Here is a 72,089-nt window from a genome sequence, read left to right as displayed (position 1 = left end):
ATTTTCGCAAAGGACTACTGGGACCGGAGCGTGGAGAGAGGCGGGAAGGCTGCGCGGGACGTCGGAGGGTAAGAATAACAATATTTTTTATTTTAAATTCTATTTTTTACAGGGATATGGTACCCAAAGCCCGGAGGACAGTCTCCTCTCCTCCGGACCGTGGGTACCATCCGCAATTGTTCTGCTTACTTTCCGCATGGTGTGCACAGCCACATGCGGGAAATAAGCGGAACAATGCATTCCTATGGGTGCGGGATCGCCGCGATTCCGCAAATTAATGAGCATGCTGCGGTTTTTACCGCGAAGCGATTCCGCCGCGGTAAAAACCGCAGTATTAGCACAGCATTGCGGAATCCCATAGGAATGCATGGGATGCTTATTTTTCGCGGCAAAATCGCGCGGTTAAAACCGCAGCGGAAACGCGAAAAAAATGCAACGTGTGAACTCAGCCTTATAAATCAAACACGGAAACCAAATGATGGGTGAAGGTCGGTCACAGCTTTATTGAATGTATCTCAAACAACCATTTTAGAGGCACTTAGCTTCTCTTAACATGCGCTCGCCGCAAATGCCCTGCTCTGTATTCGCAGGCAAGTCAGCCAGCGAGCCGTATCTTTGTGCCATTCCTTCTTAAGGGCATGTCACACTAAGAGATATCGCTAGCAATATCGCTATAACTTGTGACGTTATAGCGATATTGCTAGCGATATCGCTGTGTCTGATACTTACCTACGACCCGCTCCCCCGCTGGTTATTGCTGATCGCGCGAGAACGTCCTGGACTGTTTCTCGTCGTCAGCTTCCTGCGGCGCTTCCTGCTATGACGACGAGCGACGCGTGGAGCCAGGCGGGAGGACGCAGGATCGCCTAGTGTGACAGGTAAGTAGCGACCCCCGTCCCCAGCGATGTCGCTGGTGAGATCTGCCTGTGTGACAGCTCACTAGCGACCACTTAGCGATGTACCAGCGATCCTGACCGCGTCATATCGCTGGTCAGGATCGCTGGTACATCGCTAAGTGTGACAGTACCTTTACACCACTGTGACTTGAAACTACAAAACAGAATAGAATAAACATTAGCAAACAATCATAACAAAAGGGAGGGAGGGTGGGACAAGCACTTCCAGGATCAGCTGCCATGGGAAAGAGGGAGGGCGGCCTGGTGACTGGTGCTATATATCTACAGGAAGGGGCTGTACTAACCCCCAATGGTCCCCATTGGCCCTACAACACTAAATACCTGCCCCAACACAACATGGGTGGGCCAGCTCAATTAAACCTAAGGGGAGGGGAGGAAAGGCACCCCAGTCAGGGGCACTTTCCTTATGCAGTACAGTGCCCTCCAGACTGTTGTGACTCAGGGCTAAAACCCCAAATAGCATTTCCTCTACCCCACTTAACCATTAATAAATCAAACACGGAAACCAAATGATGGGTGAAGGTCGGTCACAGCTTTATTGAATGTATCTCAAACAACCATTTTAGAGGCACTTAGCTTCTCTTAACACGCGCTCGCCGCAAATGCCCTGCTCTGTATTCGCAGGCAAGTCAGCCAGCGAGCCATATCTTTGTGCCATTCCTTCTTACACCGCCACGGAGGATCCTGTTTTCTAAACAGGACTCCGACCCCCACCCATCAATAGCAAAGCTTGCTCTACCCCATCCTGCAAACCAGATAAGAAGATATCGAGCCCGATGTCGTTCAAATGCACCCCGTCAGGCCTTAGCAGGGCACTGTTATTTCCTTCCAGTTGTCTTTGTCGAACAACCACACCGAATCTCTCACGCACAAACTTAGAGATACGGGCATTGATAGACCTCCTCGTGCACTCAACTGCCATACCATCTCGAGCCCCCTGCCACACCGCCCTCGGGACAATCTCTGACCAAACCAGCACCAGTTCCTGGAAAAAACTATGAAAGCGTTCCATATCAGCCCGCATCATAGTCAGAAGCTCCGCCACCTTGTGCGAGCAAAGATCGTTACCCCCCGAATGTAGCACCAGAAAGCTCGGCCCCCGAGCTCCCCTTGCGATCGAAACCACCTCCGGTAAAACTTGCGGCCACTGCAGGCCCCTAATGCCTCTCCACATAAACGCTACGTCCCGAAATCCAAGGTGCCGTCCACCTGGGCGACACTCGGCTCGTTGCGCCGCCCAGAAGATGTAGGAATGTCCCAGCAACCATACAGTCGGTCTGACGGAATCTGCAGGAAAAGAAATCGTTAATATAACAAATCCGGACGAATGTAACGAGCAAAGCATGCTGACTTCCACCTCCCTATCCTTTGAACTTCGGCATCAGGAAGACCCTCCTTAGCCGCCTCCGTAGCTGCCCCAATGCGAAAAGAATGAGTGCCATACTCACCAACTGGAACTCCTAACCCCTTCAAACATCTATTAAACACGGCCTGAAATTGATACCTAGTTAAAGGTAAACCATTTGCATGCGCAAAGAAAAAACTACCTCCGGTCCTCACAGCTACATACGACCGAAGTAAAGCAACCGGACACAACGAGAATCTAGCGGCACGCCGCAGAACCCAGGAACCCCTACCCAACGGATCAGTCTTCGATTTTCGTATTCTCACGCGCACGGACTCTTCCAAGAAAACCACGTCCTCAAACCGCAAACCACACCCCAAATCAAGCTTCGAACGTGGAACCAACTCCCCTACCCTTAAGGCTCCGAAGAATGCCAAAAGCGGCGGACACAAGAGCCGCTTCAAACGCAGAACTGCACACTTTACCTGCAATACCTATGAGTTGACCAAGTAGGGCGAGGGACACCGGGCGCCTACACTCGTTGCTAGGCTGAACCCTCCTCCAACCCTTCATAGCCTGCCTGACTATGAAACATTTCGTAACATCAGACCAACCCAATAACTGAAAATGAAAAGCAACGCCGGACAAGCGTTGCTGTGCCGACGTACCCGATAGACCCTTACTATGCAACTGACACAAGTACTCAACCGTAACGTGTAATCTCAAAGTCTCACACGACTGAACAGGTCTGCAACCAGCCAATTGACACCATTCCGTCCATGCCTTACCATATGCTCTCCATGTCGACTGGGACACAGAGGAACGGACGAGGGACATCAACTGTTCCCGACCGCATCCCACAGAATCCGCGGGCAGCTGAAAACCTACGGAAGGGCATTGAGACCAGGGTCCGCGGAAACCTGCAAGTCAGAAAAATCGGAAAAGTTAAGCAACAAAACATTGGGGCCTTGCACCAATTGAGCCAGAAGCCAAATGTTGAATTTCAAACAGAGCAGAGCCAATCTACGAAGAAGGCCCAAGACCGGAGGAGACCTAGACGACATATGATTGAGACAGCGAGACACCCCTGGAGTAATTGTCGTCCAATGAATCTCCTGATTGCACAGCAAATTGCCCCACAACTCAATCAATACAACAATTGAAAAAATCTCGCACAGGGTCCTGTCACGAACAAAACCCGACCTGGTCCAAAACTCCGGCCAAGTCTCCCGACACCGACGGTTCCCAAAACCTGCCGTGAAACCAACTACACCGTCCACTGACGTAAACAAAAGCAAATCGTGTGCCGTCCGGCACCGTAACATAAAGCAAGTATGCCCATTAAATGTTTGCAAAAAAGAGAGCCACACCTCCAAATCCGCCTTCATGGCCCTCGTCACCCGCACCTGGTGGTGCTGCTAGAGGCCCCTTTCGTAGCCAACGACAGCCGACGTGAAAATGCCCTACCTACCGGCATGACTCTGCTTGCAAAAACCAACAATCCCAACAGTGATTGCATCTGCAACAGTGTAACCTTCCGAACAGACATGAAACCCTCAATCAACGAGACCAACTTCTGAATCTTGTCACCTGGCAATCGATACACCATTGCCACCGTATCTATTTCAATGCCTAAAAACGACAAGGTTTGAACCGGACTGATGGTCTTCTCCGGTGACAAAGGTACACCAAAGGTCCGCGCTATAGACGTGAATGTTGAAAGCAAAGTGCTGCACACCTCTGAGTCCTTGGGGCCGACAAAAAGGAAATCATCCAAGTAATGAGTGACAGACCTCATTCCAGACTCCCATCTCACTACCCACTCCAAAAATGAACTAAAGAGTTCAAAATAATAGCACGAAATAGAACATCCCATGGGAAGACACATATCAAAATAAAACTCTTCTTCTACCTGACAACCCAACAAATGAAAACAGTCCGGGTGCACCGGCAGCAAACGAAACGCCGAATCGATATCAGACTTAGCCAACCAGGCTCCTTTACCCGCGTCCCTGACCAAAGTCACAGCCCTGTCAAAAGAAGCATACGATACTGACGCATCCTCAGGGGAAATACCATCATTCACCGAAGACCCCTTCGGGTAAGACAAATGGTGAATCAAACGAAAGGAACCCGGGTCTTTCTTTGGCACCACTCCCAACGGTGATACTCTAAAATCCTGAAAAGGCGGGGATACAAATGGACCAGCCATTCTACCCAACTCCACCTCCTTCTGCACTTTCGCCACCAGAACCTCCGGGTGTTCCCGAGCAGATTTCAAATTTGAAGCAAAACCGGGGGACCTATGCAATTTAAAAGGGATGAAAAAACCTTCTGAAAAACCAAAACGCAGCATACCTGCAGCCTCCTTATTATGATAACGGTCTAACCATGGCTCCATCGTGACCACGTTCACTGGCGTCTTTCCTCTCAGGTTGCTGCGGCTTGACTGGCAGCTTTACCGCAGGGCGGGAACACCTGGATGCCGGGTGGGATCCTCCACATGCCGAACATTCATGTCGGAATTTGCAGAGGCTGTAAAACCGACAATGTCCCTCATTGAACAACCAACAGGTACCCGGTCTCCGCACGACCACTGAACCGGAACCTGTTGATCCTTGTCCAGCAGCCGCTGACGGAAAGGGATACTGCTTCTGAGTCATCATAAGGCGCAGCCACACCTCAGTCGCCTTCACCCCCCAGCCAATTTCCGGGTGAAGGGCTAAACGCCTCCTAAATTCCTCATCGTACTTCCACCATGCTGATCCCCCATGTGCCTTATATGAATTGTAAATCATGTCCTGGTAAATAAACAGCTCGGAGCAGCGACTCGGGTGCTTCAGCCCCATAATGCAACCCAGTACGGCGAAAGCTTGCAACCAATTATTCATAGTCTTAGCCACCTTGGGACGCACTCTCTCTGAAAACCTCTCAACCGGCCTCCTTTCTTTATCCACGGTGTGCTGGTCCACCGAGACCAGCGACCAAATATCTATATAATCATTACTCCAAATCTTCTTTTTGGTATCATCATCAATGTGCGACCCTAGCGCACTAACGCCACAGAACATGGTATCCTTATACACTCCCGCCTTTTGACACTCCGTTGCTGTTCCAGCCGTAGGGGGCAATTGCCCTATCAACGCTTGCAAAACAGATATCATAGCTGCATTATCCACACTTGAAGATCCCAACAGGGAACACTCACCCGGATTCACCGTTGGAGGAGCGACTCCCATAGATGGAGGAACTCCGGCTCCCGGATGACCCGCCAGAACGTTGATGCCGTGACTTGTAGCCTCGGGAGTCGCGCCCGTCTCGACCAGGCTGAAAGTCCTTGATCGAGCCCTCGACTCCCGACGCTCGGGAGGAGGACCACGGATCTGCTCGGGACTCACAGACGCACTGGACACCTCTGACATTGAAGATGGAGAGCCACGTCTCGAGGACCGGGGACGGTGACGACCACGAGAGGACGCTCTGCGGCCAGAGTGCCTCGATTTCTTATGGCGACGCTGCGATGCGTGGTGCCCATACCGACGCGTCTGCGGGGATGATGAGTAAGTGGAAGAGGAGGAGGAGGATCCCCGGCGTCTACGCCTGCCTCGCCTCCCTTTCGGGGGGTAATCAGCCACTGGAGCCGCCACAGAAGTCTCCCTGCTATCACCAGCTACGGCGGTAGCCGAAGCCTGGCCCAAACCTACATCCCCTTGAACGCCACCACCATGCGGCGCAGGAGCAAGCACTGTAGTGCTCGGCACACACAACCCTACGAGAGGAGAGGATGCCTGAACCCCCGCCAAAGTAATCTGGGACACACTGCCCCTCCTTCTTTCCTCCACCCTGGGCGCAATGGGCTGTCCAATGACCTGGTCCTCAGTTGACCCAGAGGAGGACGCACTATGCCTCCCTCCCATTCTTGTTCCCACGTCCCCAACCAGATTACTCCCCCGTGCTGACTGGCCCTGATCCCTCCCAACCACCGCCGATATGCCGCTCACTTGCCCGGGACCCTCAGCCTCCCTAAACCTGGACTCGCGCCTTTTTGTCACACGTGCAGGCGCCGCTGCACGATCTGTGTCCCGGGACCGGAAGTCTGGGGGCGGCGACTTCCGCCTAGCCGCGCGCCGCCGGGAAACCCCAGCCAGCGCCGGCGAGGCATCGCGCAGCCTTAAAGGAGGGCGGGATCGACGCTCGGACCGCCTGCCTCCACTCACCCCCACCGCCGCCGGCTGATCCTCCTGTACCACCGCTGCGGCGGCCGGACCCGACCGCGGTGAAGCTGCGCCAGGACCAGGCGCCCCCAGAGAAGCCACAGCCCGTGGGGATGCTAGGTGAGCGGCAATCCCCGCCAGGAAACTATGCAGCCAGGACTCTCCCTCTTGCAGCACACGCAATCACAGGGCCTCCATAAGAGGGTCTGCCATAATACCGCCAGACAGTGCTCGACAAGCACTTCCAGGATCAGCTGCCATGAGAAAGAGGGAGGGCGGCCTGGTGACTGGTGCTATATATCTACAGGAAGGGGCTGTACTAACCCCTTCCTGGTCCCCATTGGCCCTACAACACTAAATACCTGCCCCAACACAACATGGGTGGGCCAGCTCAATTAAACCTAAGGGGAGGGGAGGAAAGGCACCCCAGTCAGGGGCACTTTCCTTATGCAGTACAGTGCCCTCCATTCTTTCATTTGGGTTTTAACCTGTCATAGGGATCCATTATATGTCCATTTTGCAAGCCTGCGAGAAAATCTCGGCATACGGATTACATACGCAAAATACGTGACCACACCTTGATTACGGATCACTATTTAGGGGACATTTCTCCGTATTACACATGTAAAATACGGACCGTATTACTCGTCGGTTAGTGTGACCCTGGCCTAAGAAGTGCTACTCCCCATGACAAGACCTTGAAGCTTCCGAGAACTAAGCTCTTTCATCAAGACGACCCCTTCGTGTGTGTGCACACGTTGCGAAATCTGCTGCGGAATTTTCCGCGCGGATTTATCTAAATCCGCAGGTCAAAAGACCTGCGGTTTATCTGCAGATTTTCAACGGATTAGCCTGCGGTTTTCCCCTGCGGTTTGACACCTGTCATGGAGCAGGTGCCAAACCACTATGGAATCCGCACAAAGTGACATGCTGCAGATTTAAAACTGCAGCATATCCTCGCGGAAAATTCCGTACCGTGGGCACTGCGTTTTTCATTTTGCTTTGAGTTAAATGGTACTGTACACCGCTGCAGAACCTGCAAGGTGTGCACACACCCTTCAAGTAGAAGATGGAGGCTGGAGCAAGCTTAGGAAGAAGAGAGGTCATTTCTGGAGAAATGATGCTGTTCTCAGCAGCTCAGTCACCAGTGGTTCTCAGTCGGGATGGTCGCATCTTGGCACAGTCCAGGTTGAAAATCATTTAACCCCCAGACATGGATTACGGCATGGGACAGAACAACGGACAGGTATGGTACATTGTTGTTTTTTTTATTTTTATTACAGGAGATCGAGGGCTTCACTGAAATTAGGCATGGTTGTAAGTATTGCTTAATTGAGATTAATAAAGGAGTCTGTGTCATTGTTTCAAATAAAGGACTTTATTCTGGCTGTGTCTTTATTTTCTAGATAACTATAGGTTTAGTAATGAATGGGTGTCTTAGGCCTCTTTCACACTTCAGTTTTTTGTGTCAGTTAAAATCCGCCAAAATGGCGGAAAGCGGATCCGTTGCAAAACTGATGTGAACGGATCCGATGAATGAAGAATTTTAAAGGAAACGTAGCCCGGGGGGGGGGGAGAGAGGGAATGAGATTTTTTTCTGTCAGCCAGAAATGATTTTAGGGTTAAATTTCCAGCTGACTTCATTCCTCCGGGCATGCGCACTATAAAATGTGGCGGATCCGCAAAAAAACGGATCCAACGGATGGCCATCCGTCAAGATCCGCCTGTAATGCAAATCAATGGGGAAAAAAATGACTGATCCGTTTTTTTTGCAAAACGGCGGATTTTGACTAATGGTCAAAAACGGAAGTGTGAAACAGGCCTTACAGACGCCTCTTCATTTCTAAGCTGTGGGCTTGATGTCACCTGACAATACAAAGGTGACATTAACCCCACAAATATTACCCCACTTGTCACCGCTAGAGGGCAAGTGGGAAGAGCCCACATATTATACACACGGATATATCCGGTACCGTTTTTTCCGCTACTGGAAATAAACGGACGTGTGAAACCGGCCTAAACAACAATCACAAGACGGAGTTCACCAGTTATCATTGTAATCAGTATAACAGTGGTGACCTGACACTGTGTGTAGGCTACTGTGCACAATCCTGCTGACAGGTTCCCTTTAAATGACTTTGGGCCACTGATCTCAGACCAGCATTACATATATAGTGATATCCAGCGTCAAATTCAGGTCACTTATTTAACCCCTGAAAAACACCAGTTATTCAAATCTGTGAAAGGGGCGGTTTGCCCACTTTGATGCCTGTTCTGATGCCCAGGACCCATTTAGGCCAGGCTGGAGTAATCTGAACTTGATAGAGTCCATCACTATGTATATAATGCTGGTGTGAGATCAGAGGCCCAAGTCGTTTAACCCTTCAAAAACACCAGTTACTTTGATGCCCAGAACACAGATGGGCCATGCTTGAGAGACCTGAATTTGATGTGGACCATCACTATGTATGTAATAGATAGCAACATCAGTGGTCCAAAGTCATTTAACCTTTTCAATCATGCCCTTCAGTTCCCACCTTGATACCTAATTTTGTGCCAGTTTTATAACTTTTGAAGTGGTTTTTAAGCATATTCACACCAGGACATTTGCTGCATTGTATTTTATTATTGTATTGTTTTATTTTTGTCATTAAACCTGTAAAAAACAGAAAAAAAAAAAAAAGATTGCTGAATAAGAAACCAACTTCAGCATCATAAAACAAAGCAGCGTTACACAAAGCATGGCAAACCAACAACAGGCACACTAAACAAGCTAAAAACAAAAGTAACCTAATTTACATAAGATTCAGAAACAGAGCAGAAAAACCACCATGGTTACCTACCGGTAGCCGGTTTTTCTGGAACCCATGACAGCACCACATGAGAGAGGGATCCGCCCCGCCAGGACAGGAACCTACTGAAACATAAGCTTCAGTTAGATTACAGAGCATTGAGAGGACTTCCCGGTTAGTTACACGTTTATCCATCACCACATCACACAAATGCACCCGACTATTGTGCACACCCATACGGTGAAAAGGGGGGGGAATATACGGGTGCTGTCATGGGTTCCGGAAAAACCGGCTACCGGTAAGTAACCATGGTGGTTTTCTCTTCACCCATGACAGCACCACATGAGAGATTTTTGGAGACTTCGAAACACCTTAGGGAGGGACCACCGCTTGCAGCACCCTTCTACCAAAGGTTAAGTCAGCAGAGGAGGATAGATTTAATCTATAGTGTTTAAAGAAGGTTGAGGGTGAGGCCCAGGTAGCGGCCTTACAAATTTGCTCAATTGATACCTCTGCTTTTTCAGCCCAGGAGGTCGCCACGGCTCTGGTGGAATGAGCCTTGATGCCGTCAGGAATCGAAACGCCACTAGCTGAGTAGGTTACACTAATGGCCTCCCTAATCCATCTGGCAATAATCCCTTTTGATACTCCATAGCCCTTCCTGGCTCCCTGGAAGGCTACAAATAGGGACTGGGACCTCCTCCACTGGCTAGTCACTGATTTGTACTCTAAGAGGGCTCTTTTGACGTCTAGATTAAGGAATTTCTCCTCTCCCGGGTTTTTTGGATTGTCACAGAAGGAGGGGAGGACAATTTCCTGGCTACGATGGAAATCTGATACAACTTACGGTAAATAAGCAGGGTCTGTTTTTAGGACAACCCTGTCTTGGTACACCTGGGTATAAGGTGGGTTAACTGAGAGGGCCTGCAAGTCACTCACTCTACGTGCCGATGTAAGGGCCGCTAAAATAATGGTCTTTAGGGTAAGGTATTTCACTGTTATTTGTTGGACAGGTTCAAAAGCCTCCTTCGTGAGAGCTTCTAACACCAGTTTTAGATCCCAAGGAGCTATTTTTGGCAAGGGGATTGGTCTAGACCTGTGGCAGGATTTAATGAATCTAGCTACCCATCTGTTTGCTGCTATATTACAGTTATGTAGAGCGCCTAGTGCTGAAACTTGTACTTTGAGTGTGTTTACCGCTAGGCCTAGTTGTAGTCCTGCCTGCAAGAATTCTAAGATAGATCAAGAACCCCCGATCAAGGCTAACGGTTTTCCTAGGAACTGCAGAAACTTATTCCATGTCCTACCGTATATATTGGTTGTTACTGGCTTTCTACTTTTCATCAGTGTAGCCACCAACCCCGGGGAGAAACCTCTATTTTTAAAAAGTGACCTCTCAAATTCCACGCCGTCAGATGGAACCCCTTGACTTGCTTGTGGAATACCGGACCCTGAGCTAGCAGGTCTGGAATCTCTGGCAGCACCCATGGGTCTGAGAGGGACATTATCTGTAGTAGCGAAAACCAGGGCCTTTTTGGCCAGAACGGGGCTATCAAGATCACTCTGGCCTGATCCTCTCTTATTTTCTTCACTACCGCCGGGATTAGAGCTACCGGGGGAAAGGCGTAACTCAGTTTGAATTTCCACGGAATTTGCAATGCGTCTACTGCCCATGGGTCTTCTTTTGGGTTCAATGAACAGAATCTCTTTACCTGCCTGTTGCTTTTGTTGGCAAAGAGGTCTATTACTGGCTCTCCCCAGAGTTGTACTATCTTATGGAACACTAAGTGATTTAGGGCCCATTCTCCCTGTCTTAACGTGTTGCGGCTTAGAAAATCAGCCTGTATGTTCTCTGCCCCTCTGATGTGTAAGACCGTTAGATAGTGTAGGTGTTTTTCCGCTCTGTGAAAGATCTTGCTGGTTTTGCTCATTAGGGAGTGTTACCTTGTCCCTCCCTGGTGGTTGATATAAGCCACTGTCACTCTGTTGTCAGACATGATCCGGACATTGCGACCTTCTAGACTGGGGATGAATGTCTTTAGGGCTTTGTTTACTGTCCTTAATTCTCTTAGGTTGGAGGATGCATTTTGTTCTTGGCGTCCCCAGGACCCCTGGGCTGCCTGTCCTCTCAGGTATGCTCCCCACCCCGAGGAGCTTGCGTCCGTTAGAATCACATCGGATACTGGCCTGTGCCACAATATACCTGCTGCTAGGTTTTTCTGTCCAGCCACCATCTGAGTTTTTGACTTTTCTGGAAAGTTCCAGCCTTCCTTCTAAATGCCCTCTTAGAAATTTCTGTGCTGATAGGATCTCTGCTTGTAGTTGACGGGTATGAAATTGTGCCCATCTGACCGCTGGGATACAGGCTGTCAGAGTGCCTAGTAAGGACATTGCCCCTCTTAGGGTCGTGTGAGATTGGTCTATTGTTGCCAAGGTCATATTCCTCATCTTTTCCACCTTTGCATCTGGTAAGAGACAAATTTGCTGTTCTGAGTCCAAGATGAATCCCAAAAATGTTTGTCTTTTTAGGGGTTTAGCCTTGACTTCTTGATATTTACCATCCAGCCCAGTCTCTGCAGGGTCTCTGTTACCCTTTCCACTTGTTCTACGCAGTGACGTTCCGAGTTGCCCACAATTCGAAAATCGTCTAAGTAGGGTATTATAATTGTGTTGTGGATTCGGAGGAAGGCTGTCATCTCTGCTACTGCCTTCGTAAACACTCTCGGGGCTATGGATAAGCCGAATGGAAGGGCTCTGAACTGAAAATGTCTGAGGTTGCCCTGGATGTAGAGAGCTACCCTTAAGTACTTCTGGTACTCTGGATCGATCGGGATGTGGTAATAGGCATCCTTTAAGTCGACTACGGCCATAAAGCAATTGTGGTGTAACAGCTTTATGGCCTAAGCGACTGACTCCATTTTGAAAGTCTGGTTTTCTATCCATTGGTTGAGGCCTCTGAGATTTATAATTGTTCTGAATGAATGATCCGGTTTTTTTATTAGGAAGAGGGGTGAGTTGAAACCCCTCCTTTCCTGTTCGCTTGGAACCTCGATCAGAACATGTTTGTCCAGCAGATCTAGGATCTCTGCTTCTAGGGCTGACTGCTCTTCTAACCCTTTCCTGACGGGGTCACCACAAACGATGCGCTCGGCCGTTGAAAAAAAGGAAATTTTAGGCCTTTTTTGATGATGTTTAAAATCCAAGTGTTGGAAGATATATTTTCCCATTCCTGATAAAAGAGCATCAGTCTCCCCCCCCACAGGAACATTGGCGTCATTGAGGGTACTTTTTTGCGGATGAAGTGGCTCCTCCAAACATGAATACGGATTCTTTCTTTCTTTTGTCCTCCCATCTCTTCCGATCCCCCGGGTGACGGACTCTATTGAATTTTCCCCTCCGAAAGGGCGGCCTTCTTTGATCTCCCATAAATCTGGGGAAGCCCTTCTTCTTATCCCCAGCTTTTTCGAGGATGTCTAATTTTTTTCCGAAAAGAAATTGTCCATCACACGGCAGAGAGCATAATTTAGCTTTTGACTGTATATCTCCTGGACAGCCTTTAAGCCATAATGCCCGCCTTGCGGCGTTTGATAACCCCGCTGCCCTCGCCGTCAACCTCATGGAATCGGCAGAGGTGTCAGCCAAAAAGGCGGCTGCTCCGTGTAGCAGATACATTACTCCCAAATTTTTTTCCCTTGACACCTTGGATGCGAGTTTTTCTTCCAGCAGCTGAAACCAGATAATTAAGGATCGGGCTGTGCAGGTGCCGGCTATTGCCGGTTTCAGGCCCCCTGCCGCTGCTTCCCATGTATGTCTTAGGTAGGAGCCTGCTTTCTTATCTAGCGGATTTCTCAGTACTCCTGAGTCTTCTAGGGGCAGGGTCGACTATTTTGATGATCTGGATACAGCTGCATCAATTTTTGGGACCTTATCCCAGATGTCTGTATCTTTAGGCTCAAAGGGATATCTCCTTTTTGAGGAGGAGGGAAGACTACCCGATCTTTCAGGCTTCCTCCACTCTCTTTCAATGAGTGCTTGGATTTTGTCGTTGACCGGAAAGGTGCGCTTTTTCCTTTCCTGCAACCCCCCAAACATTATGTCTTCTAGGGATTTAGTTACTTTCTCCTCCTGTAGGCCCATGGTTGTCCTAATGGCCTTAAGGAGAGCGTCTATATCCTCTACTGGGAAACATGGCCTAGCCCCCGTATCACTATCCGAGGAGGAGGAAGATCCATGTTCAATCTGATATTCAGACGAGGAAGAGCCTGATGAAGAACTTGGGGAGACTCTCCTACTTTTTTCCTTTTTCTTTAATAATATTTTAAGTGAGCATTCTACCTCGGACCTTATGACCGATCTGAGGTTAGTTGCCAGGCTCGGCACCTCCTCCGCCATAGTCCGCTGGATACAGCTGGCGCAAAGGTCCTTTTGCCAATCTTTTGCTAGGGGGCTCTCGCATATAGCACACTCTCTATTATTTCTTTTGCTCACTGCTTTTTTGCCTTTTCCCTAAGGAAAAAATAACACACAAGAGGGACCCTATTAATATTGGTCTAACATTCATGGAGACCCAAAAGTCGAATACCGGACTCGGAGGCAGTGTTGGAGCATGCGGCCTGCGCTCTCTTGACCTCGAGGAATCCCTCGATCTATGGCTGCTGCTCTTGCCGCTTGAACGGCTCCCATGTTTGCGTGCAGAGGTCTGCGACTGAGGCAGAGACATTGGAGACGGTGAACGCTCCTCCTGAGACTCCATTGTCACACCTGGCCATCCTGCTTCCTGCTCTCTCTTTTATAGATGCCTCCGGTGAGTGATCCGGTGAGTGGTACCCCTCCCCCCTGCGACCGCCGGTCGTTTTCCATCTTCTGTGGCCGGCGCCGCACCAGGCGCCATGTTTCGTCGCATCTGTGACGTCAGCGGTTGCATTCCCAAGGTGCACCGCGCCGCTGACGCCGGAAACCGCCCCCGGCTTCCCCTGACGCCCAGGGAGGAAGGATCGGGCGCGCGCAGGGGGAGGGAGGCACGGAGGAGAACCCCACACTGAGGACGCCATACCGCACCCGCACGAACCCGGGGCCTGCAGGAGGAACCCCGGGGACTGCTCTTCCAGGATAATGATGGCCAGAGCTGCAGGAAAGCTGAACCTGCTCTTCCCGCGCCGGGAAGGCCCTGGGTCCATCTTCATCCATGACGCTGTCAGACTGGGATCCCGTTCCAGGACAGGAACCCAACTGAAGCGGGGGAGAGGTGCCGCCCCTTGTTTCAGTAGGTTCCTGTCCTGGTGGGGCGGATCCCTCTCTCATGTGGTGCTGTCATGGGTGAAGGGAAAAGTGCAGCGTCAGAACCTCAACAAAAGCTCATGATGGAAACGTAGCCATAAGGAGAAACAAAAACTGAGATGAAAAGCAAAATGGGTTTCCTATCAAAAAATAACTTTTCTCAGCAGTCCTGAAGAGGAATTCGGAGTGGAACAGCTGTAAAAACCTGCTAAATAAACTTCAGTGTGAACACAGCCTAAACAGTGGGTCAACCCTTTAAGCCTGATGGTTGAATACTTTGTAGACATGATCAGACGAGTGATGGGAAGTTCGGCTCTTTTTAGTGATCCGGCTCATTCGGCTCCGCTCACCATAAAGAGCCGGCTCTTTTGGCTCTTTAAACGGCTCTTTTTTTAAATAGAAATCCGTTTTCCACAGTCCTCGTTCTAGGTCTTTGCCTGTGAAGTGAGGGCCTCATTCTCCCCCTGTGTGATGCAGTGTAGACTGTTCTTCAGCATTGCTGTTTCCTCAGATTGTCAGCTCTTGTGATCAGGCCCCAACTCCTCCTCGGTTGTAGTCTTAACATGTATTTTGGCATTTTTTGTTAATGTCCTTTGTGAATTAGTAAGTGCTGTTGGGTCGCCCTCGCACACCCAGGGCTGTGGGGTACTCGGCACCGGGCCGGTGTCAAGGTGGGAATGTGTCACAGCAGCGGTGACCCGGTCCGTGGCCCTGGGCGCCCAATATCAATGGCGGTGATGTTAATGGTGTTAAAGTTTGTATGAATAGTTTGTGACGCCACGCGTGGTGTTTGGCAAATAAGATGGTAAGCCAACGCTGCATACAGATCTGCTGGGACTGATGGTGTGGTGCAGCAGAGATGGTATAGCTCCCCACTGGTGGAGCTGTAGTCCCAGGGCAGTGTAGGTGCAATGGATGAGGAGAGGCGCAGAATGGTATGGAGGCTGGTACCCAGGTGTAGTGGTGCGGGAATAACTGGAGGACACCAGAGTATGTGGTTCCAAAGCTTTACTCACTGTTTGCAGTTCACACAACTGCCTGCCTCCGTACTGTGTTCTCCAGGTCAGGGCTCCAGCCAACCTCCAGGCAGGATAGGATTCTCCCTTCCACACTCCGCCAATATGTACCTTACTGAACAACTCCTCCAATGCGCCTTTAGGTGCGAAGCACTCCAGTACTTAGTTACCCTGGAATGCCCCTCTCTAGGTGTTCCTAGTCTTTACTTGTATGACAGACAGCTGTAGCCTGCTTCGGGGACTCCTCACTGCGTCCCGGCTCTCTATTCAGTTGCTGTTGTGTCCCAAGTCTATAATGGGAGGAAGGCGTTAGTGGCTCACTACTCCTCCGGTGTCTGTTGCCGGACATAAAGATCCAATCAACCTCAGGGACCGGGCCCCGGCCTTTGCGCTCTCTGGACTGGAAGGGTTCTCTATCTTTCTTCAACCAGCTTCCCACCGTCCTTCTATTCTCCTTCGCTCCGATCTGTTCTATCTCTCTTATGGAATCTGTAGTCTCCAGTCTACGTCTCTTTCGCCTTCTCTTCCTTCCCTAGGGAGCTCGTTCCACTAAGACCAGTCCTCAGCCTCTCCTGACTGACTGCCTTCCTCCGCCTTGAGCTCCTCTCAGGCTGACCTGCCGTCAGTCTGCTCTCTCTCTCTCTCTCTCAGACCCTCGTCTGACTGACCTCCTTCTCTGGGACTCACCCCAGACTGACCTCCTTCTCTGGGACTCACCCCAGACTGACCTGAAATCCTACACCTTCCCTCTCTTTTATATCTAATTCCACCCGCCTCCCCAGCACCTCTCGTGTTACGAAGCCAGGGACCACAAAAGGCACCCTATGACCTTTCCAGCATAAAGCATGGATGGGTCCCTACTGAGCTATCCTGTGTGTGGGGTGCAGGTGTGTTGGTGCACCTGATGCATCCTGATGCAAACGCAGGTCCGTGAGTCCCTATGTTAAGTATAGGGATCTAATCTGGATCAGGATGCATCAGGATTGCTACACATCACAACGCACCGTAGCAAAACACTAGTGGGCTGTATCATAACATGCTGGGGGGGCTATATAACATGCTGGGGGGGGCTATATACCATGCTGGGGGGCTATATACCATGCTGGGCTGTATTATACCATGCTGGGGGGCTATATACCAAGCTGTGCTGTATTATACCATGCTGGGGGGCTATATACCATGCTGGGCTGTATTATACCATGCTGGGGGGCTATATACTATGCTGGGTTGTATTATACCATGCTGGACTGTATCATACCATGCTGGGGGGCTATATGCCATGCTGGGCTGTATTATACCATGCTGGGGGGGGCTATATACCATGCTGGGCTGTATTATACCATGCTGGCCTGTATCATACCATGCTGGGGGGCTATATGCCATGCTGGGCTGTATTATACCATGCTGGGGGGCTATATACCATGCTGTGCTGTATTATACCATGCTGGGGGGGCTATATACCATGCTGGGCTGTATTATACCATGCTGGGGGGCTATATACCATGCTGGGCTGTATTGTACCATGCTGGGGGGCTATATACCATGCTGGGCTGTATTGTACCATGCTGGGGGGCTATATACCATGCTGGGCTGTATTGTACCATGCTGGGGGGCTATATACCATGCTGGGCTGTATTATACCATGCTGGGGGGCTATATACCATGCTGGGCTGTATTATACCATGCTGGGGGGGCTATATACCATGCTGGGCTGTATTATACCATTCTGGGGGGCCATATACCATGCTGGGCTGTATTATACCATGCTGGGGGGGCCATATACCATGCTGGGCTGTATTATACCATGGTGGGCTATATACCATGGTGGGTTGTATACCATGTGTTGCTGGGCTATACACTATGCGGCTGTGTTATATACCATGGAGGTACATTTTACATTATATTCTATAAGGGGAGGCTGTGTTATATAATATGGGGGGCCACATTATATTCTATGGGGAGGTGGGCTGTATTATATTCTATTTGGAGCTACATTATATTCTATAGGGGGGCTGTATTATATTTATTATATTCTATGGGGGCTGCATTATATTCTATGGAGGGGCTACATTATACTATATAAGGGGCTGCATTATATCCTATGAGGGGGTTGCCATATATTCTATGGAGGCGCTGCGTTATACTATATGGGAGGGACTGCATTATATTCTATGGGGGGGTTACATTATATTGTATACAGATATTATATCCAGCGCTGCATAGACTCAATATTACATAACAAATAGCAAATAACTTTGTTGCCCTATGAAGGGGGAGGGGGGGCCTGAAAAATTTCTTGCACAGGGGCCCACTACAGTTGATGTCCGCCCCTGCACTAGTGTGAACGCAGCCCCACTCATGCAGCCCCTAACCAGGAGCCCCCATACATGCTCCCAATACATTTTATTATCATTACCACAGCATAGCACAGGGCACAAGCCCTTCTAGTGAGGCGGGAAAGATCACTGTATGACAGAGCAGCACGCGGGCATAGTCTATATTATGTCTGCAGACTGGTCCCACACAGCACATCCCTCGCTTCCGAGCATGCTCAGTGCCGCAAAGCCGATCCCTGCACACGGAAGCACATGGACCCGTGTTGTCCTGGATCCGTGCTCCATAGAGCTCCATGTTAATTCCAAACGTGTAGCCGCGGATCCGTGCGTCTCCCTGTGCCTGCGTGTTTTTCAGACAACACAAAACTGCAACAAGTTGCGTTTTTGTGCACCTGATAAAATATGCAGACACACGGATCTGTGGGAAAACGGTGACAACTGGATGCACACGCAAGTCCCATCCGTCACCACTGAAAGTCAATGGAGACGAAAACGGATCCGTGTGCAGCCAAAATATGCAAGTGTGACACCAGCTTACCCTATATGATTGGGGCTGGGATCTCTCCACAGGTTTTACCTAAAATCACTTTATATTCCTTCCCCTACCCTTAGGGCTCATACTCACTAGCGAGAGACTCCGACGATTCTTGTGCGAGTCTCTCGCATGGAAACCTGGCGCTGCCACCGCCGGCATTGGGAATGGAGCGTGCGGCTGCATAGAAGTACATGTAACCACACGCTCTGGGCCGAGTGCTGGTGGCAGTGCCGGGTTTCCATGCGTGAGACTTGCACGAGAATCACGTGCGTCCCTCACAAGTGAGTGTAACCGTTAGCAGCAACAACTGCCGCCGTCTCTCCTCCTCCCTGTAGTGTTGTCCTGAATCCTCCTGGCCCTGCGTTCAACGGGATCATTACATAGCGGCACTAACGCTGTAACGGATGAGGTAACGCCCCATTGGCTGCAATGCTACTAACGCATCCAAGATCGGCCTGATGCGTTACTTCATGGCGCCCCCACAAATGCTGCAGACCGCGCTCCAGGGGGCGTCATGAAGTAACGCATCAGGCCGATCTTGGATGCGTTAGTAGCATTGCAGCCAATGGGGGCGTTGCCTCATCTGTTACAGCGTTAGTGCCGCTATGTAATGATCCCGGTGATCGCAGGGCCATAAACGCAGTGTGAACCCGGCCTAACACTGTGAGAAGATGATATACCAAACAATGTGCGGAGCCTCTCCTCCTACACACACCATATACTGTATGTATACGCCAGGGAGGAGGGGCCAGGAAAGTGGAGCTTTATTTGGGACTAGAGGTAACGCACAGGTCATTGCAGATGATGATGATGACGACAATGTGCTGCGTCCCTCCTCTCACACACAGTCACACACTATATGTGCCATGGAGGAACTGGCAGGATATATTTGGGACTGAAGGGTTAACTCATGCATTTATTCACATCTCCTCCTCTCCTGACCGCTCCTCCCCCCAGATGAGTCACAGTCAGGATTCACTGCTTCCAGGCGACAGAAAAAAAACAAAAACGGCTCATTCACCCTGCAGAGCCGGCTCTTTGTATCGGATCGTTCACGAACGACACATCACTAGATCAAACCTAGGGTGACTTGTGGACACTACAGCAAATCCTATGCGCAGCTCTGCAGTAATCACCGCTGTGATACAGGAGCGCTGCAGACGATCTGCTCCAGCAATCTCCATGTGCTAGAGCCGTCAACACGCGAGAACGGCCTGTAACGCACGTGACCAAGACCAGCCAATCAGGCACAAGGTGACAAAGAATTGTCCTGAGGCAGAAAAGTAAAAGCGGCCATGATTGGATGTCTGTGGCACCGGAAGTGCGGTGATAGGACGTCGCCGGAAGTTGCTCTCTCCCTTTCCCCCAGTGCGCGCTGCCGTTGCCGGTGATCGGTCTGCAGACTTCATCATGTCGTACGAGGATTACGATGTGAGTGGCTGTAGAATGTATGATGAATTAATCCCAGTGTGGTTGTCTGGTCGAGTTCAATGAGATTGCTCTCTTTACGGCTGTCGCTATCCCAGTGTGATGTTTTTACAGCTTGTGCTTATTTCCCTCTGATCTGTTTTTCTGCAGACGCCATATGATCCCTACAGCTACCAGGCGGACTATGACACGCACACAGGTAGGAATATTGCCCGGTGTCATCACGTCCCGGATGTGTAACCTGTCTCCTGCGTGCACACTGGAAATAACGCACTGTTAAAGGGGTTGTCCCCCTTCAGAACTCTAATCCTCCTGCTGCACCTTATTGTAACAACCTGCGGTTCGCTCACCGTCCCCAGATCCAGCGCAGAGTCTATGCCGCGGCTTCTGTGATTGTCTGCAGTGCTGAGATATTTTTAGCAGCGCTGTAGCCAATCTGTGAGCTCAGGGGCTCTTCTCAAGTTGACAATACAAATTGCTCATTGCTGTCTGCTCATTTCACTGATTGGCTGCAGCGCTGTCAGTGACATCAGCGTTTTAGGCACTGGAGCAGCTGCAGAGACTCTGTGCCAGATGGCCAGAAGCGCTTATTAAATGCCACTGTCAGTTTGACAGCAGCATTTAACTAGTTAATAGCCACGGGCGGATTGCGGTTCCACCTGCGGCTATTACGGGCACATGTCAGCTGTTCAAAACAGCTGACATGTCCCGGCTTTGAGGTGGGCTCACCGCCGGAGCCCACATCAAAGCGGGGAAACATCGGACATAAAAAACAGTCTGATGTCAGTAAGGGGTTGATTCAACCCCTTTTTTTTTTTTTTATAATTTCCAATTATGAGTGCTGCTAACAATACAAACATTTTTTTATTGATGTCTTGGTGGAGGTCCAACCTCTGCGGACCCCCACACACCAGCTATGATTAACTAGCATTGACTAGACTGCGAAGTCTCACTGGTCAGATGCCTTGTCTGGGGGCACCCAGCATTCTGCATGTGCAGCTTGTGTCTACAGTGTCTCTGCTGATAGCAGCCACTTCCTAAATGTCACTGTGACTTTCCGCAGCATCATAAGGAATTGTTGATGACTTTCCTATGGTCTGCCCCTTCCCCACATAGGATCTACCACGTCTTATGTCAGATGTGGGTATAGTGTGTACGCTCTATACAAGGTGGCTGTATTGTGTGCCTGATTTATAGGGGAGCAGTGGGAATTAATTAAAAGCAACATAGTGGTTGTTCCTCTAACTGCATAAATGCTGCTGTCAATCACTGGGCTTCAGAAGTGATAATTTTCTTCTATATACTGCAATACTGAAGTATATAGAACAAGCGATCAAATGATCAGATTCAAGCCCTTTGAGGGGACTAAAAATACAGTAGATATTAAGCCCTTTCCTACAATGGACGTAATATTCCGTCCATGTGACCCTGGACCTAATTCCCATGGACGGAATATTACGTTGTAGCGATCAGCGGCGCCCACGTGGTGAGCGCCGCTGATCGCGGCCGGGTGTCAGCTGATTATCACAGCTGACACCCAGCACAATGTGTTAGGGGTGGTCACGGACCACCACCGACACGTTAACCTCTTGCACACCGCGATCAAACACTATCGCGGTGTACCGGGGGTTAAAGGGAAGCATCGGCAGGGAGAGGGCTCCCTCTGTGCTTCCCTGAGCCCCCCACAGCAGCGCAATGTGCAGCACTGCTGCGGGGGGCTCCATCCCTGCAGATCCCCGGATCCAAGATGGCGACGGGAGCCTGCAGGGAGCTGGCTTCCTCAGTGCCTGCAAAGCGCAGGCACGAGGAAGCCTTGTGCAGTGACAATGTAATAAAGTTAAAAAAAAAAAAAAAAGTGTAAAAATAATTTTTACAAAATCGCTAAATAAATAAATAAAAAAAAAAAAATTCCCTAATTCATTTTTGGAAATAAAAACAAAACAATAAAAGTACACGTATTTGGTATCGCTGCGTCCGTAACGACCCGCCCTATAAAACTGTCCCATTAGTTAACCCCTTAAAAAATAAAAAACGAAGCAAAAAATGATTTATCATACCGCCGAACAAAATGCGCAATAACGCCCGATCAAAAAGACGCATATAAATATCCATGGTACCGCTGAAAACGTCATCTTGTCTCGCAAAAAACGAGCCACCACACAGCATCATCAGCAAAAAAATAAAAAAGTTATAGCTTGCAGAATAAAATGATGCAAAAATAATTATTTTTTATATAAAATTGTTTTCATTGCATAAAAGCTCCAAAACATTAAAAAAAAACGACCTAAATGAGGTATCGCTGTAACCGTACTGACCCGAAGAATAAAAGCGCTTTATCAATTTTACCGCAGGCGGAACGGTGTAAACGCACCCCCCAAAAGAAATTCATGAAACGCTGGTTTTTGTTCATTCTGCGTCCCAAAAATCGGAATAAAAAGCGATCAAAAGATGTCACGTGCCCGAAAATGATACCAATAAAAACATCAACTCGTCCCGCAAAAAATAAGACCTCACATGACTCGGTGGGTCAAAATATTTAAAAATTATAGCTCTCAATATGTGGTGATGCAAAAACTATTTTTACAATAAAAGGCGTCTTTTAGCGTGTGACAGCTGCCAAACATAAAAACCCGCTATAAATAGTAAATCAAACCCCCCCGTTATCACCCCCTTAGTTAGGGAAAAATAATAAAATTAAAAGAAAATGTATTTATTTCCATTTTCCCATAAGGGCTAGGGTTAGGGCTGAGATTAGGGTTAGGGGTGTGTTGGGGTTCGGGTTGGAGTTAGAATTGGGGGTTTCCACTGTTTGGGCACATCAGGTGCTCTCCAAACGCAACATGGCGTCTGATCTCAATTCCAGCCAATTCTGCATTGAAAAAGTCAAATGGTGCTCCTTCCCTTCCAAGCTCTGCCATGCGCCCAAACAGTCTTTTACCCCCACATAGGGGGTATCAGCCTACTCAGGACAAATTGCAAAACAACTTTTGGGGTCCAATTTCTCCTGGTACCCTTGGGAAAATAAAAAAATTGGTGACTAAAAGATCATGTTTGTGGAAAAAATACAATTTTTTTTTTATTTTCATGCCCGGGCATTCTAAACTTCTGTGAAGCCCTTGGGGGGTCAAAGTTCTCACCACACATCTAGATAAGTTCCTTAGGGGGTCTAGTTTCCAAAATGGTGTCATTTGTGGGGGGTTTCCACTGTTTAGGTACATCAGGGGCTCTCCAAAGGCAACATGACACCCGCAGACCATTCCATCAAAGTCTGCATTCCAAAACGTCACTACTTCCCTTCCTAGCCCCGACGTGTGCCCATACAGTAGTTTTCTCCCACATATGGGGTATCGGCGTACTCAGGACAAATTGGACAACAACTTTTGGGGTCCAATTTCTCCTGGTACCCTTGGGAAAATAAAAAAAATTGGTGACTAAAAGATCATGTTTGTGGTAAAAATACGATTTTTTTATTTTCACGTCCGGTCGTTATAAACTTCTGTGAAGCCCTTGGGGGTTCAAAGTGCTCACCACATATCTAGATAAGTTCCTTGGGGGGGTCTAGTTTCCAAAATGGGGTCACTTGTGGGGGGTTTCCACTGTTTAGGTACATCAGGGGCTCTCCAAATCTGACATGGTGTCCGATCTGAATTCCAGCCAATTTTGCATTGAAAAAGTCAAATGGCGCTCCTTCCCTTCTGAGCTCTGCCATGCGCCGAAACAGTGGTTTCCCCCCCACATATCAGGTATCAGCGTACTCAGGACAAATTGCACAATAACTTTTACAGTCTAATTTCTCCTGTTACCCTTGGTAAAATAAAAAACATTGAACCTGAAGTATTTTTTTTGTGAAAAAAAGTTAAATGTTCATTTTTTTTTGTTAAATATTCAAAAAAATTCCTGTGACGCACCTGAAGGGTTAATAAACTTCTTGAATGTGGTTTTGAGCACCTTAAGGGGTGCAGTATTTAGAATGGTGTCACTTTTGGGTATTTTCTATCATATAGACCCTTCAAAGTGGCTTCAAATGTGATGTGGTCCTAAAAATAAAATGGTGTTGCAAAAATGAGAAATCGCTGGTCAATTTTAACCCTTATAACTTCCTAACAAAAAAAAATTTTGGTTTCAAAATTGTGCTGATGTAAAGTAAACATGTGGGAAATGTTAGTTATCCAGTTTTTTGTGTGCCGTATCTCTGTGATTTAAGGGCATAAAAATTCAAAGTTGGAAAATTGCGAAATTCTCAAAATTTTCGCCAAATTTCCGTTTTTTTTTCACAAATAAACGCAAGTTATTTGAATGAAATTTTACCACTGTCATGAAGTACAATATGTCACGAGAAAACATTGTCAGAATCACCGGGATCCAAGGAAGCGTTTCATAGTTATTACCTCATAAAGGGACAGTGGTCAGAATTGTAAAAATTGGCCCGGGAGTTAACGTGCAAACCACCCTTGGTGGTAAAGGGGTTAAGAACATTTAAAGTGATATTTGTTATCGCTGTGTCTGTAAAAGTCCAGTAAATGAAAATATTAAGTACGGTAAATTAACTCGTATGGTCAACACCGTACATAGAAAGTAATGTAACTCCAGAATTTCCCTTTTTGGCTGACGCACCTCCCTAACATAATGTCTAATTTTGTAATCATTCTGACCTGAGGAGTCATATTGCCAGGTCACTTTTTTAACCTCTTCACGACCAATGACGCCACATAGGCGTCATGAAAACTGGTGCCAATCTGACCAGTGACGCCTATGTGGCGTCATGACTTTAAAGCCCCCCCTGCGGGTCGGGTGACCTAGGTCACTGAAAGGTCACCCGACCCGCAGATACAGGGGGCTTTGTTCTTCACCATAGGGGGCGTGGCTTCACCCCCACGTGCCTACGATCGCTCTGATTGGCTGTTAAAAGTGAAGCAGCCAATCAGAGCGATAGTAATATTTCATCAATGAAAATTGATGAAATATTACAATCCAGCCATGTCTGACGCTGCTGTAGCATCGGACATGGCTGGTGACAGGGATCCGACCCCCCCCAACCCGTTAACGGGGGCGATCTACCCCCCGGTACTCACCGAGTGCCGTTATGGCTCCCGGTGTCCCGCGGTACCGGACCATGGGCGCCACCATATTGGAAAATGGCGGGCGCATGGGAAGTGCGCCCGCCGGCTGCAATTCCCATTCATTCATTTTGATCACTGTGATAAACTCTCACAGTGATCAAAATAGAATGAAAAGTAAAAAAAAAACCCCGTTTATCACCCCCATAGGCAGGATCAACTAATAAAATAAAGAAATTATTTTTATTTTTCCATTAGTGTTAGGGCTGGAAAGAGGGTTAGGGCTGGAAAGAGGGTTAGGGCTGGAAAGAGGGTTAGGGCTGGAAAGAGGGTTAGGGCTGGAAAGAGGGTTAGGGCTGGAAAGAGGGTTAGGGCTGGAAAGAGGGTTAGGGCTGGAAAGAGGGTTAGGGCTGGAAAGAGGGTTAGGGCTGGAAAGAGGGTTAGGGCTGGAAAGAGGGTTAGGGCTGGAAAGAGGGTTAGGGCTGGAAAGAGGGTTAGGGCTGGAAAGAGAGTTAGGGCTGGAAAGAGGGTTAGGGCTGGAAAGAGGGTTAGGGCTGGAAAGAGGGTTAGGGCTGGAAAGAGGGTTAGGGCTGGAAAGAGGGTTAGGGCTGGAAAGAGGGTTAGGGCTGGAAAGAGGGTTAGGGCTGGAAAGAGGGTTAGGGCTGGAAAGAGGGTTAGGGCTGGAAAGAGGGTTAGGGCTGGAAAGAGGGTTAGGGCTGGAAAGAGGGTTAGGGCTGGAAAGAGGGTTAGGGCTGGAAAGAGGGTTAGGGCTGGAAAGAGGGTTAGGGCTGGAAAGAGGGTGAGGGCTGGAAAGAGGGTGAGGGCTGGAAAGAGGGTGAGGGTTAGGATTGGAAAGAGGGTGAGGGTTAGGATTGGAAAGAGGGTTAGGGTTAGGATTGGAAAGAGGGTTAGGGTTAGGATTGGAAAGAGGGTTAGGGTTAGGATTGGAAAGAGGGTTAGGGTTAGGATTGGAAAGAGGGTTAGGGTTAGGATTGGAAAGAGGGTTAGGGTTAGGATTGGAAAGAGGGTTAGGGTTAGGATTGGAAAGAGGGTTAGGGTTAGGATTGGAAAGAGGGTTAGGGTTAGGATTGGAAAGAGGGTTAGGGTTAGGATTGGAAAGAGGGTTAGGGTTGGAGTTAGGATTAGGGGTGTGTTGGGGTTAGGGCTGTGGTTAGGGGTGTGTTGGGGTTAGGGTTGAAGTTAGAATTGTGGGGTTTCCACTGTTTAGGCACATCAGGGGTCTCCAAACGCGACATGGTGCAACCATTGATTCCAGCCAATTTTGCGTTCAAAAAGTCAAACGGTGATCCCTCCCTTCCAAGCCCCGACGTGTGCCCAAACAGTGGTTTACCCCCACATATGGGGTATCAGCGTACTCAGGAAAAATTGCACAACAACTTTTGGGGACTAATTTCTCCTGGTCCCCTTGGGAAAATAAAAAATTGGGGGCTAAAATATTTTTATGGAAATTTTTTTTTTTTTTTTATTGTCACGTCTCTGTGTTATAAACTTCTGTGAAGCACTTGGTGGTTCAAAGTGCTCACTAGGCATCTAGATAAGTTCCTTGGGAGGTCTAGTTTCCAAAATGGGGTCACTTGTGGGGGGTTTCTATTGTTTAGGCACATCAGGGGCTCTGCAAACGTAACGACGACTGCAGACCATTCCATCAAAGTCAGCATTTCATAATGTTACTACTTCCCTTCCGAGCCCCGACATGCGCCCAAACAGTGGTTCCCCCCCCCCCCACACACACATATGGGGTACCAGCGTACTCAGGACGAACTGGACAACAACTTTTGTGGTCCAATTTCTCCTGTTAGCCTTGTGAAAATTAAAAATAGTGTGCTAAAATTCATTTTTGAAGAAAAAAAAAGTGTTTTTTATTTTCACGGCTCTGCGTTATAAACTTTTGTGAAGCACTTGGGGGTTCAAAGTGGTCACCACACATCTAGATAAGTTCCTTAGGGGGTCTAGTTTCCAAAATGGGGTCACTTGTCGGGGAGCTCCAGTGTTTAGGTGCACGGGACTCTCCAAACGTGATATGGTGTCCGATAACGATTGGAGCTAATTTTCCATTCAAAAAGTCAAATGTGCTCCTTCCTTTCCAGACCCTGCCGTGCGCTCAAACAGTGGTTTATGACCACATATGAGGTATCGCTGTACTCAGGAGAAATTGCTCAACAAATTTTAGGATCCATTTTACCCTCTTGCCCATGTGAAAATGAAAAAACTGAGGCTAAAAGAAAATTTTTGTGAAAAAAAAGTATATATTTTTTTTTTTTTTTTTTACAGATCAATTTGTGAAGTACCTGGGGGTTCAAAGTGATCACTATGCATCTAGATAAGCTCCTTGGGGGGTCTAGTTTCCAAAATGGGGTCACTTGTGGAGGAGCTCCAATGTTTAGGCGCACAGGGGCTCTCCAAACGTGACATGGCAAGCGCTAAATATTCCAGCATGATTTCCATTCAAAAAGTCAAATGGCGCTCCTTCTCTTCTGAGCCCTGCCGTGCGCCCAAACAGTGGTTTATGACCACATATGAGGTATCGGTGTACTCGGGAGAAATTGCCCAACAAATTTTAGGATCCATTTTATCCTGTTGCCCATGTGAAAATGAAAAAATTGATGCTAAAAGAAAATTTTTGTTGGAAAAATTATAATGTCCATTTTTGTTTTCCACGTTGCTTTAGTTCCTGTGAAACACCTGAAGGGTTAATAATCTTCTTGAATGTAGTTTTGAGTAGCTTGAGGGGTGCAGTTTTTAGAATAGTGTCACTTTTGGGTATTTTCTGCCATATAGACCCCTCAAAGTGACTTCAAATGTGAGGTGGTCCCTAAAAAAATGGTTTTGTAAATTTTATTGTAAAAATGTGTAATCGCTGGTCAACTTTTAACCCTTATAACTTCCTAACAAAAAATATTTTGTTTCCAAAATTGTGCTGATGTAAAGTAGACATGTGGGAAATGTTATTTAGTAACTACTTTGTGTCACATAACTCTCTGGTTTAACGGAATAAAAATTTGAAAATTGCGAAATTTTCTAAATTTTCGACAAATTTCTGATTTTTTTCGCAAATAAACGCAAAAATTATCGACCTAAATTTACCAGTAACATGAAGCCCAATATGTCACGAAAAAACAGTCTCAGAATCGCTAGGATCCGTTGAAGCGCTCCAGAGTTATTACCTCATAAAGGGACACTGGTCAGAATTGCAAAAAATGGCCTGGTCATTAAGGTCAAAATAGGCTGGGTCATGAAGGGGTTAAACCACACAATGAATGCTGTAGAAACAAACCCCCCCCAAAAAAACAATGAGAGATTTCCATTTTTGTGCTCACCATTTCACTCCGGGTGAAATTTTCCTCCTGCAAAAAGCAATTCCTCATACTGCTATGCAGACAGAAGAGTGATAAAGGTATGGCTCTAGGGAAAAGGAAAGGAAATTCTTCTTGCTAATCGTCCTGACCACACACAAATATGCACACGTGTTCTATAGCTTCCATCTTGTACTCTTATTTAGGTGACCTCTTTCTCCTGTGATTGTTCATACAGTGTTGAGTGCATTACATATTCCACCAGCCTCCTTACAGGGAACATGTCAGATCTGATAAGGCCCCCGTCACACATAGCGACGCACCAGCGATCCCAACAACGATATTACCTTGTCAGGATCGCTGGTGTGTCGCTACATGATCGCTGGTGAGCTGCCAAACAGACAGATCTCACCAGCGATCAGCACCAGCGATGACGCGAGTAACAATCGCGCGTCGCTTAGTTACCCGCTGTGTACCTTAGATACCAGCGTGCTGGCGCTGGGAGCTGGTATCCAAGGTAAACAGCGGGTTTCTAAGCGCCGCGCGGCTCTTAGAAACCCGCTGTTTACCTTGGATACCAGCTCCCAGCGCCAGCACGCTGGTATGTAAGGTACACAGTGGGTAAGTAAGTGACGCGCGCGCTTAGTTACCCGCGGTTTACCTTGGATACCAGCTCGATGGTCTCCCTCCTGCTACATGCAGCGATGCATGCTGGCCAGCGGGAGACCAACTATCAAAAAAATGTCCAGGGCTTTCGAGCACGATCAGCGATACCCGGCAGGGGAGCCGGTCGCTGATACATGTCACACACAGTGATCTCGCTGGTGAGATCGCTGTTGCTTCACAAAACTTGTGACTCAGCAGCGATGTCGCTAGCGATCTCGCTCTGTGTGACGGGGGCTTAACACTATTAACCTGCAGATATAGGGTTAATCTGCAGGGTAATAGTATTATGAAGGTGTCCGGTCGTTTTGCTAAAAGTTCAGCACCCGGGTAGAAAATAAACTTATCCCACCATGACGTCATATATCGATCTGATATGTGTGAGATATTTAGTAATCCTAAGCATTTTCACTTTTTATCCCAGGTGACCCCAAGCAGGACCTGGCATATGAACGCCAGTATGAGCAGCAGACCTACCAGGTCATCCCAGAAGTGATAAAGAACTTTATTCAGTACTTCCACAAGACCGTGTCTGACCTGATTGACCAGAAGGTATACGAACTACAGGCCAGCAGAGTGTCCAGCGATGTCATCGACCAGAAGGTGTACGAGATACAAGATATCTATGAGAACAGGTAGATGTCTGCCGGATGGAGGTTCACATGACAGAGTATGCTCAGGAACAGACTATAATTCTTTTTGCAGCTGCTACCCTCATGACTGACACTACCATCGTTATTTCGCACAGACTTACTGCTCTCTCCTCTCATTGCAGCTGGACAAAGTTAACAGAACGCTTTTTCAAGAATTCCCCATGGCCTGAAGCAGAAGCTATCGCTCCTCAAGTTGGGAATGGTAGGTGTGGGCATATACTGTATGTGATTGATGGTCGTATGACTTGAGGTATGTGTACACGACATCTCTTATATGCCTGCTGAGTATTCAAAGGTTGACTCTTTGGGAAAATGCTGGCGGTGTTTTTCCTGAAGCGTCTTAACTGGCGTTTTCTCTGTTTTTTGCGTCTGCTTTAGGCTAGTTTCACACTAGCGTTTCACTAACCTGCGTCGGTCTGCACACGGGCGCCTCTAAGCTCCGCCCCCTGCCGCGCCTGGCCTGCGTATCTTTAGCACTGGGTACAAAGGCTGTGCGCAGGTATGCCTTTGCCGGCGCATGTGTCCTTTTGACGGTCCGCCGAACGCACCAAACTGCAACACAGTGCGTTTGGTGCAGGTCGGCGCACCATCAAAAGGACGCATGCGCCGGCAAACGCATATCTGCGCACGGCCTGCGTACCCAATGCTAAAGATAGGGTACGCAGGTCGCATGCAGCGTCATGCGCCCATAGACGGAACTGACATGAGGAGGTGCGGCAGGGGGCGGAGCTTAGCGGCGGCCGTGCGCAGATTGACGCAGGTCAGTGAAACGCTAGTGTGAAACTAGCCATAGTCAGCTTTTTTTTTTTTTTTTTTTAAGTGCTTATACTCACTTGCGAGAGACTTGCACGATTCACGTGCGAGTCTCGCATGAAAACCTGGCACTGCCGCCGGCACTCGGACTGGAGCGTGCGGCTATATGTATTTCTATGCAGCCGCACTCTCCAGTCCCGGCGGCCGTGCCGGGTCTCTCGCAAGTGAGTATGAGCCCTTATAGCGAGCAGCTTCTCAGCTGAAGCCACCTAGAGAATGAACATGCTACCAGTTTAAACCACTTCCCCGTTTTTCAAAACTTGAAGTGGTTAAAAGTAAGAAAAGATGGAACATGTGCACAGCAATGTCATTTTGACATTGCTGTGCATTTTTTTTTTTTTTTTTTTTTTTTGCGGAGGTGCTTTTTCAGGCGAAATCCTTTTGAAAAAGACGTGCCCCATAACCTTATGTTATTGTTTTCCCCCTTGTTTAGAGGCTGAAATGTCTTTGTAGTCAGAAGAGTGATTTAAATTTAGTGCAATAGAGAAGGGAAGCCGTTTTCCATTGCAACAAGCAGGCAGTTGCAGTGCAGAAAACTACCGTATTTTTCGGACTATAAGACGCACCCCAAATTTTCAGAAGGAAAATAGGGAAAAAAATAATAGTGTCAAATGGGGGTCCATCTTACAGTCCAAATTCAGCTTACCAGGGAAGGGATCCGGCACAGGTGGAGGAGTGGTCACAGGGGTCGTTCGGTGGTCCAGGCAGAGGCGGCGGCTTTGTGCTGGGGCAGGAGGGGTGGGCCGTGCTGTGGCAGGTGGGCTGTGCTGAGGCAGGTGTGCTGGGCTGTGCTGAGGCAGGTGTGCTGGGCTGTGCTGAGGCAGGTGTGCTGGGCTGTGCTGAGGCAGGTGTGCTGGGCTGTGCTGAGGCAGGTGTGCTGGGCTGTGCTGAGGCAGGTGTGCTGGGCTGTGCTGAGGCAGGTGTGCTGGGCTGTGCTGAGGCAGGTGTGCTGGGCTGTGCTGAGGCAGGTGTGCTGGGCTGTGCTGAGGCAGGTGTGCTGGGCTGTGCTGAGGCAGGTGTGCTGGGCTGTGCTGAGGCAGGTGTGCTGGGCTGTGCTGAGGCAGGTGTGCTGGGCTGTGCTGAGGCAGGTGTGCTGGGCTGTGCTGAGGCAGGTGTGCTGGGCTGTGCTGAGGCAGGTGTGCTGGGCTGTGCTGAGGCAGGTGTGCTGGGCTGTGCTGAGGCAGGTGTGCTGGGCTGTGCTGAGGCGGGTGTGCTGGGCTGTGCTGAGGCGGGTGTGCTGGGCTGTGCTGAGGCGGGTGTGCTGGGCTGTGCTGAGGCGGGTGTGCTGGGCTGTGCTGAGGCGGGTGTGCTGGGCTGTGCTGAGGCGGGTGTGCTGGGCTGTGCTGTGGCGGGTGGGTTGTGCTGTGGCACTGTGCTTCGCTGCAGTGGCAGCGGCTCCGGTGCAGAAGCAGCGGCTCCGCCGGCATTTCCTAAAGAAAGCCCGGAGACCCCTGCACATCCGTTGCTGCCATGTTGCGGTGGCCTCCGGGAAAATGGACACCGGAAAGATGGCCGCCGGTCCGGGGACGGCGCATGCTCAGGTTCAGATCTCGTGCTGAGATTTGAATCTCGTCTCCCGAGATCTCGGGACGAGATCTGAAACTGAGCATGCGCCGTCCCCGGACCGGCGGCCATCTTCCCGGCGTCCATGTTCCCGGAGGCCACCGCAACATGACGGCAACGGACGTGCGGGGGCCTCCGGGCTTTGAGGAAATGCCTGCGGAGCCCCCCACAGAGCACAGAGAGCCTCTGCCCCTGCATCGGAGCGCAGCCCGCCGCCACCACCACACTACAGAGCCCCGCCGCACACTCCAGCACAGGAGTGAGTATATTGCGACCATAAGACGCACCCCCCACTTTCCCCCAAAATTTTAGGGGAAAAAAAGTGTGTCTTATGGTCAGAAAAATACGGGAAGCGCTGACAACTTCTTGCTTGCTATAGATACTTTACTTTTTCTTGTGGTTTTGATAACTGTTTCTCTATATTTTTTTTTCTTTGTTCAAAATCTAAAACAACCCTCGAAACTGGATGTGTGGATGTTTTAACCAGTTCACTTCTCTTTCAGATGCCGTGTTCTTAATTCTCTATAAGGAGCTATATTACAGACACATCTACGCCAAAGTTAGCGTAAGTATCTGTTCTCCAGGTTTATTTTGGACACCGGTGCAGAAGTTGTATTTGATGAGATGCAATAACACTGATTCTTGCCCTTTCTTTAGGGAGGACCCACATTAGAGCAGCGTTTCGAATCTTACTACAACTACTGCAATCTCTTCAACTACATTTTGAGTAAGGTTTACTTTTAGGACACGTTCACACATTCAGTATTTTATCAGGATTTTCTATCAGAATTTGTAAGCAAAAAACCAGGAGTGGGTGATAAATCCAGAAGTGGTGACGGGTTTCTACTATACTTTTCCTCTGATTGTTCCTCTCCTGGTTTTGGCTTACAAATACTGAGGTAAAATACTGAACGTGGCCTTGGTTTGTAAATGTTAAAGGGGTGGTCCGAAAGCCAAAAACATTTTTATCTAAATACCGATCTATTTACTGCTGTAATGTAATCTAGTTTCTAATATACTTGCAAAATTCCCTATCTACACTATCTTAACTTTTTTTCTGTTGACTCTTTGTTTGAGAACCTCCAGTGCGTACTGGGATACTCAAAGGAAGCATCATCAGGTGGGATAAGCTGCAGTCACTGCCACAGCCCCTGCTTCCTCCCTGACACAAATCTTCATCAGAGACACTTATATCACTGGTTGGGCTAGTCCCTGAATGTGGTGTCACTTGCGGCGCTGTTCTGTACACTCCGCCAGATATTCTGACACCGTGCTCAGTGCACTTTCTTCTGTGGTGTTTGCTTTTTATTAGTTATCTGAGCCAACAACACAGAGTGCACATCGCATGGTGCTTCGAGACTGAGCAGGGACTAGCCTGGCCCTGGAAAGGACATCGCTAATGACGGTTTGTTTCGGGGAGTGGGGGCTAAGGCTGCAGCAGTGAACGCAGACTCAGCCCCCTGATGACACTTCGTTTGCGTATCTTGGCTTGCACTGGGATTCTCTCACAAAGTGTCATTGCATGAGAAGTGTGGAAAAAAATCACTAAATAGAGATTTAGATGAAAATTTCTTTGGCCTTCGGACCCCTCCTTGTAAAGGTGTTTTCAGACAAACATTTATGTATCAACAGGTGTGATCAGTTGGATATAACCAATGCAACCCCTCCTCCCTCATTGAACACAAAAGATGTGATCCTATTTCCCCAGAGTGGACAGAGCAGTAGTGCGAATGCATGATCACCCCTCCATTTACGGCCTATGGCAGCAATGGACATGCATGTGAATCCTTTGGATATATGATCATTATTTGTGGCATAGCCCCTCTAAAAATGACATGAATGAATGTTTTGTCTGTTACTTGTGTTGCTGGCGTGATGCTTTTGCACTGACACTGATGAAATCCCTGTAGATGCTGACGGTCCTGCGCCCTTGGAGCTGCCTAACCAGTGGCTGTGGGATATCATTGATGAATTCATTTACCAGGTACAGATATTTTCCTGTAGACTTCGTCCCGCTCTGCTCACGCGTCTCTATATTTGATCATGCCGTTCTAATATTTTCACTCTTGATTTAATCTGTCTATTTCTGCACTATTCAGTTTCAGTCATTCAGCCAGTATCGTTGTAAGACCGCAAAGAAATCAGAGGAAGAAATTGAATTCCTGCGTTCCAACCCGAAGATCTGGAACGTTCACAGCGTCCTTAATGTATTACATTCACTAGTGGATAAATCCAACATTAACCGGCAGCTGGAGATTTACACCAGTGGAGGTGAGGGATGGAGCTGAACTTGATGCCTGGTGGATTTGGCTCATCTTCTTGACACAATCTGCTACTGACAGTTGTTTATTTTTAAGTGGGGATGTCCAGGCTTGAGGCTCACTCTGTGTGACTGCAGACTAGTGAATCTTCAGTGCGCACTGTCAGGATCTATGGCTCTGCAAGCAGGCGGTCATGTAACTGGAATGATGCGATTTGTGTACATTTGGGAACATTCTGACGAGACTTGTCCGGCCTCGCTTAATCCACTTGCATTAAGCAAGGCCGCGCATATCAAGTTGGTACATAATTACATGAATACAAATCACATACTTATGGCCATGCGCCCTCCTGCTCTAGGCGCCAGCATTGAAGAATCCTGACAGCGCGCAGTGTATGGATTCACAAGTCACACAAAGTGACTACAGATTTGCACTCCAAGCCAAGGTACCTTCTTATTTTTTTTAGGTCACCATAATTCTCTCTGTACAGTGTCTGCTAGATCTCTACAAACATTTGGTAATTAGAAGTACTCATTTACTTTTGCTTAATTGAACTTCAATGGAGCAATCTATGACCAACTTAAAGGAAACCACAGGCAGGATGAATGTGAGCCTGGCCGCACGACTGCATCCTGACTGCACGACTGCATCCTGACCGCACGACTGCTTGTGTACATGGCGAGAGACCTAGTAATCAACCGGATCAGGCAGTAGCTGGTCGGGGACCACACTAGACAAGTCAGGATTCTCTCTATAGTCCCCGGCCAACTTTTCAATCTGTTTTCTTTGAATTGTCACACTGTTTCAGCGTAAATGGTACCTGGCTGCAGTTGTGCAGACTCGCTCTTAAGCCCTGCTAACTGGCAGTATTTTGTTTGCTGTAGTACGTAATTCCGTATGCAATAGATTGCATGGTTTTAGTTTCTTTTTATAAATCTCCCCTCTCTTTTCCAGGTGACCCTGAAAGTGTAGCTGGAGAATACGGCAGACATTCACTATACAAGATGCTTGGGTACTTCAGCTTGGTTGGACTGCTCCGTCTGCACTCGCTTCTTGGAGATTATTATCAGGCTATTAAAGTACTAGAAAACATTGAGCTCAATAAGAAGGTACCATTACTATTTATAAGAACGTACAACCTTTGGTTGCCGAGATGGTGAAGCAGAAGTCTGGTTTGGCACCAAATCCGTTGTTACCTATGAATGTGGAAGTATCTTCAGTTTCATTTTACTTGATTTCTGCCTCAGCAACTTTACCTAATACAGAATTTTTGCGTAAGGAGACTTCAACAACAACATTTTACCTAGTCCATTTTTCATTTAATTCTGCAGAAACTTCTGTAACAAATCTGCCAAGTGTGAACATGCTGTACTTTAGCACAGATTTTGCAAATCTGTTGTGCTAGCGAAAAATGGTGTTGGACAAATTGTGGTAGATTTAATGGCATGATTCTCAGCTGAGATCTCTGGTCTGCTGCTGAAGTGTTTTTATGTACATGCTCATAAAATAACCTGTGTGGAAGTTCTACATAATTTAAAGGGATCATCCAGGACTATAGTTTTCTCTTGCTACTTACCCAAGAACTAACAGGCAGGTAGCTGCTAACTACTTACCTGGTGTGCCGGCGCCAATGTCTGCTGGCACTGAGCAGTCAGACAGCTCCTGCCAGCTACTAAGCGGCTGACGTTACGTCGACAGAGCAGCGGCTTCCTTCCGCTCTGTTCTGTTGACAGGTCATGACATCAGCAATCACGCGCCATCGACAGATCAGAGCGGAAGAACAACGGCTTCTCTGATGTGTAGCAGCTGAATCGCTGGCAGGAGCGTTTAGTTTTCTCCTTCGTCTCATTGGGGGACACAGATACTGTGGGTGTATGCTTCTGCTGCTAGGAGGCTGACACTAACTGGAAAAAAAAAGGTTAGCTCCTCCTCTGCAGTATACACCCTCGCCCCTATTGCGGGCGGAAATCAGTTTTTTGCTTAGTGTACTATGGAGGCACACACAGTCTGGATCTCTCCAGACTATTTTTTTCTAGTTTACTATGAAGATGAGACAGGGGCGACGGATCCTATTGAAAGGGTCCGATCTCCCCAAACCATCAACAGGCGAGCACGCGTTGAGTATAGTCTCCGCGTATACTTTCCCACACCGAGGGACATATCTGGGACTTTTCCCCAGACTTCTATTTTTATTTATTTTATGAAAATAAGACAGGGGCAACGCATCCTATTGAAAAGATCCGATTTCCCCAAACCAACAACCGGCGAGCACGTGTCGAGTATCGTCTCCACGTATCTTTTCCCGCACCGAGGGACATAACTGGGCCTTTTTTCCCAGACTTCTATTTTTGTTTGTTTTTGATGAAGATAAGACAGGGGCAACAGATCCTATTGAAAGGGTCCGATTTCCCCAATCCAACAACGGGTGAGCACGTGCGAGTATCCCTCCACGTATCCTTTCCCGCGACGTGGGACATTATGCCAGACTTAGCCCTGTCCACCCATAGGCATTGAAACCATGGGCTTGCACAGAGGCACAAGACTAGTCTGTGTTGCCCCCACTGCTCCACCAACGCTAGACGGCGGTGCTGCAAGGCGGCGGACGGTCCCTCTCCTCAACCCCTGAAGGGGTTAGATGGAGTTAAGGTGCCTGCACCGTCCTATTTTTTTTTTATCAAAGACCCCCTCACATACCTGCGCTCAGGCTGAGAGGATCATCGGTGAGGAGAGGGTCGGGGAGGGCTCCTGCGAAGATTTCGGGCTGGAGCCCACAGCTCGACAACCACTATCCCTGCAAGAGAAGGGCTGGATCGTCAGGCGGCAGCCTGGGGAACGCCGCGCCGGTCAGTAGCGCCATTTTTTTGGTACTGCGCCAGCCCCCCCCCCCGGTCGGGTAGGGGAAAAATTGAGGCCGCGGCTTCGGCCGGAGCTAGGCCGCGGCCGGAAGTTCCGCCCTCGGGGCCGCGCGTCACTTCCGGCAGCCCGCCCTGCACTGGGCGGCGGTAAAATCAAGGCTTCGGAACATGGGCTAGGCCCCAGAGCGGTTTTTACAGGCTGGTGCACACCACAGATGTCGGCGCGCGATTTAAAAGGAAGCATCCAGGTCGGGGGGGCGCAGGACTGGGGTAAGTGCTGCCCGAAAGGCCACACTATAGGGAAAAACGAGGGGCTGCCTCTTCCCCATATCCCCAACAGTGGACAGATACAGCATGTCCAAAAAAGCAAAGACGCACGTTCTTTTACGCTGCATGCATCTCTTGTCGGGCTGCGTTTCCGCGGGCACAGAGCAAGCGTTTATGCGAAGCCTGTGAATCCAAACGCGCCCAGAAGCCCTCCCCTGCGTCCGTGACCAATGTGTCAAATCCCCCGGAGTGGGCCCGATCACTGTCATAGTACATGGCGTCGCTTACAAGAGCAATAGAATCCATTCAAGCCCCAGATAGGGGCAGGGACAGTGTCTCGCCGCCTTTAGAGGGAACCTCCACCTCACAGGAGCCTCCGGCCTGCAGGGGCCGCTCCCACTCCAGGCAGACCCGGGGGAAATGACTCCACACGGTATCGCCCAGTCCATCCGGTGCCTTCGGCATCCGTAAGTTCTGCTTGTCGCTCCCCGTCACCAGTGGTTGATAGCAAGCAGACCTCAGATTGCGACTCAGACGAGCCCCTTGACCTGGATACTCCAGGGTCACGTGAAACAGTGAACGGCCTCATAGAAGCCGTCAATCAGACCCTGGGGATTGAGGATGATCCCGCAGCGGCTACGAGGCATAAAGTGGCATTTAAACGAGTGAAGCGGCCGCACAGAATTTTTTCCTCTCACCCTGAGTTTGAGGACATAGTGCAGCGGCACAGAGAACGTCCAGACCGGCGTTTTCTCGGGTTAAAAGACACTCGAAACGAGGTATCCGTTTGCTCCGGACCGCCGTAAACGATGGATGGAATCCCCGATAGTGGATCCTCCAGTTTCACGCCTGGCCACTAAGACCCTGTTATCTGTCCCTAGGGTTTCCTCGATTAAAGATTCCACGGACCGCCTTATTGAGAGCCTAGCTCGTTCAGTATATGAGGCGTCAGAATCTGTAGTCGCTCCCTCATTCGCAGCAACTTGGGTAGCTAAGGCCATGTTATCATAGTCAGAAACATTAAACAAGGTCGCGCAGGAGCAGGATCTACCTGTAGAGATCTCGGAGGTCGCAGGTCAGATGGCGATAGCCGGAGACTATGTAATGAATGCGTCTTTGGATGCGACCAATTGTTCAGCAATTGCTGCCGATAATGCAATCTCTATCAGAAAAGCCCTATGGTTAAGGACATGGGGGCCGATTCTGCTTCCAAGAAGTCCTTGTCTTCCCTGCCTTATCAGTGCGGCCGCCTATTTGGAGAAAAGTTGGATCAACTTATCTCCGACTCCACAGGAGAAAAGAGTGGGTTTCTCCCTCAACAGAAGGTTAAACCGCTTTTCGTCACCTGGTTCAGGCACGTTTTCGGGCCTTTCGCAGTGCCACCAGCCATTCTAGGCCGAGCGTGACTGCATTCGTCAGGGGGCGGTCGCTAAGCAGTCTGAGCCTGGTCCGGGACCCGAATAGGAGACTGGTCCGGAGTCATGGGTTAAAAGACTCCGGGTGGACTACGGGGCCCAATTCCGCCACCAGGCCGCCCCAACCAGGATAGGGGGAGCGTCAGGTCTCATATACAGAATACGTGCTCAACAGGCGAGATCGAGGGACCCAGACAGATCCTAAAGATCATCGGCCAAATGACTCGAGGTCTTTACCAGACGACACCAGCAAGGTGAGCGGCCGCCTACTCTGTTTTCGCCATGTCTGGGCCAACATCGCTCACGACGTATGGGTAAAAGAATTGGTGTCCTCAGGTTACAAAATAGAATTTGTCAGATATCCTCCAAGATGGTTTTTTTTTCTTTCCCGGCTTCCCAGGGTGGATACCCAGGTAAGGGTTCTATTGGGAGCCATCAAGTCGCTCCTGCACAACTGAGTCATTGTTCCAGTGCCGGAACACTGAAGAGCGCAGGGGTTCTATTCCAACCGTTTTGCGGTTCCCAAAAAGGACGGGTCTGTCTGGCCTGTTTTGGATCTGAAGCTTCTGAACAAATTCATCAGGATCAGACATTTCTGGATGGAGTCTCTCCGTTCAGTCATATCGGCCATGGAGCAGTGAGAATACTTGGCCTCAATACCAATTTGCAGGTGAAGACTTTTCATTCAGGGAGTCTCCCACTTGGTACCTCCCTATAAGGCGCCTATGGACGCCTGGGACCTTAACATGGTCCTAAGTGTTCTGCAGGAAGCTCCATTTGAACCGCTTCAGAATATCTCTTTGAGGTACCTTACCTGGAGAGTGGTGTTCCTAGTGGCCATCTCTTCCTTCAGGCGGGCTTCAGAGCTGGCGGCCCAATCCTGTAGAGCTCCGTTCCTAACTCTCCATAAGGATAAGGTGGTCCTCAGACCAGCCCCTCCTTTTCTGCCGAAAGTCGTGTCCTCTTTTCACATTAATGAAAATGTTGTTTTGCCTTCATTTTGTCTAGCACCGGTGCACCATGTGGAAAAGGCTCTTCACACGTTAGACCTGTAAGAGCCCTCCCGAGGTACGTGTCGCAGACGGCACCCTTTCGTCAGACGGACACGCTGTTCGTGCTCCCCGTAGGGCGCAGGAAGGGACTCACTGCCTCAAAATCGACCATAGCCAGATGGATTCGTTGGACGGTTCAGGAGTCCTACCGCATTAGAGGCACGCCGATTCCAGCAGGGATCGGAGCGCACTCTACCCGGGCAGGGGGCACCTTTTTGGGCGCTTCGGCACCAGGCTTCGACGGAACAGGTTTGCAAGGCAGCAACCTGGTCCAGCCTGCACACATTTGCCAAACATTATAATATCCATGCTCAGGCCTCGGCGGATGCAAGCCTGGGTAGAAGGATTCTCCAAGCAACAGTGGCGCACCTTTAAACAAGAGGTGCATGAAGCTTGGAGCGGTGAGTCAATCTCCCACCCAGGGACTGCTTTAGGACGTCCCACAGTATCTGTGTCCCCCAATGAGACAAGAAGGAGAAACATGGATTTTTGTGAGTACTCACCGTAAAATCCTTTTCTCCGAAACGCTCATTGGGTGACACAGCACCCACCCTATTAGCCAGTTGACTCTTGTTTTGTTTAAATGTGTTTACCTATTTGATATAAGGGTGGTGTTTTCCTTTGGACATGTTGTACCTGTATTAAGGCTGATTTGTTGTTCTCCTGCTTTGGCACCAAACTGATTTCTGCCCGCAATAGGGGCGAGGGTGTATACTGCGGAGGAGGAGCTAACCTCTTTTTTTCACTTAGTGTCAGCCTCCTAGCAGCAGAAGCATACACCCACAGTATCTGTGTCCCCCAATGAGCGTCTCGGAGAAAATGATTTTACGGTGAGTACTCACAAAAATCCATGTTTTAGGCCCTTAGTTAAAAAAACAAAAATGATGGATAAATTCTTTAATGGCTGCCAAGAATTTTTAATTCCTCAGGAGGTCATAAACGTGGGCATCTGAATCCGAGAACCACTGTAGTTCTTGCTCAGACATAGATTTCTGTTGTTTGTACTGTCAACCATGTAATAATTTCTTACAACTATTCATCTTTTCTTGCAGAGTATGTACTCCCGAGTGCCTGAGTGCCAGGTGACCACATACTATTATGTTGGCTTTGCTTACCTTATGATGCGACGATATCAGGATGCCATTCGTGTCTTCGCTAACATCTTGCTATATATCCAGAGAACCAAGAGTATGTTCCAGAGAACCACCTATAAGTATGAAATGGTAAGCCTCGTATGTTTCTGCCATCTCTTGTGCTGGTTTCACACTTGCGTTTTTTTTGCACTGCGTTTATGCGCATGCGTTTTTTTCCCCCTATTCTTAACATGGGTGCACATTGTCATGCGTTTGTATGCGCATGCGTTTTTTTGTAGTGTGCGCCCGGGCGCACAAAATGCATCCTGTTGCATTTTTTGTGCGTCCGACCTCTCTAAAAAAAAATGCATGTGCACGCAATGCGCACAAAATTCACCCAAACACACATTATAGTCTATGGGAGCGCTGACGTGCGCATTGTCATGCGCACGTCAGCGCAAAAAAATGCATGCTTTTTTGCAAAAACCATGCGCAAAAAAGAAAACGTATACAAAATGCATGATGCTTTTTTTTGCGCATTTGCACTGCGCACGCAGTGCAAAAAAACGCAAGTGTAAAAGTAGCCTTAGGCTATGTGCACACGGTGCAGATTCTGCTGTGGAATTTTCCGTGCAGATTTTGCAAAATCTGCAGGTAAAATGACATGCGTTTTACCTGCAGATTTAGTGCGGTTTTTGTGCGGATTTCCCCTGCAGTTTTCACCTGCAGATTTCTATAATGGAGCAGATGAAAAACTGCTGCAGAACTGCACAAAAGAAGTGATATGCTGCAGTTTTAAATCTGCGCGGAAAAATCTGCAGCATGTGCACAGCGTTTTTTGTTTTACATAGCCTTAAATGGTACTGTACATCACATGCAGTTCTGCTGCAGTTCTGCAGGGCTAAATCTGCTGCAGTTCTGCAGGGCTAAATCTGCTGCAGAACTGCACAGAATCTGCACCGTGTGCACATAGCCTTATACTTTTGTTCTCACATTATAAATTGCCACTGGATTTACAAACCTTGTATCCCTCGTGCACAGATTAACAAGCAGAATGAGCAGATGCATGCACTGCTGGCCATCGCCCTCACCATGTACCCCATGCGCATTGATGAGAGTATTCACACTCAGCTGAGAGAGAAATATGGTGACAAAATGTTACGCATGCAGAAAGGGTAAGGAAGCAGTAAGCTGCATTTTTATGGCGCACGTCTATGGCTTCTTTACATCTATTGGTATTGATTCTGATTCCAAATGGCTAAAAAAGTTTTCCTCTCTTTTGCATTTCAATTTAGAAATATTTAATCAACTATTTTATTTTGGGTGGGGGGGTGGGTTTGCAGAATATTTGATATCTGCAAAAATCGCTCTGTCTGGACAGATACGGCAGGGTCTCCGTTTTCTAACCATAGATCTGGCCTATAACTAGGGCTCCCGTCTAGGTCTAGAATAAAAGGGTCATGGGCAATTTGGCATTTTCTCTATTCAGTCCCTGGATAAGCCTGGAGCTGGACAGAGAAAACGAGGTGGTTGCTGAGCTTGACCTAGATTTTGCATTAGTGTAAATGAAGGTAGGTTTCTTCCCACCATCCTCAGTGACGTGGTGCTGGAATAAGTGTTTGACTTGTGTAAATGGGAGTTGAAGGCTTTAGGACACATTTATGCAACAGTTCTTCTATATACAGCATTAGGACCCCTTCACACTACATCTACAGGATCTTTTCACATCCCATTAAATATCCATAAGTATTACTATGGAGTTGTTTCCACTTTGCAGTTATAACAGCTTCTACCCTTGTGGAAAGGCTTACTGTAATATTTTGGAGGTGCCTGTGGGGATTTTTGCCCGTTCATCCATAAGAGTATTTGTGATGTTGGCAAGAGGACCTGAATCTCAATCCCCTTTCTACATCATCCCAGAGGTGTTCTATGTATTTTAGATCCAGACTCTGTACATACAAGTTAAGTTGCTCCACACCGAACTCTCCGTACCATGCCTTTATGGACCTTTCTTTGTACACTGGCTACAGTCATTGGGAACAGAAAAGGTCCATCACCCAAACTGTTCACGCAAGGAGCTGCAATTGTACAAAATGGTTTGGTATGCTGAAGTATTATTTCCCTTCACTGGAAGTAAGGGCCCAAGGCCGACCCCTGAAAAACAACCCCATAACATTATCCCTCCTTCATCAATGCTGCAGTTGACTCGTAGTCAGGCAGGTAATGTACTCCTGGCATTCGCCACATCCAGCCTCATCCATCAGATGCCAGAGAGGAGCAATTCATCACTTTGGAGAACTACTCCAGTGGTGGCATGCTTTACACCACTCTATCCGACAGTTGTCATTGTGCTTGGTGGTGTAAGGTTTGCACACAGCTACTCCTACTTGGAAACAAATAACATGAAGCTTCCGGTGCACAGTTTTTATGCTGATGTTAATGCCAGAGGACGTTTGGATACTATAGTTATGCAGAGCACTGGCGACTTATGACGTCTGATTTTCAGACCGCTCTCTGTGACTTCACATGGTCTCCACTTTGTGGCTGATTTCTGCAATTCCTAAGTACTTCCACTTTTCAGTAATGCCACTGACAGCTGATCGTGGAATATTTAGGACTGAAGTGTTAGGATCTGAATTGCTGACATGGAGGCTACCATTACAGGACCGCACTGTTATCGTGATCTCCGTACCACCAGTCGTTCTATCACAGTAGTAAAGGAAGACGGCATAGCGAGAGGCCAGAGGTTATAACCTGTTGCGATGGGACTAAGTGATAAACTTATATTGATACTTTTGTCCATACAGTTTGGTTTTCATGTATAAAATTTAAAAATTAAATAATTTAGCTTTCTTCTGGGGAAAACTTTTCCAGTTCACCACTTGGAATCTCCTATAGGTGAAAAACACCATTAAAACTTGTGATTAGAGTAGACGGCTCAGTGCACATTTCAAATAGAGACGTGTCCGAAGGTTTAGATAATCTGCAACGTTTGGGTATGTAAATATTCTGTGTGTTTGTCATTTCTGATCACTTGTAAATTTTCTTCTACTCCTCAGCGATGCACAGATTTACGAAGAGCTCTTTAATTACGCCTGCCCCAAGTTCCTGTCACCGGTGGTCCCTAACTATGATAATGTTCACCCCAATTCTCACAAAGAACCATATCTTCAGCAACTTAAAGTCTTTCTTGATGAAGTCCAGCAGCAGGCGCAACTGTCCACCATCCGCAGGTGCGTCTCCAGTCTGGCACTGGTGTAAGATGTCACAACGGACCCATGCACGGTGCTCATAATTTCCAATGAGCCCATGTTGTACCAATCCATGATCCTAAGGACAACTCTTCGAGGGGAGAATGTTGGGGTAGGAAGATATTCAGAGACCTCACAAAATGAGTCTTAACATTTTTTTTTTCTTTTTCTCCCAGTTTCCTGAAGTTATACACCACTATGCCTGTGGCCAAGTTGGCAGGATTCTTGGATTTACCAGAACAGGAATTTCGTATTCAGCTTCTTGTTTTCAAGCATAAGATGAAGAACCTCGTGTGGACGAGTGGCATTTCTGCGCTAGAGGGAGAATTTCAGTCCGCATCAGAAGTGGACTTCTATATAGATAAGGTACAATATTCAGCTGTGTTATTTGCCATATTTTACTCATTTAATAATACAATGGATGAGATTCAGGTGTTTGTTTTATCCGCATAGTCGTCGTGTTGATCTATTATACGTGGAACTGACCTTCCGCAACTTATTTTGACCTTTCACATCTTATTTTGATTCCATTCTCCTTTAGGACATGATTCACATTGCAGATACCAAAGTCGCCCGCCGCTACGGAGACTTCTTTATACGACAGATACACAAGTTTGAAGAGGTGAGGGTTTTCTATACTTATAAGTGCTCATGTTTTACCGCTCTAAAGCAGTAAGCTTATTCTGCTCAGTTCTATATCTGCCGGTGAGTTGGGCCATTAATGTCACACCTTCAGATATCTTACAGCTGGTGGGTGTTGGTGGCAGATGTCACGCTCTTGTCGTCACTTGCACACCCAAGCTGAAATTCACTTCTATTAGTAAGAATAAGACAGGTGCCTAATACCTGCTGCTCAGGCACACCTGTCAGATATCTGTAGATACGACATCCCTGGTCCCGCTCACTTACTGATCCATAAGTTAGCCGAACCAAATTATCCCTTTAGATCAAGGAAAAATAAACTCTAAATTTGACTCTTGTGACCAGATTTTTTTTTAGATTCGGCGTCCAATTTAAAGGGAAACTAAGGTGTGATACGTCTATTAACCTGCAAATATAAGGTTTATCTGCAGGTTATTAGCTTTATGAAGGTGCCCAGCCGCTGTACTCAAAGTCCTGCACCTGGGAGAAAATTAACGTAATTTCTCCCGTCGCCTGCCAGATTTCAGTCATGCAGGTGTGTCCGCAGCAGTTTTAGTTACTGCTGTCCATACTGAGAGCTGTGTTTTATAAGGATGCACCAGCATTTTGACAGACAGCTGACTCTCCAGTGTCATCAGTCAAAATGCTGGGGCATATTTACAGCCTCCCAGTGCTGTGAGCGTTAAATGAAGCCATGCTTGCAAGTCTGTATGACTAAAAGCCGGCTGCTCCCTGGAGAAATAAAGTTCATTTTTTTTCCTGGGTGCTGCATTTTCAGTACTGCATCTGGGCACCTTTATAAAGCTATTGCAGGTTATTGGTGTTAACTGATCTGACAGGTTCACTTTAATCTTATGATAAATAAGTTGACTATTATGAAGCTGTATTTGCAGATTTAGGCTTTTTGCTTATATTGCACTATCATATTCCGTAGTGCTTTACAGATATCATCACTGTCCCCATTGGGGCTCACAATCTAGATTACCTATCAGTATGTCTGTGGAGTGTGGGAGGAAACCCACTCAAACACAGGGAGAACATTACAACTCCTGCAGATGTTGTACTTGGTGGGAACTGAACTCCAGACCCCAGTGCTGTAAAGCAACAGTTCTAACCACTGACCCACTGTGCTGCCCTATAGTTTCTGGTTTCAGCTGCAAATATGTAGAGTATTTTATAGGATTCTAATAATTGGAAATTACCTAACTATACATTATCTTTTACTGTCAATGCTCATTAAGGTTTTTTTAGTGGAGATGCACGGATCCATAAACTTAGACAAGAATGCCATATTGGACTAGTTTAATGAAAGTTAAAAAATGCCATTGAGGCCTGTAAAGCCTCTTCAATACGTCTGTATTATGTGATTGAAACTTACATTTCTGCTTTACAGCTAAACAAAACTTTGAAGAAGATGAGCCAGAAACCGTGAAAGCGGTTCAAATGGACCAGATATTTATAAGGCCTGAAGGTTATTCTACACCCCCCACACACTGCTGGCACTATCAAGTGGAACTAAAATGTTTTAATAAAAATTCTAAAAACCAGTTTACCGTGTAAATAATTTTCTGGCTTTAGACGTGTTTAATGCGCCTCGTGCTTTGTGTAGGCAAGCTAATGCTAGATAATCTAAGTCTGTCATCCCATCGACTTTGTTGCAAATATTTTTATATTTAATATAGCAGCACTGAGCCTTTATGTGAGATTCTTGCACTCTACGAATAGCAAAAGCAATCCAGTAGGGGCTTGTTCACATGTGGATTTTATGCAGATTTTCTGTCTGGATTTGATCGCTTCATAGATAGGCAGGATTCCCTGAGTGCACGATCATCAGGAATGAAGGACATTACTCCAGTGGATTCGCTTCATTACTCCAGTGGATTCACTTGAAACAATAATGTACTTTATTGATAATAATCAACAAAACTACGAAGGTCACAAACTTGTTTTTGGCTCCAGACAAGCAGAAGCATTCTTCAGGTAAGATCTGAACAGCCCTATTTAACAACATTGGTCTGGGTGCTGTCAGTTTTTCCCTCCGTACTTGAACTGAACATAGTCAGGTGAATGTAGCCTTGGAGGGGGGGGTGTTATGAATGGCTACAAAAACCATCCTATGGATCCTTTTGATTTGACAGCAAGTGTAATTATAAAGTTATAGGACCACGTTCAGCAAAGCTTTATTCTGATTTGAAAAGTCTCAATTTCGGGGTAACGAGGCTAGGCTAAAATTTTGCGACTTGGCGTTCTCGCGCCATTTTCGCCCAACTCTGGTACTATGGGTGGAATCGAGGCATAGCATCCTCCCCTTGTGAAATTCAAGATGAGCTGTAATGTTTGCTACCCCACATACGTCACTCCATCAGGGACTGTAGTAGGATTTGTGGCAAGACCACTTGTCCGACGCTCCTGCTTAGTAAGAGGCATGCACCTCTTAATAGAGCAGGAGCGTCTGACTCGGCACACCCCCTCACAAAGACCCTGTGTGCACAGCAAGATGTGCCAAATTCATTAAGAGACACACATCTTAGTACAGCGCACTGTTCATCAAGACTGGTGTAAAAATGAATGTCTGGATAGCTTGGGTGCTGTAGAGTAGGTTGATACCCGCCATCCCATAGTCCCGTGCCCATATACCCGTCATACATCCTCCATCCCATAGTCCAGTGCCCATATACCCATCACACATCATCCCATAGTCCCATGCCCATACACCCATCATACATATCCGCCATCCCATAGGCCCGTGCACATATACCCATCATACATATCCTCCATCCCATAGTCCCGTGCCCATATACCCGTCATACATATCCTCCATCCCATAGTCCCGTGCCCATATACCCATCATACATATCCACCATCTCATAGTCCCGTGCCCATATACCCGTCATACATATCCTCCATCCCATAGTCCAGTGCCCATATACCCATCACACATCTTCCATCCCATAGTCCAGTGCCCATATACCCATCACACATCCTCCATCCCATAGTCCTGTGCCCATATACATATCCGCCATCCCATAGTCCCGTGCCCATATACCCGTCATACATATCCTCCATCCCATAGTCCAGTGCCCATATACCCATCACACATCCTCCATCCCATAGTCAACCATTATGACATAATGAGCGGCGGTGGGGCTTGCGACCTATGACATCAGCGTCGCCATGGCAACCGTTGTGACATCATAATGAGGGGCGGGGCTTGATACGCACACACTGCTTACCCAGTATGCAAATAGGGGCATTATGACATCACAATGAGGGGCGGGGATTGACACGCACACACTTTTCCCCTCAGTATGTGTTAGGGTTCTAGGTAGAAACCCGAGAGTGGACCCTCTGGGTCGTGGCTCCAGAGCCCCCGAGGGCGAGCGGGCCAGGTGATGACCACCCCCTATACAGGGAGTGTTAGGGGCAGGCCCAAAGGGGATGGGACCACGACAGCCGGAACCAAAGGGACGACCCGGGGAGTATACAGAAGAGCAGATCAGAGAATGAGAGGGTATACGAGGAATTGAGTGGACCCAGGACAGGAGGAGACAGGCTGAGGGAACCGTGCAGGATCAGGACGGAGCCGGGACCAAAAGCTGGAATGGAAGAAGGACACAAGGAGATTAGGAGACACTGGGCCTAGGGGTTCTGGCAGAACACCAGATAGGGGAAGGAAGCGAACTATGCAGGAGACAGACAGTTACTGAGGCAGAGGACCAGGTGGGGAACAGGCACCGGGGAATACAGGATGGCGAAACAGGACCCGGGGAGAGGGGTAGGAGGACAGAACGAAGAGGAAAGCAACAGCAGGGAGAACTGGACAGAGATCCCAGACGGAAAACAGGGCAGAGAGCAGAGTGCAGCATAGGGGTGCGCAGGGAACTGAAAGTCGGGGGTGACGCTGCGCAGGAACGCTAAGCGCCACGGATCATGACAAACAGGCGTCTTACCTGTCAAGACGCCACACAGAAATACCCGGTGGGCGCCGCCATGATGGGGTGGAGCCACCGGGTCACGTGCTCCCAGGATGCCCAGCGGTCGGTGACGGGCGAGCGCGCATGCGCGGGCCTCTGACGCGCCGTGACCCTGCAAAGCCAGACGGGACGGCGTGAGAGTGAAGAGGGAGGGCGCCGGGAGGAGGAGGACCCCAGGTGAGCGTCGGGGAGCGTAACTGTACCCCCTCTCTTACTCCCCTCCTTCAGGCGGGACAAAAACCTCATGATATGAGGAGCATTGATGTTCTCCCGGGGCTCCCATGACCTCTCCTCAGGGCCGAACCCTTTCCAATCAATAAGAAAAAAGGTTCTACCCCTGACAGTCTTCTTTGCCAAGATGTCCTTGACATCAAAGAAGGCTTCAGCGGTGCTAGGTTGACGAGCATGGGACGAAGCTGGATGAAAGCGATTAAACACTGCAGGTTTGACGAGCGAGACGTGGAAGGTGTTGGGAATCCGCAGAGAGGCAGGTAGTTTTAGTTTATAGGCCACATCATTGATGCGACTCAAAACCTCAAAGGGACCAATGTAACGCGGGCCCAATTTATAAGGGGATCTTAAGTCGGATGAAGCGCGAGGATAGCCAGACCCTATCGCTTGGATGATAAGGAGGGGCGTCCAGGCGTTTCTTGTCGGCGTACCTCTTCATCCGATCACTAGCTCTCTCAAGGGCCCCTTTCGTCTCCTCCCAAATGTTAGAGAATTCCGAGGACAAGGAGTCCGCCGCCGGCACGCCCGAGGTGGGGGAAACGGGAAGGGGAATGCCCAGGTGCTGCCCAAAAACTACAAAAAAGGGAGACTTGGAAGAGGATTCGTTGGGGCGATTGTTGTGGGCGAATTCCTCCCAGGGAAGCAGCGAGACCCAGTTACTCTGGTGTGCATTAGAAAAATGCCGAAGATAAGAGGTTAACACTTGATTGATTCGCTCCACTTGGCCGTTGGATTGCGGGTGGTAGGCAGAGGAGAAATCCAGGGCTACCCCCATTGAGCCACAGAGGGCTCTCCAGAAACGAAAGGTGAATTGAACACCACGGTCAGACACGATGTGCTGGGGAAAACCATGAAGTCGGAAAATATGATGCACGAAGATCTTCGCCAACTCGGGCGCAGAAGGCAGACCAGGCAGAGGGATAAAATGAGCCATTTTGGGAAAAACGATCCACCACCAAAATGACAGTGCAGCCGGAAGATGGAGGTAGATCCGTGACAAAATCCATGGCGATGTGGCTCCAGGGGACTGACGGTACTGGCAAGGGATGTAAGAGACCAGAGGGTAACCGTCTTGGAGCTTTGTTTCAGGCGCAGGAGGAGCAAGAAGCGGTGAACTCCAAGACATCCTGGCGGAGTGAGGGCCACCAATAATGGCGGGAGATGAGGGATAGAGTCTTCTTGGCTCCGGCATGCCAGGCGACCTTAGAGGAGTGTCCCCAACGCAGAACCCTTACTCTGTCATGGTCCAATACCACAGTCTTGCCCGGTGGTGGATTGACCAAACTTAGAGGAGCTAGGGTGACGATCTTTGCTGGATCGATGATGTGGGCGGGGCTCTCCTCTTCATCGGTAGGGAGAAATGACCTTGATAGAGCATCTGCTTTGGTGTTCTTATTACCCGGCCGAAAGTGGAGCTCGAAATAAAAGCGTCCAAAGAATAAGGACCATCTGGCTTGCCGAGGGTTGAGCCTTTGAGCAGACTGAACGTAGGCCAAATTCTTGTGGTCGGTAAATATCGTGAAGGGATGGACGGCTCCTTCGAGAAGGTAACGCCATTCCTCTAAAGCCAGCTTAATTGCAAGTAGTTCCTTGTCCCCAATGGAATAATTGCGTTCGGGAGGAGAAAAGGCTTTAGAGAAAAAACCACATGTGACAGTTCGACCAGTGGAAGTTCTTTGCAGGAGAACTGCTCCTGCTCCCACGGATGATGTATCGACCTCGAGAATAAAGGGTCTATCAGCATCTGGACGGTGAACAGGCGCTATAGAGAATTCTTTCTTCAGAGTTTGAAAGGCGTCGTCTGCCTCTGGAGGCCAGAGGCGGGGATTGGCCCCTTTGCGTACGAGAGCAGAGATAGGCTTGGCTATGGTGGAGAAATGAGGAATAAATTGCCTATAATAATTAGCAAAGCCGAGAAAGCGTTGAATGGCTTTGAGACCAAGGGGACGAGGTCAGTCCAGGACAGCGGACACTTTCTCGGGATCCATCCTCAGACCAGACCTCGAGACGATGTACCCTAGAAATGGCAGGGACGGTTGCTCGAAGACGCATTTCTCCAACTTGGCAAACAGGTGGTTTTCCCTTAGACGTTGTAACACTTGCCGTACGTCTCGCCGATGGGTAGAGAGATCTGGAGAGAAGACAAGGATGTCGTCAAGATAAACCACGACACAGGAGTAGAGGAGATCTCGAAAAATATCGTTAACGAGCTCCTGGACTACTGCTGGTGCGTTACAGAGGCCGAAAGGCATAACCAGGTGTTCATAGTGACCGTCACTGATGTTGAACGCGGTCTTCCACTCATCCCCAGCGCGAATTCGGACCAAGTTATAGGCTCCTCGAAGATCAAGTTTGGTAAATATTTGTGCTCCTCTAAGGCGATCAAAGAGTTCGGGGATGAGGGGTAACGGGTACTTGTTCTTTATCGTGATGCTGTTCAGACCTCTGTAGTCGATGCACGGACGGAGCGAACCATCCTTCTTCTTGACAAAAAAGAAGCCTGCGCCCGCAGGGGAGGAAGACTTCCATATGAAACCCTTGGCCAAGTTCTCTTGAACGTACTCCGACATGGCTTGCGTCTCTGCCGACGAGAGCGGATAAATCCTTCCCCTCGGAGGGATGGCTCCAGGGATGAGATCGATGGGGTAATCATAGGGTCGGTGCGGCGGAAGATTCTCGGCCTCCTTCTTGTCAAAAACGTCCGAAAAAGCTGTAAGCGATGTGCAACCCGGAGGGCATGGAAGGGGGACGGGAACCACCCATGGGACGCACCGGCAGCAGACACCTCGCCCCACAGGACTCCCCCCAGCGCAGGATATTGCCCTTATGCCAATCCAAGGTAGGCCCGTGGGCTCGTAACCAGGGAAGGCCAAGAAGGATAGGATGAGAGATGCCCGCTAGGACATAAAAGGCAATCCTCTCTTTGTGCAAGGCCCCTACCTGGAGTTCTACCTCGTGGGTGACTAGGGTAATGGCCTCTTGAAGAGGTTTACCGTCCACGGAAGCGAGGATCCGTGGAGTCTCTAAGGTCTTGACGGGGACCGAAAATTTAAGGACCTCCTTGAGCCTAATAAAATTTCCTGCTGCGCCGGAATCCACATAGGCTGCCAGAGAAAAACGTTTACCACCAACGTGCAACAAGACAGACAGAGTGAGGGGTAGAGAGGTATCACATACACCTAGGGAGGCCTCTCTTACCTGACCTAGGCGGAGGAGTTTTCCGGACGTTCCGGGCAGGTACGGACCAGATGGGAGTCACTGCCACAGTAGAAGCAGAGACCGTGGGTGCGTCTCTCCTCCTGGCATTGTCCAGATAGCTTAAGCCGGTCTACCTGCATGGGTTCCGGCATAGAAGCTGAAGCGGATATTTCGGACCGAGGACAGGACGGACCACGGATGGCTGGGGAAGCACGAGGAAGCCTCCACTCACGAGCACGTTCCTGGAATCGTAGATCGATACACGTGTGGCCAGCGAAATCAAATCTTCTAAGGCGGTGAGAGTATCACGCCCAGCCAGCTCATCCTTAATTCGACCCGCGAGGCCTCGCCAGAAGGCCCCTACCAATGCCTCGTTGTTCCATCCCAAATCAGAGGATAGGGTCCGAAATCGAATGGCATATTGACCCACGGTTTGGGACCCTTGGTGGAGGTTGAATTAGGATTCCGTGGTAGAGGCCAGACGGCCCGGCTCGTCAAACACTCGGACGAAACGTCTCGAAAAAGGTACTTAGCTGGGAGACCACAGGATCATCCCGCTCCCAGAGAGGGTTAACCCAAGCCAAAGCATCTCCCTCAAGATGGGAGACAATAAAAGCCACCTTGGCCCGCTCAGTGGGATATTGCTGAGGCAGGAGTTCGAAGTGGAGGCGGCACTGGTTCAGGAAACCCCGACACAGCTTAGCTAGACGGGGCGGTGGGTGAGGGGCCAAAGCTGGGACGGGAGCTGCGGCGACCGACTGCAGGGAGAGTAGGCGGTCGTCTATAGAGGCCATATAACTGAGGATATGGGTCTGGATATCTCTTTGCTACTCCAGCTCTTGCTGCAGTCCAGCCAATTGGGAAGCGTTCCCAGGATCGGAGGACTGGAGTGCGGAAAGATGAGAATCCATGGATTTCATGAAGGCCATGATACGGGTTTGATTCTCCCGCAAAAACAGCAACTCCTTTTGAGCCGCAGCAGCTCCAGCGGGGTCCATGGCCTGTTTGTTCTGTTAGGGTTCTAGGTAGAGACCCGAGAGTGACCCTGCAAAGCCAGACAGGGGACGGCGCGAGAGTGAAGAGGGAGGGCGCCGGGACGAGGAGGACCCCAGGTGAGCGTCGGGGAGCGTAACAGTATGTAGATAGAGGCAAAATTGTTTGGTGAATTGGAACGCGCGGGGTTAAAATTTCGCCTCACAACATAGCTTAGGACACTCTCGGGGTCCAGACGTGTGACTGTGCCAAATTTTGTGGCTGTAGCCGCGACGGTGCGGATGCCTATCCCGGACACACACACACATATACATACATACACACTTTGAGCTTTATATATTAGATGTAAATACTGAGCCTGGTGTGGGCGGAGTTAGCTTCCTCAGCTCTGCTAAATCCTAAGCCTAAAAGCTCTGATAGTTATACAGAGTGCAGCAGTTGTCATACATCACAGGAATCAAGGTGTTTTTTTTTCACCGTTAAGATTTGCTGCTCAGATGAGGTAGCAAAAAAATGGCTGACAGATTCCTAAATTCTAATCTGTGCAACTTTTCAAAGCTTTGAAGCCAGTATTCTGGCATAAAATCTTTGATGAATCTGCACCATAAACTTTGGATTGAGTCTGAATCCACTTCTGTCTGCTGAACAGCATATTTTTGAGGTGATGAAAGCAAGAAAACAGTAATTAAGCAAAATTAACAAATTCAGCAATTTTTTGTAGTTCTTTGTCTCTCTGGTTCCAGGCACCACTGGGAAGAGGGGAGAGGCGCTGGTGATGAGCATGCTGTCTTGGTCTATGTGGAGGCAAATAACAGAATGTGTGTTAGGTGGAAAATCCTTAAGTACAATTTTAAAGAATTGGGTTGTACAATACAAAATAATATTGTGGTACTGTGTTAGCCAGAAAAATAGATGTAAATACTTATGTCCCCCCAAAAATTGAGAAAAGTATTCAAGGTGTGATACCTTTATTGGCTAACCAGAGAAATTATATTTGCAAGCATTCAGGGCTCCATCAGGCTAGATTACAAGTGAATTACTGAGAAGAGACGGCAACATTTAAATAGGAATTATAACAGGACATAATTTCTATTTAAATGTTGCCATCTCTTCTCAGTATATGCCGGATGAAGGGGCCTTTGAGCCCTAAAAGCTTGCTTGCAAATATAATTTCTCTGGTTAGCCAGTAAGGGTATCACACCTTGAACACTTTTCTCAATTTTTTGGGGGGGACATAAGTATTTACAAAGAATTGGGTTGTAATCTGAAGGCCTGTGCCATGCACATCACAGGAGAGAGCCGTAATTTAGGGATGTAAATTTATGGCTTAAGTCTTGGTGCAGAACAGGATAGGGCTGACTTTTCATTGGGTACCATCTACTCTGCACATAAATTGTACCTGATGGGGGGTATGCTGGGGGTGAGAATTCTAGCAGGGGAAGCAGAGTATTTAAACTAGCGACAAGGCAGAAAATAAAGGACTAGGTAACATTAGAGGGGGGAGAAGTGGACTATAAGATAAGGGCACTAGACATTGAGATCTGTGTGTCAAATAGTGAAGAAAAATGTGCTGGGATAAGGTGTTATCTGAGCACACTCTGGTGCTATCCAGTGTCTTCGGCGTGCTTGAATAATATGTTCGTGTCCCTGCGGTTGCATGTCTCGACGCAGTTTGACAGACGCAATACATGCAGGAAATTGTCTGTTAGGCGATCCCCACATGTGTTGTGGCTGTCATGCAGGCGCGGAGACACTCGGTTAGCACACAAGCATACTCTGGTAACGCCTTATCGGAGCACATTCGCTCATCAATAGTGCCCACAAAATTTCAGGAATTAGCAGTTCTGAAAGTAAATGTGGAAACCTAAATCTATGGTCACAAATGTCTGAAGCTTATGAGAGAGCTTGAAGACTTGCTACTGGAGGAACACATTGATGGGAGTTGCGGAGACTTGGTTGGACTCTTCATATGACTGGGCTGTAAATCTCCCTGGTTTTACTTTCTTTCAGGGAGAGCTCAATCAGATGTCCAATCAATGCTTGTAGGGTACTGCTGGACAATTGTAAGAGATGATCCGATGCAGGAGTACAAGTAAAACAGTTGTTAATGAATGAGGACCAAATTTTGTAGCGCAATTTCTGTAACTGTTCATAATTTGCAATATTGTTTATAACAGGATTTTTGGGTTGCTTACCGTAAAATCTGTTTCTCGGAGCCTTCATTGGGGGACACAGAGACCATGGGTGTATGCTGCTGCCACTAGGAGGCTGACACTATGCACAAAAAAAGGTTAGCTCCTCCTCCGCAGTATACACCCCACCAACCGGCAGGAATTTCCTCAGTTAGTGAGAAAGCAGTAGGAGAAGTAACAGAATAGATTGAAACAGAACAGACAACTCAACTGTACATAACCAACAACATAAGAACAGGAGTTGTAGAACATGGGAGGGTGCTGTGTCCCCCAATGAAGGCTCCGAGAAACAGATTTTACGGTAAGCAACCCAAAAATCCTGTTTTCTCGTTCTCCTTATTGGGGGACACAGAGACCATGGGACGTCCCAAAGCAGTCTCTGGGGTGGGAAACAAACTTCCACCAGGCCAGTGGACTCACCACCGCTGCCTGCAGGATCCTTCTACCTAGGCTGGCCTCCGCCGAAGCGTAGGTGTGGACCTTCTAGAATGTCACAAAAGTGTGAACAGATGACCAGGTTGCAGCTTTGCAAAGATGCAGCGCGGAAGCTCTGTGGCGCACCGCCCAGGAGGCACCCACTGCCCGGGTAGAGTGAGCTCTAATTCCCTGAGGGGCCACTCGATGCTTGATCCGGTAGGCCTCCAAAATTGCCGACCTGATCCAGTGAGCAATAGTAGCTTTGGAGGCTGGCTGACCTTTCCGCGCCCCATCTGGAATGATGAAAAGAGAGTCTGACTCCCTCAAACGAGTCGTTCTAGCTAGGTAGACCTTCTTTGCCCTGACCAAGTCCAGCTTGTTCAAGGAGCGCTCCCGAGGGTGAGTTGGACCCGGACAAAGGACGGGAGAACAATATCCTCATCCAGGTGGAAAGTGGACACCACCTTAGGAAGGAAAGAAGGCGGAGTCCGTAGAACTACCTTGTCCTGGTGGAGCACCAAGAAAAGGGAACGACAAGAAATGGCTGCCAAATCCGACACGCGCCGGATGGAGGTGACGGCTACTAGGAAGGCTACTTTCCATGAAAGGATAGGGAAACTTCCCTGAGAGGTTCAAAGGGAGGACCTTGCAGAACCTCGAGAACCAGATTAAGATCCAATGGATGTACGGGCGCACGGTAGGAGGAGCCGCATGAGCCACTCCCTGAAGGAAGGTCTTGACCCGAGGACGGGAGGCCAGTGTGTTCTGGAACAAAATGGATAGCGCCGAGACTTGACCTTTTAAAGAGCTGAGGGCAAGGCCCGCATCAAGGCCTGCCTGAAGAAACGCCAGAACAGAAAGGGGAGAAAATGACATGGGCGGAATGTTATTGGCCTCACACCAAGTGAAATAGGCTTTCTGGCCCAGATCATGGTATGAATAACCTGATTGCTTCAAAACCTTGGACTCAATAGCCACGCCGTCAAATTGGGCGGCCGAGAATTGAGGTGGCAAATCGGGCCCTGAGACCGCAGATCTGCCCTGTCTGGAACCTTCCAGGAGGAGTCCGCGAGAAGGTTGACGATGTCCGCGAACCAAGACCTTCTGGGCCATTTCGGGGCGATGAGGATGACTGGACTTCCTTCTGCTTTGATTTTCTTCAACAGCTTGGGAAGAAGGGGAAGGGGAGGGAACAGGTAGGGGAGCTCGAACTAAGACCAAGGAATGGTCAGAGCATCGGCGCCCCTGGCGAGAGGATCTCGAGCCCTGGATACAAACTGTGGGACTTTCCTGTTGAGGCGAGACGCCAGCAGGTCAACGTCCGGAGTTCCCGAACGACGGCAAAGCTGATGAAATACATCCGGATGTAAGGACCACTCTCCCGCCGCGGGACTCCTGCGGCTGAGAAAATCGGCGGCCCAGTTGTCCATGCCGGGAATGTGCACCGCGGATATTGGTGGAACTGAAACCTCTGCCGAGTGAAGAATTTTGGACACTTCCGCTAGGGCTGAGGCACTCCGTGTCCCCCACTGGTGGTTGATATCTGCCACCGCTGTGGCAGTCTGTCTGAATATGGATTGGCAGGCCCCTGAGAAGTCTCTCCCAGTGAACGAGAGACAGATAGATCGCCCGTATCTCGATGACGTTGATCGGCAGAGCTGTCTCTATTCGACCACCGACCCTGAACAGTGTGATTGCGAAATATTGCCCCCCCAGCCGAGGAGGCTGGCATCCGTTGTCACAATCTGCCAGTGAATGAGAAGGAATGACCGTCCTAGGGCAATGAGAGGTGACGTCCGCCTCCAAATGAGGGACTGCCTGACCTGGTATGAAAGGCGAATTGGACGATCCAGGGAAAGAACAGACCTGTTCCACCGAGACAGGATGGCCTGTTGGAGGGGTCTGGAGTGAAATTGAGCAAAGGGAATCGCTTCTGTCAACGCCACCATCCTTCCTAGAACTTTCATGGTTGTTCGGAGAGATGGAAGTCTTGTGATCTGCAGCGACCGTACATCTCGCTGCAGAGAAACTATCTTCTCCTCTGGGAGAAAAACCGTCGATCGACGAGTGTCGAACAATAGGCCCAGAAACACCAGACGTTGTGTCGGAACAAGGCAGGACTTCTTTTTGTTGACGAGCCACCCAAAATTGGACAGGGTGTAGAGGACGATGGTAAGATTTTGGCGAGCCTGGTGAAAAGACGGAGCTTTGATCAGAATGTCGTCGAGGTATGGAAAAAGAACGAGACCTCTCATCCTCAACAAGGCCATCAACGCCGCCATGATCTTTGTAAAAACTCTGGGTGCGGTGGCGAGACCGAAACGGCAGTGCAACGAACTGGTAGTGGTCCTGGTGAATCGCAAAACGCAGGAATCTCTGATGCCCGGGAAAGATGGGAACATGTAGATAGGCATCTTGAATGTCTATTGAACACATGAACTCCTGCGCCTCCATGGAAGCGATTACCGACCGAAGAGACTCCATCCTGAAATGACGCAATCGGACCCTGTTGTTCAGTAACTTGAGATCCAGGATGGGACGAACTGCACCATCTTTTTTCCACACTACAAACATGTTTGAATAAAACCCTGTGAAACGTTCTGATTCGGGAGCGGACAAAATCACCCCGGAACTGAGGAGAGAGGTGATGGATGCGAAGAAACCCGGACTAAGGCAGGGTCTTTTGGATGGACTCGAAGAAACGATCCCGGGGACGAGAAACAAACTATCTTGTATCCTGGGGATACAACTTCCCTGACCCAAGCGTCCTCTACTGAGGCAAGCCAGACGTCTCTGTAGAAAAGGAGTCGACCGCCCAGTTGGGAAGGACCCTCAGGACTTCCTTGATAGTCATGCTGCTGTGGACCAACCAGATCTGGACCTGGAGGATCTGCCCTGGGATGAGTGAGATCGCCAGGAGGGAGTGGGTCTGAAGGAGACCTTCTTTCTATCCTGGCGTGCCTGCGGCCTCTGTTGGTAGACCGAAAGGGCCGAAACTGACGCCTTAGCGGAGGCCTACAAGGCTTGGACTGAGGAAGGAGGGAACTTGTGCCTCCAGTGGTGTCCCTAATAATCTGGTCCAGCTGGGATCCAAAGAGACGCGCTCCCTGAAAAGGCAGATTGGTAAGGGACTCTTTGAAGACAAATCCGCCTGCCAAGCCTTGAGCCAAATTGTACGCCGGATTGTCATCACGTTGCTGGACGTCTGAGCCGCCCAAGACGCGGCATCCAAGGAGGCAGAGAGCAGATAATCCCCTGCATGGGAGATCTGGTTAGCCAGTTTGGCCGATTGCTCCGGTTGGGCTTTATCTAGGATGCCCTTGCGGAGATCCTCCGCCCAAGTAGCTATGGCCTTTGCTACCCAAGATGAAGCAAAGGCTGGGCTTAGTGCCGCCGCTTCGAATACTGACTTTGCTAGGGATTCTATAATTCTGCCATTAGAATCCTTTAGCGACGTCACACCTGAAATCGGAAGGACCGTGTTGATAAGATAGTCTGGACACGGGAGCGTCTACAGAGGAGGAAGCCGACCAGTTGTCGGTGAGCTCTTTTGAAAATGGATAGAGCACGCCGAGACGCTTCCCTCTTTGAAAGCGTCTGGTCAGATTTTCTCTCTCTCCCTGGTAAGCATCTTGCCAAACTCAGAGTGGGAGGTGAAGACTCTGGAAGGTGTTACTGCCCGTCTGAACGAAACCTCCTGATCCGAGCGTTTCGCAGGGGAGTCTGTATTTCGAAGGTGTGGTTAATCGCAGCAATGAGGTTCTGTACCGAAACCTTCATGTCCGCGTCCTGGTCCGAATCCAGCTCTAAAATCTCTTCGGATGACGCATTCGAGAACGCTTCACCTGACTCGGGTGAGGAGGCACGGGAAGGCGACTGCTGGGAAGGACAATGTGGAGAGACCAGGCCAGGAGAGGATTCCGGCCGGAGATCCTGCCTGGGTCTTTTGCGGCTTCTGCTGGCTGGCTCAGATGGAACCCCTTGCGACCTGCTGGACCTTGCGGAAGTGTCCAGGGGCAACTTATCAAGAACGGCCACTAGGGACAGACACCCTGGTGAGGTCCGCCACTGATTGTGATAAAGAGGCCTAGCCAGGAATGGGGGGGTCCACACTCATGTGGCGCAATAGATGGTTCCTGGACGGCATCGGGCTGAATTGCAGTCTAAACCGAGGGGAGTGGGAAAGTTCTCTGTGCTGGCGGACGGGCACGTTCCGGGAGAAAGAACCCCGAGGAGATGCTGGAAGGTTGAGGGAAAGAAGGCAGAGGAGGGTGTCAGTCTGCAGTTGCAGAGCTACTCACAGTCCGGTGGCCCGAAAGGCGATGTGCCCAGCTCGTCTGAGATGCATGGCCGCAGTAGAGGATAACGAGGAACCCCTTTCCGCTGCCCGGTGTCTTCCAAGGCGTCCGGCTGACAGGCTGCAAAGATGGCGGCAGCCTGAAGTAAAAGGAAAGCGCAGTTAAGGAGAGAAGAAGAAGGGCGGAGCTAGACGCCTGACCCAGAGAGAAGACCGCCCGCTGCCCAGCTACAGACTAGGAGGGTGGGTGGTCCTAGAACGGGCGGGAGAGCAGCCCGCCTATAACAGAGGGCGGGGGGCGTGGCCGCGATGGCCGAGTAGGCCCGAAATGAAGCCAGGGACTAAATTAGTATCGGCGGCCGCCTGTCAGCGCGGGGCGGCGCGGAAGTCCTGCAGCGCTGCCACGGCCACCCAAGAAGAAACCGCCGCCCGAATAAAGCCCTCAGGATAGAATGAGGAGGGCGGCGGGTGGGGGGGACAAGGCCCGCGCCGCAGCCGGGGCCTGGCATGTGGCGCAACAGAAAGTGCGGCGGCTGCTGGGAGGCGCAGGCAGCTGAGGACCCTGCGGCACTGCCCTGTGCCGCTCCGAAGAATCCTCCAGTGGTGTCTTCAATAAAGGTACCTTGTAAATCCAACGCTGTCTGAGTCTATTTTCCCAGTGTCCGCGCCTCGTCCGACCGACAGGCTCTGGTAGGCGAGTGGGTGGGAGGCGGGGGAGCAAGGACCATCCATATAGCTGGCACGCACCTGTGCAAAGCTCCTGGTCCTGCTGCGGAGAGCTATGAGGATACGGGGTGGCAGTACACGCCATACTCATAGTCTCTTGTGGGACTACAGATGTGACTATTCACTCTGTATCCCTCCGGGACCCTGAAAAGGAACGACGCACGACGAGGTAGATATGGGTCTAATGAAAGACCCGTGTCCACCTCCTACTGACACTAAGCTAAACTGAGGAAATTCCTGCCGGTTGGTGGGGTGTATACTGCGGAGGAGGAGCTAACCTTTTTTTGTGCATAGTGTCAGCCTCCTAGTGGCAGCAGCATACACCCATGGTCTCTGTGTCCCCCAATAAGGCGAACGAGAAACAGGTTTTAGATACAATAAAAGAGGGAGGAGAAAGGAAAAACCAACCAATAAAAATCCCAATGTATAATAGCAATGTAATCTTTATTGTATACAAATAATAGTGAATGGTAATAGCTGGGTAAAAAGAATAATATATAACAATAAAAACAGACAAGGACACACACTAGGATAATAAAAAGGAAGCTGTATAGAAATCAAAACGAAATATTACAAAAATATAGTACTGCCATACTAGCCTAATAATGTAAACAGAAGAATAAAGTGCAGTGCACAAATAAAAAATTATACATGATTATGGTGCTGCCATACTACCACAATAGTGTAAACAGTGGTATAAAGTGCAGTACACAAATATAAAAATCAATTATACATTACTATGGTGCTGCCATACTATCATAATAACGTGATTCATAATTAAAGTGCAGTGCAATGGCTGGAATAGAAGAGGGTCCTGACAAAGGCGCAAGCTGAAATGGGGTGGACGCCACTTGGACTCAGGAGCCCGTTTTGTATGTAAGTTTACTGCCCTTGATATATTTCATACTTTTATCACTGACACCACTTTATTTCCTTGGCATAAGCACTACCTGTGTCATTCATTATATGTATACTGCCTCTTATGATTTGCCTGTGATGCCTGTTGGTGCACACATAATGGGGACCCTCTTCTTTTCCAGCCATTGCACTGCACTTTAATTATGAATCACGTTATTATGATAGTATGGCAGCACCATAGTAATGTATAATTGATTTTTATATTTGTGTACTGCACTTTATACCACTGTTTACACTATTGTGGTAGTATGGCAGCACCATAATCATGTATAATTAATTTATTTGTGCACTGCACTTTATTCTACTGTTTACATTATTAGGCTAGTATGGCAGTACTATATTTTTGTAATATTTCATTTTAATTTCTATACAGCTTCCTTTTTATTGTCCTATGTTCTGGTGTGCATCCTTGTCTGTATTTTTATTATATATTATTCTTTTTACCCAGCGGTTACCATTCACTATTCTTTGTATACAATAAAGATTACATTGCTATTATACATTGGGATTTTTATTGGTCGGTTTTTCCTTTCTCCCCCTCTTTTATCGTAATTTTGTACCGACTGTCCCTTGTTCCTATTCTAGTCTGGTCTGCTTGGTCATACAATTTATATTACTGATTCACTATGATTTATTATAATTGATTTATGACCTAGTTATAGATCCGCTGTTTCCCTTGCTACTCACTTTTATGTTTTAAATACAGTTGTGCTCAAAAGTTTATATACCCTGGCAGAATTTTTGCTTTCTTGGCCTTTTTTCAGAGAATATGAGTGATAACACCACAACTTTTTCATGGTTCGTATTTGGGTGAAGCCATTTATTGTCAAACTACTGTGTTTTTTTTTCTTTTTAAATCCTAATGACAACCCAAAACATCCAAACGACCCTGATAAGTTCACATACCCCATTTCTTAATACTGTGTATTGCCCCTCTAACATCAATGACAGCTTGAAGTCTTTAGTGGTAGCTATGGATGAGGTTCTTTACTTCAGATGGTAAAGCTACCCACTCTTTTTGGCAAAAAGCCTCCAGTTCCTGTAAATTCCTGGGCTGTCTAGCATGAACCTGCGTGCTTGAGATCTCCCCAGAGTGGCTCCATGATATTGAGGTCAGGAGACTGAGATGGCCACTCCAGAACCTTCCCTTTGTTCTGTGATTTGGATCGTTGTCATGTTGTAACGTCCAAGTACGTCCCATGCGCAGCTTCCAGGCTGATGAGTGCATATTTGCCTCCAGTATTTGCTGCATTCATCTTTCCTTCAACTTTGACCAAGTTTCCTGTGTCTTTGTAGCTCACACATCCCCAAAACATTAGCGATCCACCTCTGTGCTTTACAGTAGGAATGGTGTTCCTTTCATCATAGGCCTTGTTGACCTCTCTCCAATTGTAATGTTTATGGCTGTGGCCAAAAAGTTCAATTTTGGTCTCATCACTCCAAATTACCTTGTTCCAGAAGTTTTGAGGCTTGTCTCTGTGATGTTTTGCATATTATAGGCGAGATACTTTGTGGCATATGCGCAGTAATGGCTTTCTTCTTGTGACTCGACCATGCAGCCCATTTTTCTTCAAGTACCTCCTTATTGTGCATCTTGAAACAGCCACACCGCTAGTTTTCAGAGAGTCCAGTATTTCAGCTGATGTTATTTTTGGGTTTTTCTTTGCATCCCAAACAATTTTCCTGGCAGTTGTGGATGAAGTTTTTGTTGGCTTACCTGATCGTGGTTTTGTTTTTACAAAGCCCCTAATTTTTAATTTGTTAATCACAGTTTGAATGCTGCTGACTGGTATTATCAATTCCTTGTACATCTTTTTGTATTCCTTTCCTGTTTTATACAGTTCAACTACCTTTTCCCATAGATCCGTTGACAATTTTTTTGCTTTCCCCTTGACTCACAATCCAGAAATGTCAGTGGCTGGATGAAGGATGCAAGAGTCTGACTGGATCCCAGAAACTCACTCAGCTTTTATGCACACACTGATTACAAGCAAACAGGTCACAGGTGAGGATGTTACCTTTAGTAGCCATTCAAACCCATTTGTGTCAACTTCTGTGCATGTTATCAGGCCAAAATCGCCAGGGTAAGTGAACTTTCAATCAGGACCATTTGGATGAATTGGTTTGTCATTATGATTTAATAAGAGAAAACACAGTAGTTTGACAATAAATGGCTTCACCCAACCACTACCATGAGTGGAGAAAAAGTTTTGGTGTTATCACTCATATTCTCTGAAAAAAGGCCAAGAAAGCAAAACTTCTGCCGCGGTATGTAAACTTTTGAGCACAACTGTATTTCAATTGTTGCTAAGTTTACTCTAAATATCAGAAAATTGGCATTACAAAATATGCTGCATCTTTATATTTGCAAAAATAATGTTTCAAAGTACTGAAGCTTTTATGCATTAATTATATGTAGAAGTAAAAGAACTCTTTGATATCATAGAAAGAACAGTCAACTAAAAATGTCTGTCAGATTTGAATTCAGGAGGTCAAAATCATTAAGAAATGGCTCATTTCATACCTGAACCGGACAACTTTTGAAAATTTGAAGAAACAGTGATTGTACGGACCTGCAGAATCCCACTGCAAGGTCAGTTTCCCTGTATAATAAACATGGTAAATAAAAAAACATTGTGAAATAGCAATTCTTTTGCAGTTTCAATGCTCTTGGAATTTCTTTCCAGCCTTCCTGTGCATCACATGATAAAATGAATGTCAATTAAAAGTACAACTCATCCCACAAAAAAAAACAACCCTCATACTGCCATATGGATGGAAAAATAAGAAAGTTATGGCTCTCGGAAGAAGGGAGAGGAAAAAAATGGAAACTCGCCTTGGGATGAAGTGGTTAAGTGCCTGCACGGGCTAATTAAAATAGTTTAATCTGATTTTTGGAGCGTTGCCCCATTTCTGGATTGTTATAATATATAATATACATGTAGATGCTAAAACTCTGGGAAAGTTGCAGCTGTTCATTGTTGAAGGGCTGCTGGTGAGAGAAAACAGCCACTTCCCACACGGCACCTGTTCGGGGCATAATCTGATTTTGCGTGACACGGTGTCTACCTCTCCTGCTGGCAAAGCTGTTTCACACCAAGATTTTCATGAGCCGTTTATTCTGCTGACAGAAAATGTCTACATTCAAATGAAACTGGGTTATTGCAAGCGGCGAGGGCTTTGAGTATTTGCAGAAGTTTTTTGATGTTTAAAAAAACGCTTCTCTCTACAGTAGCAACAAAACAGATGAGCTTTGTGAATTCATTTTATTGCATTTTTTCACTATCAATGCGTTTTTTTACATGTGCAGCATGTCTGTTCTTTTAGCGTCTTTGCAATGTTTTTCACCCATTCAAATAAATGCATAAAAAAAGTAAAAACGCATCAACAAGGGCATATGTTAACTATCTGATAATGTCTCCAAATTCATTATAATGCTATTAAAGACATATAATTAGGGTTGATCGAATAGCTTCGGATAAGAACTTATCCAAATAGCTATAGCACTTGTCCGAATAGCTCCATCGGGAACCCGTATACCTGGAGCGCTGCATATGTCGCGGCTGTATGACAGTCACAACACATACATGGATAGCCTGTTAGTTGGGCTCTCCATACACGTGTTGTGACACAGCCGCGACACATGCAGCTGCGGCGCCGAACAGCTCATCATCAGGAGTGCTCCAGGTATCTGGGTTCCCGATGGAGCTATTCGGATAAGCTCTTATCTGAAGCTATTCGCTTATCCCTACTTATAATGAATGGGGAAGACACAGGACAGGGACTAAAGGCCCCGTTAGACATAACGATGTCCCAGCGATCCCACCAACGATCTGACATGGATGGGATCGCTGGGACATGTTAGGCTGATCGCTGGTGAGCTGTCACATAGCCCCTCCAGTGAACAGGACCAGTGAGCAAGCTGGTATCCAACGTATACAGCGGGTTTCTAAGAGCAGCGCGGCTCTTAGAAACCCACTGTTCACATTGGATACCAGCGAGCAGCGCCGCTGTTCGCTGGCTCCCGCTGCCACACGCAGTGATGCGAGCTGGCCAGCGGGAGACCAGCGATGAAAAAACGACCCAGGATGATCCAGCACGATCAGCGATACCCGGCGGGGGGGCCAGTCGCTGCTGGAAGTCACACAGTGATATCGCTGGAGAGATCGCTGGTGTGTCACAAAATCAGCGATCTCGCTGGCGATATCGCTGTGTGTAACGGGACCTTAAGGCTATGTGTACACGTTCAGGATTTGCAGGAGAAAATTCTGCATATCCTAATGTGTTGGCAGGAAGAATGCATAAAATACATTTTTTGCCATGTTTTTACATGCTTTTTGTTGCAAATTTCCTCCATTCGTTAGTACGGGTGAAATACGCTGCAAGAACTGATATACTGGAGATTTTAATCTGCTGCAAATCTGCAAGGAAAAAATGTGCATGAGACTTCATGAATCTTATTCACTTTGCTTGTACTGTAAAACCTTTCATATTTTCAGCAACAAAAACCTAGTGTGCTCACATAGCCTAAAAGTTAATTAGGGAGAGTCACAGAGACTGAATAATTTATATTTATTGGGTGGTTGGATGCTGTTCATTTACTGTAGGATATTTAACCCCTTAAGCCCCAAGGGTGGTTTGCACGTTCATGACCGGGCCAATTTTTACAATTCGGACCACTGTCCCTTTATGAGGTAATAACTCTGAAACGCTTCCATGGATCCCACTGATTCTGACAGTTTTCTTGTGACATATTGTACTTCATGTTAGTGGTAAAATTTAATTCAGATAACTTGCGTTTATTTGTGAAAAAATGGAAATTTGGCGAAAATTTTGAAAATTTCGCAATTTTCCAACTTTGAATTTTTATGCCCTTAAATCACAGAGATACGGCACACAAAAAACTTGATAAGTAACATTTCCCACAAGTTTACTTTACATCGGCACAATTTTGGAACCAAAATTTTTTTTTTTTGTTTTTTTTTAATGTCATCCGCTCAATGCCGACTTTTATTCCCCATTGACTTGCATTGGGGTCGGGTTTCGGACGAAACTCCGACTTTTTTTGCCCTAGTCGGACCAGTTTCATCTGAAACAAATTTTGTTTCGTGAAACCCGATCCGACCAAAGTCGCTCAACTCTACCACCGAGTAATGTTAGGTCTTATTTTTTGCGGGACGAGTTGACGTTTTTATTGGTACCATTTTCGGGCACGTGACGTTTTTTGATCGCTTTTTATTCCAATTTTTGGGACGCAGAATGAGCAAAAACCAGCGCTTCATGAATTTCTTTTGGGGGGGTGCAATTACACCGTTCCGCGTGCGGTAAAATTGATAAAGCGCTTTTATTCTTCGGGTCAGTACGGTTACAGCGATACCTCATTTAGGTCTTTTTTTATGTTTTGGCGGTTTTATGCAATGAAAACTATTTTATATAAAAAATAATTATTTTTGCATCGCTTTATTCTGCGAGCTATAACTTTTTTATTTTTTCGCTGATGATGCTGTATCACAGCTTGTTTTTTGTGGGACAAGATGACATTTTCAGCGGTACCATGGATATTTATATGCGTCTTTTTGATCGCGCGTTATTGCACTTTTTGTTCGGCAGTATGATAATAAATCATTATTTTTTGCTTCGTTTTTCATTTTTAAATTTTAAGGGGTTCGCTAAAGGGGTTAACTAATGGGACAGTTTTATAGGGCAGGTCGTTACGGACGCGGCAATACCAAATATGTGTACTTCTATTGTTTTTTTCTTTTTTTATTTCCAAAAAATGAATTTATTAGGGAATATTTTTTTTTCTAACTTAGCGATTTTTTTTTAAAATTATTTTTCACTTTTTTTTTTTTTTTTAAACTTTATTAGGTTGTCCCAGGGGGGACATCACTGTCCTGTGACAGATCGCTGCCGATGCTTCCCTTTAACCCCCTGTACACCGCGATCGTGTTTGATCGCGGTGTGCAAGGGGTTAACGTGTCGGGGGACACATTGTGCCAGGTGTTAGCTGTGATAATTAGCTGACACCCGGCCTCGATCAGCGGCGCCTGTGACGTACTATCCCGTCCCTGGGAATTAAGTCCCAGGGCACATGGACGGGATAGTACGTCACATGGGATTAAGGGGTTAATCATTACCTTTCTGCCTTTTATTTTTTTCAGTTCAGCGGCCAGTGTGAACAGGCGCTTACATGCTGCATGCACACCAGTTTATATCCCTCATCGCTACAGAAATGCCAAATATGTGGATGCTAAATGTGCGTTAGGCACACTGTGGGGCTTGGAAGGGAGGAGGGTCTTTGGGAGCGATTTATTTTGGGTGGTGAGGAGCCATAGCACTTTTCCAGAACCTTTGTACTACTAGTAATGTGGAAGCCCCTTATATTTCTATTGACAGATGACAGATCTGAGTGGGGACTTGCTTTTGCTGTGGATTGAGTTGAAGCATTTTATTGGGAACATTTTACATAACGTTTGGGATCACAGTTATCCGGCGCTCTACGCTGACCACTTACATCGGAGTTTCCATCTAAATATCCAAATGATGTTATTCAGATGAAACCTACAAGGGATCCACTCACTATAATGAGGCAGCAGCAGAGTTACACTGGTCTCCATATGGCCTCTGTTCAGCGTTGTCTTTCTTTTCAAAAGTGCACAAAACTTTGCCCCGACCTTGCTTTTATGCACGCCTAAAAAGACGGACACTGCCGGATCACAGGTCAGACGGTGTCCACCGTGCCTCCATCTGCCTCATTATAGGGAATCTTGCGACAGAAGTTCCGTCAGAATCACGTATTTCAGAATTTTACGTGTAAGCGCTCAGCGCAGAGCGCATGCTAAATCTGAGCCGAGCCTTACTGCGATCTTTGGGAGGCAGAATGAACAAATCAACAGCAGGTGAAAAATTGGTTCTATTAATTTTTTACGGCGTTCCTCATGCGGTATAAGTGTTAAACAACTTTATTCTTTGGTTTTTTTTTTCCTGTTTGGCTGCTGTCACACACAAGTTTTTGCATTGCCATATTTGAGAGCTATCATTTTTCTATATTTCTGCAGACAGATTCATGTGAAGGCTTAATTTTGGGGGGGGTGAGTTGATGCTTTATTTATTCTCGAGATCATTTTTCTTGTTTTTTCTTCAGATATTTGCACTCAGTACAAACAAGGGCGTGATCTTCCTTTTTTATGAGCTAGACATTACGTTTATATACAGTAGCTTCTCATGGCTGAGTGTCCTCAGTCCTGCTCTGCCCTTATTCACATTGATGTCATTTTTGACACATGGTAAGGTTTTAATAATACAACAGTATAGGACAGTCCTGATTTGGGTGCTTTTTGTCACAATGGGATGGCTTTTACATTTTCTTTAATCAAAAACAGTGTTTACTAATTACCCTATGTAATTTATATGTACTTACAACAGGGTATTTGATAATTCTGTCTCTATCTTACTTTTTATTTGTTTTAGGCTAAGTTCACACTTGCGTTTGGCTGGTCTGCGTATGGCTGGTCTGCGTATGGCTGCACACTTCCTCGCTTAAGCTCTGCCTACATCCGCATGCATCCTGTGTTCCTATCTTTAACATTGGATACTCAGGGACATGCGTTGTATGCGGATGCGTCCGCATGCAGCGTTTTGACGTCCCAGCCGACCACATTGGAATGCAACATGTGTAGAACTCCCCACCTCTCGTGGCAGCCTGTTCCACTTACTGATCACTGTCACTGACAAAAAGATTTTTCTAATATCTAAACTGTATCTTCTCCTTTCCAGTTTTATTCTATTGCTTCTTGTGTGATCCTTCTACACTGTGACATCCCCTCAGATATTTGTAGACAGCTATTAAGTCTCCTCTTAGTCTTCTTTTGCAAGCTAAACGTTCCCAGATCCTTTAACCGATCCACGTAGGACATACTTTGCAGTCCACTCACCATCTTTGAAGCTCTTCTATGAACTTGCTACAGTTTTTCAATGTCTTGTTCAAAATGTGGTGCCCAGAACAGGACACAGTATTCCAGATGAGGTCTGACCAAAGAGTAAAAGGGGTTAATTACTTCACATGATCTAGACTCTAAGCTTCTCTTAATACATCCTAGAAATGTGGTTGCCTTTTTTTTCTGCTGCATCACACTGTTGACTCATTTTGCAGTCTGTGATGTATTAGTATATTAGTCTTTTCACACATGCTGTTGCTTAGTTCTATACCTCCCATTCTATAGATGTAATTTTTAGCTTTCCTATCCAGATGTATAATCTTGCATTTCTCCTTGTTAAATACCATTCTATTAGTCGCGGCCCATTGTTTAAGCTTATCTACAGGGTTGGCCATTTTTATGGATACACCTAAATAAAATGGGAATGGTTGGTGATATCAACTTCCTGTTTGTGGTACATTAGTATATGGGAGGGGGAAAACTTTTTAAGATGAGTGGTGACCATGGCAGCCATTTTGAAGTTGGCCATTTTGGGTCCAACTTTATTTTTTTCAATGGGAAGAGGGTCATGTGACACATCATACATATTGAGAATTTCACAAGAAAAACAATGGTGTGCTTGGTTTTAACATAACTTTATTCTTTCATGAGTTATTTACAACAAGTTTATGACCACTTATAAAATGTGTTCAAAGTGCTGCCCATTGTGTTGGATTGTCAATGCAACCCTCTTCTCCCACTCTTGACACACTAATAGCAACACCGCAGAAGACATGCTAGCACAGGCTTCCAGTATCCGTTGTTTCAGATGCTGCACATCTCGTATCTTCACAGCATAGACAATTGCCTTCAGATGACCCCAAAAATAAAAGTCTAACTGGGTCAGATCGGGAGATCTTGGTGGCCATTCAACTGTCCCACGACGACCAATCCACTTTCCAGGAAACTGTTCATGTAGGAATACTCGGACCTGACACCCATAATTGATGGTATGGTGTGGTATATGGGGTAAAAAGATAGTGGGGCTATTCTTCATCAATGGATACCTCAATGCCACTGGATATCTGAAATTGCTACATGATGATGTGTTGCCCTCTTTATGCACTGAAGATGGCACGTTCCCTGAGTTTTTCCAGCAAGATGGTGCACCACCACATTATGGGTGTCAGGTCCGAGCATTCCTACAAGGAATCTGACCCCCTTAGACTAGCATTTCTTCTGTGGTGTTGCTATCAGTGTGTCAATAGTGGGAGAAGAGGGTTGCCTTGACAATCCAACACAATGGGCAGCACTTTGAACACATTTTATCCCCTCTCATATACTAATGTGCCAACAAACAGGAAGTTGATATCACCAACCATTCCCATTTTATTTAGGTGTATCCATATAAATGGTCCACCCTGTAGATCCTTTTTTGAAGATGGGGACAACATTTGCCCTTCTCCAATCTTCTGGGACTTCTCCTGCTCTCCAGGATTTTTCAAGGATTCTGGCTAGAGGTTCTGCACTTTCCTCTGCTAACTCTTTCAGTACCCTAGCATGTAATTCATCTGGCCCAGGAGATTTAAATTCATTTAAATTAGCTAAGTGTTCCCTTACCATCTCTCTGTTTATAGATAGTGTGGATTTAGTCCTTTGATAGCACTGTGAAGATCAGTTGATGTTACAGTTGCTTTCTTACAGAACACAGATGCAAAATATGAATTTAAAAGAACGGCCTAATTGACATCATTTTTGACAACTTAACCCTTTTCATCCTGTAAAAATCCTATTGCGTCTTTGACTTGCGTCTCTCCCTTGCAAGCCTCACTTCATTACTAGCTTTAGCTCTTCTAACGCTTGCCCTGCATTCCCCGCAGACACATTATATTCATTTTTAGATAAGCTCCCCTATTTTCATTTAATATACATTTATTTTTACCTTTTTAACAAATTCTTATGTTCTGTGTTCATCCACCCTGTGTTAGGGACGACGGAACGCACCAAATATAAATAATAGGAGGTGCGTTCGCCGCCCGGGGTCCACCGTGCGGTAGATGTAAAGACCGCTGCTGGGTAATGGCAGACTCGCTGAATGGCGGAGTACTGCACTCGGGTTAAAGTCACCAAAGTTAGCTAAGGCAGACTCTGTTAATGGCACAGAGAAGCCCTAAAGAAATTAAGTATAAATGCTGGGGCCTGTTGACTACACAGAGCCAGCCAGCGTGTGGCGTCGCAGCCGCGAACGCCAAAAGGAGCTGCTAAGCGCAGTGCGGCAGGAACTGCAGCCGCTTAACGACAGCGACGGAAAGCCGGACACTGTCGGACGCTAGTGCTAGGCGCGGTGAGCACAGTGGCGCATAGCTAGCCACTACCTGGTGCTGACTAGAACCAACACTCTGTCACCATTCGTATTATCAGAGGGTAGGGGTTTCCAATGAGTCAGTCACCAGCACATGCATCCGTCACCATACACACAAAGCAGATA

At 47.7% G+C, this 72,089-nt stretch overlaps 1 protein-coding gene across 1 annotated transcript; it reads left to right on the top strand.

The window, feature by feature from the left end:
* Nucleotides 1-19,398: 19,398 nt before the first annotated feature.
* EIF3L (eukaryotic translation initiation factor 3 subunit L) lies at nt 19,399-46,286 on the top strand. Its single transcript, XM_073549531.1, has 15 exons — nt 19,399-19,863; nt 20,011-20,059; nt 29,319-29,529; nt 29,670-29,749; nt 32,427-32,488; nt 32,581-32,650; nt 33,834-33,907; nt 34,023-34,194; nt 35,139-35,293; nt 40,826-40,996; nt 41,888-42,021; nt 43,906-44,079; nt 44,274-44,463; nt 44,639-44,719; nt 46,133-46,286. Exons 1-15 carry the CDS (start codon nt 19,843-19,845, stop codon nt 46,169-46,171), a joined length of 1,683 nt encoding a protein of 560 aa, XP_073405632.1. The 5' UTR covers nt 19,399-19,842; the 3' UTR covers nt 46,172-46,286.
* The last annotated feature ends 25,803 nt before the right edge of the window (nt 46,287-72,089 follow it).

The sequence above is a fragment of the Dendrobates tinctorius genome, unplaced genomic scaffold (genome assembly GCF_039654945.1).
Source record: "Dendrobates tinctorius isolate UK_male_01 unplaced genomic scaffold, ASM3965494v1 ptg000159l, whole genome shotgun sequence".
Classification (NCBI taxonomy): Eukaryota; Metazoa; Chordata; class Amphibia; order Anura; family Dendrobatidae; genus Dendrobates; species Dendrobates tinctorius.
The sequence above is the reverse complement of the archived record's forward strand: the minus strand, read 5'-3'. Positions and strand labels throughout refer to the sequence as shown.

Coding starts and splice junctions, on each gene's coding strand:
- EIF3L (XM_073549531.1), top strand. CDS start 19,843: ATGTCGTACGAGGATTACGAT. Junction 20,060..29,318: donor GGACTATGACACGCACACAG/GTAGGAATATTG, acceptor TTTTTATCCCAG/GTGACCCCAAGCAGGACCTG. Junction 34,195..35,138: donor GGAGATTTACACCAGTGGAG/GTGAGGGATGGA, acceptor TCTCTTTTCCAG/GTGACCCTGAAAGTGTAGCT.